Consider the following 71,788-nt stretch of genomic DNA (forward strand, 5'->3'; position numbering starts at 1 on the left):
TAATACGGTCTGGGTTAGCTGGTCACTGAGATCTCTTTCTGCACGGACATTCTGCGATCATTCTGTGGTCAGGCACCTCAGGAATCTGTTTAGCCTACACTGCAGAGAGATTTCATCCAATGGCAGCAGAATTAAAAAGGAATCTGTATTCATGCCAATTGCTTCTTTTACTGTCACAAGAGGAAGAAGAGTTTTGAGGATGGGACTGGTCCCAAAATGGCCCTCCTGTTTATGATGGAAGTGTGGGTGAGGGGGCAGGTATTTCAGATGCTCAGGAAATATGCTGGCACCTCACAGGAGCTGACATCCTGTGACCTGCATAGTCCCCAAGGAAGGCTTCCCCACCCCCTTAAGCCTGATTCAAGTGCAGTCCCACGTGCAGCCCCAGCCTTAATGCCACCACCACATTCCCAGGTGGTGGCCTCTCCACTGTATCTTGTTATGATGTCTTGTTTACCCCCAGACCTGGCACGTGGTAGGTATTTACTGCATTCTTTAATGACTGATGAAATGAGCAGAGCCTCTCTACTGAGACAGGAAAGCAGCACAGGAGTGAGGTTGTGGTGTGTTTGGAAATATGGTGCTTTAGCTTGTCATATCACTTAGGCAGGTCTTCTGCCTCCATTTTTATATGTAAAATAAAGGAGTCTGACAGATTAAGTGTTTTCCAAACTGTTCTGTAAAACACTAGTTTCTTGGATATTTTGCAGCCAAAACAAACAATCTCCCTGGGTAACTGGGGTGATGTGACACACTGTAGCTCCTTCTTGGAGATTCAGATGCGCATTTGAATATTAAAGGCTCTGAGAAGGCCTGCAGTAAAGACATCTATCTAATTTTATTTAGACCAAGTTTATCCAAAATTCTTTGGCCTCCCTCTCCTTATATCTGAGAACTGGTGTTCTGAAGCATACAACCTGGGAAATACTGAACTAGATGATTTCTTTCTTTCATCTTTCCTTTTTCTTTTTGGAGACAGAATCTTGCTTTGCCACTGAGACTGGAGTGCAGTGGCACCATCTCGGCTCATTGCAACCTCTGCCTCCCAGGTTCAAGAGATTATCCTGCCTCAGCCTCTCAAGTAGCTGGGATTACAAGCATCTGCCACCATGACCAGCTAATTTTTGTATTTTTAGTAGAGACAGGGTTTCACCGTGTTGGCTAGGCTGGTCTCAAACTCCTGACCCCAAGTGATCCGCCCACCTTGGCCTCCCAAAGTGCTGGAATTACAGGCATGAGCCACTACACCTGGCCTGAACTAAATAATTTCTAAGTGCCCTTGTAACTATATTTCATCCATAGAGGAGGTAGCCTGGTATAGTGAAAACAGTGTGGACTTTGAAATCAGTACTGGGCTTAAATCTTGGCTTTGCCTTTTATTAGTTGTGTGGCCTTAAGTAATTTATTTAGATTTCCAGACTTGGATTTACTAATCTGTAAGATGAGCCTAATAATACCTGTTTGTTATGGTTGTAGGTTGTTGAGAGTATTAGATGAGGTAACAGATATGAAGTATCAACAACAGTGTTTGACAAACAGTAGGCCCGTAATAAGTATTAGTTCCTTTGCTCTATTACTTCTAACGCTCTACTTCCACCCCTTACCCCTACCACCAAACTCAGAGCAGACTGTTGGCAGGCAGAGAATGCAGCAGGGAGGCAGGCTGAGTCCAGGTCCTCACATGGCCCTAATCGTGCTCTCTCAGTTTCAAGGAAGGACCACACCCCAGCCTCCTCTTTGGTAGGGGGACCAAAGGTGAAGGGGCCAAGGGGGAGGTGGCAGAGAATCCTTCCTTCCTTTGCCAAGCGAATGTGTCTTCTCTGTGCTAGGCAACTAGATGGTGTTAGTAACAAGAGAAGATAAAAGGATGCTTTCAAACTTTACAGAATGACCGCCCTCTCTCATAAATCCACTACCTAAAATAGCAAACCCAAGCCTCAACATGAGGGCAAAGCCTTGGCCTGTCTGCCTGGGCAGGAAGGTAGCACAAAGGTGGGATCTGATGGATGGTGAGTGAGAAGGCAGGGTTAGGAATCTGAAAGGGCAGGGCTTAGAAAGGCTTTTAGGAGCCTTGGCACCAGGAAAGCCATGGCGGGGGGATCTGCGCTCAGAGCAAAGCCGTCACTTGGCAAACACAATTCAATCTCCAAGTTTGCGCCACACATGACTTGATTGTGGTGGAGGAAGCAAGACATCTGCCAGGGAGGCAAGAATGGATGCTGGGGCTTGGCTTGTCGCAGGGCCTGAACCAGTGAGTTGGATCAAACGAATTGAACCTCTGTGGACTGGTCTCATTTTTCTATTACTCTTTTTTTTCCCTTCCCTCCACTTTAGGGCAATATTAGAAGAAAGAATGCAGGGGCGGGATGTGGTGGCTCACACCTGTAGTCCCAGCACTTTGGGAAGCTGAGGCGAATGTATCACTTGAGGCCAGGAGTTTGAGACCAGCCTGGCCAACATGGTGAAACCCTGTCTCTACTAAAAATACAAAAAAATTAGCTGGGGTGGTGGCGGGCGCCTGTAATCCCAGCTACTCTGGAGGCTGAGGCAGGAGAATCACTTGAACTTGGGAGGCAGAGGTTGCAGTGAGCCAAGATCGTGCCTCTGCAATCTAGCCTGCGCAACAGAGTGAGACTCTGTCTAAAAAAAAAAAATAAAAAGAGAGAATGCAGGCCTTGGAGACAAGAGTGGTTTTAAGTCTTACTCTGCCTTTGCTAGTTTTTTCTCCTTGGGCAAGTTACTTAACCCCTCTGAAGCTTAGTTTTCTCATGTGTAGGATGAGGAAGATAATTTCTACTCAGAGAGTAGTTGCAGGAACCGAATGAGTTATTGTTACTGAATTCCAAAGTGTGGCACGGGTAACCCAGACACGGGGGCAGACATTTTAAATTCTAATAGTCAATGTTTAGTTTCATGGGCATTAGAAAAATAATTGACATACCAAATCATTTTATGAATGTTATTGATTAGTGCAAGACTAAAGTAGCTAGGTAAGTTAATTAATTAATGTATTTATTTATTTTGAGACAGAGTTTCGCTCTTTCACCCAGGCTGGAGTAAAGTGGGGCAATCTTGGCTCATTGCAACCTCCGTCCCACGGATTCAAGCGATTCTCCTGCCTCAGCCTCCCAAGTAGCTGGGATTATAGGCATGCACCACCTCGCCTAGCTAATTTTTGTATTTTTAGTAGAGATGGGGTTTTGCCATGTTGGCCCAGCTAGTCTCGAACTCCTGACCCAAGGTGATCCGCCCGCCTCAACCTCCCAAAGTGCTAGGATTACAGGTGTGAGCTACTGCACCCTGTAAGTTAAAGAAAAAAGGGAAATGGGGTTAATTTAAAGAAAAACTTTAAGTTAATTACGATATAGCTGGTGGGCAGATGTGGCAAAACTCAAGAAGGTGCTGTGTGAGTGACTGAAGTACGGGAAACTCTGAATTAATACCCACTCAATCATGGTGTCTGGTTCGTGGCAGGCACTGAAGGTCATTTCCAAGAAAGTAAAGAGGGTTGGAAAAGGAAGGGAGGGAATAAGGAAGGAAACAGACCTGCTTATTTGTCTACCTACTTAGCCTGTAGGTCCACTTCAACCATACTCGTCTTCTTCCAAAGGTTCCCTTTTTTTCTTTCTTTTTAAAAATATTTTTAAATTTTATTTTATTTTTCTCTACTAGGTTATCCAAGCATGATGGCGTGCACCTGTAGTCCTAGCTACTTGGGAGGCTGAGATGGGAGGATTGCTTAAGCCCAGGAGGTGCAGGTTCCAGTGAGCTGAGATCATACCACTGCACTCCAACCTGTGTGACAGAGTCAGGCCCTCTCTCAAAAAAAAAAAAAAAAAAAAAACCAATGGGTATACGGTGAAGAGTCAGTCTCTTTTTTTCCTTAACCATTAGGCCCCTAGGTTCCTTTCCCAGAGAAAACAACTGTTAACATCTTCTTTTAAATCTTTCTTTCTAAGTATATGCAAGCATAATTGTGTAGGAGCCTATTTTTTTCAAGGCTCTTTTGATGAGAATTTATATCTAGAATCCTAAGACTTAAAAGTGCAAGGAGGGGGATGTGTGAAACACACTAAGATCATCTTGTTCAGAGATCTCAGTGAGAATCAGAAAATGTGTGGAGGCGGCCACACTCATTGACAATCTATGTCTAATGAAAGATGTTTTTGTTTTGTTTTGTTTTGTAGACAGGGTCTCATTCTGTTGCCCAAGCTGGAGTACAGTGGCATGATCATAGCTCACTGCAGCCTCCAACTCCTGGGCTCAAGTGATGCTCCCACCTAGGCCTTCCAAAGCATTAGGATAACAGGCATGAGCCACAGCACCTGGCCTGAGAGGTGTTTTTGGTGAGCACATGTAGAACATGAGATAATGTGAAGGTTGAAGCAAAGGCTGAGACCTACTGACTTAGACCAAACCATTTCCCAAGGTCTCCAAGTGAGTTAGTGACAGACCCAAGAATCTAGCCTAGCTAGACTCTAAGGTCTCAGGTCTCTAACTTGCTGCCCCGGTTTTACCAAGATGTAATTGTTGAGGACAGAGACTCTGAGCCGGAGGAAGTCCTCCCAGCCACTTTGCTACAGGGTAGAAAGTCAAGAGAGACCAAGTGTTTGGGGCCTGAAAGTAGAGAGTGGCTAGGAACTTATCTGGTCTCATGTTGTGATGAACATAAACGAATGATTCCATTTCCTTTCCTGTTTCCTGTGTATGAGTCCTATAGATATTGCCATATCTCTAAGAGCAAATCTTATTTGGACTTTCCAGACTTTTACTTTCCAAAGAGGTGACCAGAGACATTTCCCAGACATCCTCCACTTCCTGTTGTTGTCCACACTGTCTTCCAGTAGAGAGGGTGATAGCATCATTTGAAGTCACCCTTCCAGTTTCAAGTTATTTATTTACTTGTTGTGAAGGCCCATCTTATGCTGGGACAAGACTTGGGCCTCCGAAATTTATAGCTCTCTTTGGATGCATGAAACGAAGATCTAAAATTACTACATGGGAAATTCCTTGACACTTAAAGAGACTTTAGTGTTGGATCCATTTGGTGAAGACCAAAATTTCTAATTAAATCCAGCCAATAGCCAATACATTCTCAAACTATTAAATAATTCACTAAAGTTCTCTAGTGCTGAATCCACTTTTATTTACCTAATTCAGTATGTAATAAGATAAAATCAGAATGTAAAATGCATACTTTTCACTTTTTCATAGCTGCCTTGTTTGAAAAGATATGGAAGAGCTTGGTAGTAAGCATGACAGTAGGTAGGTGTGGCAGGAAGCGAATCAGGGAGGTGGCGATGTGCCACCAAGCCCTTTGCGTATGCTGCTCCCTGGACATACTCACATTGCTGCAGGAATGCCTTTTCTCTGATACAAATCCCTTTCCCTCCAATTTCTTTTTTAGAGATGAGGTCTCGCTCTATCACCTAGGCCAGAGTGCAGTATCACTATCATATCTTAGTGCAGCCTTGAACTCCTGGACTCAAGCAATCTTCCTCCCTTAGCCTCCCGAGAAGTTAAGACCACAGGCTCATGCCACCAGGCATGGCTAATTTTTTTTTTTTTTTTTTTTTGAGATGGAGTCTCACTCTGTCACAGCCCAGGCTGAAGTGTAGAGTGTAGCACCTTGGCCTCGGCTCACTGCAACCTCCACCTCCCGGGTTCAAGCATTTCTCTTGCCTCAGCCTCTTGAGTAGCTGGAATTACAGGTGTGTGCCACCACACCCGGCCGATTTTTGTATTTTCAGTAGAGATGGGGTTTCACCATTTTGGCCAGGTTGGTCTTGAACTCCTGACGTCAAGTGATCCATGCACCTTGGCTTCCCAAAGTGCCGAGATTACAGGTATGAGCCACCACTCACACTCACCTGTCTTTTTGCAGAGACAGGGTCTTGCTATGTTGCTTAGGCTGTCTAAAACTCCTGGCCTCAAGCAATCCCCCTACCTTGGCCTCCCAAAGTATTGGGATTATAGGCATGAGCCACTGCACCTGGCCTCCTCCAATTTTTGTTTATTCATATCTATCTTTTAAGGCCTGTCCCAAATGTTGTCTCTTTCATGAATATTTTATCAATTCAATAGGTAAACCTACTGAGCCTTCTTGCATATTTTAGTTACATACATTTTGCTTTCATCTCTTCTTTTCGGTTGTCAACTCTTTAAAGGCAAGACTGTATTTATCTTATTTTATATGTTTATTTTTGGCACAAATCTGGTTTTATTAATAGTTGTTTAGAAAAAGAAAGAGAAAACTTACTTTTCTTTCTTGTTACATAACTTATGCATATTTATTATAAGCCACTAGAAAATACAGCAAAACAAAATCAACGAATACAAACCATTTGTATTTTGTTGTCCAACATTCTAGGCTTTTAAAATTCCTACATTTGCCATAAAGATATATCAAAATTGGATCATACTACAAATAAACTTTTTAAATCTACTTTTTATATTACAACATATTATTAACGTTTTTCTGTGTTAATATCATGTTTTTAAAAATGGAATTATGTTTTTTCTCTGATTATAAAAACATGTCCCCATCATAAAAAAATGAGAAGAAATGTAGAATTGCATACAGAATCAAATAAAAGTTATGTCTTAATCACACCACATAGACTACTGTTCATATTCTAGTAAATAGCCTTTCATATTTTTTCCCGTGGAGCAGGTGTGTGTGTGTATCACATCAATACGTATTTATTTGAATATCTTCATTTATACATGCAATTTCTTGTACAAAGATATTGTGAACATCTTTCAATGTCAAATAATTAAGATATCTATATCTTTTTAAAGTATCTGCACAGATTATGTGTGGATCTGTCACACTTTAATAAATTTTCTATTACTGATTGCTTACATTTTTCTAAAATACTTCTTTAACAAATGTTATGGATCATCCTAGTATATGCATTGGTAAATTTGCACTTTCAAGGATTTAACACAAATTGCTTTCCATAATATGTGTTGTTTTAAATTTCTGCAAATGTCTAAAGAGAGCTTTAGCCTATAACGACATAATAAACATAGAGTAGTAGGATGAATGGACTCCAGAATAAATAATTTTCCTCTCCTTCTACTCTTTTTTTTTCTTTGAGACATCAGTGGAAAATCTGTTTAGTCATCAGGTACCTTGGGAGAGGAGCCACTAGAGGTATGGCCTGGGTAAACCAACTGCTTTTTTGGTGTTTTGTTTTGTTTTTTGTTTTTTGTTTTTGAGATGGAGTCTCGCTCTTTCACCCAGGCTGGAGTGCAGTGGTGCAATCTCCGCTCACTGCAAGCTCTGCTTCCCAGGTTCAAGCCATTCTCCTGCCTCAGCCTCCCCAGTAGCTGGGACTATAGGTGCCCGCCACCACACCTAGCTAATTTTTTGTGTGTGTGTATTTTTAGTAAAGATAGGGTTTCACCGTGTTAGCCAGGATGGTCTCCATCTCCTGACCTCGTGATCTTCCCGCCTCGGCCTCCCAAAGCGCTGGGATTACAGGCGTGAGCCGCCGCGCCCAGCCAGCCACCATGCTCAGACTTTGGTTCTCTTGTCACTTTAGTAAACTGAGAAAATGGCCCGCACAGGAAGCACCTTCCTCTGAAGCTACCAGTGGGTGAGCCGCAGGGCGTGGGTTAGAGAGGGATCCTGAGGCCATCAGACTCCCAGCTCTGCCTTCCTCATTCATTCACCACACTCCCCTGGGCAGCCCTTCACCCTTTCCCAAACCTTTCGATTTCTTAATAAATCACGTTTATACTCAAACGGCTTATACTATTTCTGATGGCAAAAGCAAAGCCAAGTACGATATGTACAAGTTACTGTAAAGCATGCAGCAGACATGTGGTTTAATCATTTCCCCCCACTAAAATTTATAATTGTTAATGTCTAACATGAGGTGAAGGAGAAGGAACATGAAATTTGGAATCCAAAAGTTTAAAGTTGAGTCTAAGAACTTGAAACCCCTAGCATGCTGTACAACAAAATACAAATGGTTTGTATGCTATGATTTTGTTTTGCTCTATTTTCTCGTATCTATAATGAATATGCATAAGTGACATAACAAGAAGGAAAAGTAAGCTTTCTTTTTCTTTTTCCAAACAAGTATTAATAAAATAAGGCATTGTCTTTAAAGAGCTGACAACCTATCTGGGCATATACTTTCTCCCCTGTAGAATGGCAGGTATATTCATATCTGCTTCCCGGGAGCCTTGTAAGGATCAGATAAAGTAAGTTTTGTACTTATTGTACAAATGCTTAACTATGTTAACAACAACATTTGCCGTTATTGATCATGCTGAAAAATATTTCCCTTATCCTGCATGCCTGGCCCCATAGGACTTTCTAAGATGTGTTTCTCAAATGAAAGAAAGGAAGTGACTAAAATGATATAGCAGAAAGAACCACACTCAGAGAGCTGGAAAGCCTGCATTCTCATTCCAGATGATTTGGACATTAGTGTTTTCGTGGGTAAAAGGAGGAAGTTGGACAAAATGACTCCTACACTCTCTTCCGGCTCTGGGATCCGGGTCAGTTATTCTGTGAACTTGGGCAAATTATGTATTTGCTGACCTGGGTTTCCTCATTAGTCAAATGAAGAGGTTGGGTTGGATGACTTCTCTGGTCCATCTCCTTTCTGAGAATTTACACAATCCCAACGACCTGCCCATGGTCATTGTTGTTCTCTTTTTTTTTTTTTTTTTTGACACAGAGTCTCGCTCTGTTGCCCAGGCTGGAGCGCAGTGGTGCGATCGGGTTTAAGCGATTCTCATGCCTCAGCCTCCCGAGTAGCTGGGATTACAGTCATGCGCCACCATGCCCGGCTAATTTTTGTACTTTAAGTAGAGACGGGGTTTCACCACATTGGCAAGTGATCAATTGGCTTCTTTTAAAAGCCCATATCTGCATGCTTCGTCTTCACTGCGGTCTGAGGCGCAGAGTGTGGCCAAGCAGGAATTTCATCCTGTGTGTAGCTGGGTGGCTCCACCTATGAATTGAAAATCATTTAGCTGAAATTGTGACACAGCTGCAAATTACAGTCTGCCTGCAGGCTGGGGCTGTGGCTGTGGCCATGGTGCAATCCTCCAGTACCCAACATTAAGTAACTCAGGGCAGACTCTTATTGGGGCCCTACTGCTGGTCAGTTGCAAAGACTACAGGCAGCTTGGCTGGAGGAGCTGTGGAGGTGAGAAGGGAAGCTGGCTGTGTAACACTAGCCCGTCTACAGAGGAGCATCATACCTGCAATGTCACCATGGCTTTGAGCCTCATGACAGCCCTGGAAGGTGTGTGGATCATGCTGATGAGGATACCGAGGGCCAAAGAAGTAAAAGAATTCAGCCAACGTCACACAGTGGACAAGTTCCAAAGCCTGGCTTTGAATCCAGGTCTTTTGACTCCAACTCAGGGGTCTTTTTACTACATTACTCTGGGATCAAGACGAGCTACAGACCCTTCTAGAGAAGACCAGGTGGTCAGTGGTCAGACACCACTGTCCAAACCTGTGGGACCCCTTGCAAAACCTGTGGCACTCAGGGCCTTTCAGGCTAATAATATAATTTTTTTTTTTTTTTTTTTTGAGACAAGGTCTCACTCTGCCATCCAGGCTGGAGTGCAGTGGTGCGATTTCGGCTCACTGCAACCTCCACCTCCCAGATTCAAGTGATTATCGTGCCTCAGATTCCCAAGTAGCTAGGATTATAAGCACGCACCATCATGCCTGGCTAATTTTTGTATTTTTAGTACAGACAGGGTTTTACCATGTTCCCCAGGCTAGTCTCAAACTCCTGACCTCAAGGTCCTACCTCAGCCTCCCAAAGTGCTGGGATTACAGAAGCGAGCCACGGCACCTGGCCAGGCTAATAATATAATATTATTAATACTAACTTCTTACACTGGGCTGTGCCCAACACTGTGCTGAGCCTTTTACACTTGCCTTCTCCTTTGATTCTCAGAGCAATTCCACTCAGTTTTACAGTTGAGGAAACAAAGGCTTCGAGAGGTGACGAGACTTGGCAGAGCCAAGACTGTGTGTCTTCAGGTTCCCTTTTCAGGGGAGCACCACCTCCCTGTCACCTCTGCAGCTTTCCTTGTCAGGTCATTGAAAGGAGTGCCCAGGGTCTGATTTTCCTTGGCTCCCAGGCCAACAACAACAACCACAATAATAAGCAAAACCCCTCCTTTCCTTTAGCCCACTCAGAAGCATACAGGGCACTTTCACACCCATTCATCCCATGCCGTTCATGGAGCTGTCCTCCAGCTTTCTGGCAGGATGAACTTGGCGTCATGAGGCCTCACCCAGAGTCACAGCTAGTGCCCGTGGTAGGAGCCAAGACCACACACGAGTCTCCTCTTGGGTCCAGGCTCTTTCTATGTCCCTCTCTACCCTCTGCTCTTTTCTTAGTCATCTGCCAGAGCCAACAGTGCATCCCATTCTGCCTGGCGTGGGTGCACAGCCAGCTGTCTTAGAGCCCCAGAGGCCTGGGAAAGGCTGCCTCACTTGGGCGCTGACCTCCAAGGTTAAGCAAACACAGGCTCTGGAGCCATTTACATATGGGTATGAATCTCGTGGTTGGAGACTCAGGTTAATCCCTCTGTCCCCCATAAGACGGAAATAATAATAGCCCCTTTGCATAGGGTTGCTATGAAGATGAGAAAAGATAATATATGTAAAGTGTTTAGCCAGTGCCTGCCCACAGTAAACACTAAATCAATTAGTTATTATTAGTAAGCACTAAATCGCTGGTTATGATTCCCATCTTTATAGTGATATTGATTCACTTATTCAAGAATGTGCATGTTCCGGCCATGTGTCAAGCCCTGTGCTAGATTCTGAGAAGAAGATTTGAATGATATGCAACCTGTACCTTCAAGGAGCTCAGTCTGGAGATGGGGACATATATAAACAGATAGTTCCAGTGCAGTGGATACATACAGTAATAGAGGTCCTAAGATGTACAAAAGGCTTCAGGGGCCTAAAGGACGGAGAAAGGACACTGCTTTCTCTTTTTCCATTTTCCAAGCCACCCGTCTATTCGGTCTTCTCTTTCTCGAGATCAAACATTCTCACTTCTCCCTAAAGACCTTGTCATCATGGTGCTCAATCTTCCTTCCCCACTGCGATGCTGGGGGAAGCCTTGGGACATTTCTGTTCTCTCATGAATCCTTGAAGCATCACTTTAAAAAATATGTACTCACTCCTTTGTCCATTGTAAACCTTGATATTTGTAAATATCAATAATAGGAACTTTGAAAAAACATACGCCCTTAGAAACAATCAAGCAAACCAAACATGTAGAATGTCAGAGCTTCTCCCCGCTCCACACCCTTCCTTTAAACTGAGGCCAACGTGGGCCCAGTGAGGGTCAGCGACAGACCCTGCAGTCTGAGAAAGACACGGCAGAAGCATAAGGTTAGAGGCTGTTCCTGCTGCCTCATTAAAAACAACAATTTTCCTCCAAATCTGGACTGAAACTGACATTCGATGCTAGGTGTGATCTCAGTTTAACCCGCCCTGGTACACATGCATACACTTCCCATGTGCGCCGTCTCATGTGATCGTGTCCACAGCTTTGTGAGTTGACAGCGGTGGGAGTGATTATCCCCAACCACAAGCAAGGCTTCCAGGCTTCAAGGGTTGGAGACCGCCCAGGGCTCGGCCGGCATCAGTACCAATGGCTTCTAATTCCAGATCAAATGGTTTATGCCACACTACAACCCTAAACAAATGAACTGTGATGTGCCTCACTTCCCTGTGCAAGTGGAAGATGCTAATATATGTGTATCGTGAGAAAGGACCTCACAATTTTCTGCGTCTGGGTTCTGCTGAGATGTTTCTTTGATTCAGAGAGAACTTCCCAGGATCAGCAAGAAAAGCATGTCATCATTTCCTAAGCCCTACAATCCAGGAAATAGCCCATCATTTTATAAAATTATAAAAGCGAACTATTTGAGTTTCTTTACTATCTGTCCCCTTCTCCCCAAGCTGGTCTTGTACAAACATGATGCACGTCCATTGGGTGACAAGTCTGTCGTAAGTGAAACGTTTACAGGCACTACAGGAATGACCTGGTGCCTCGCCCACCTCATTAGAATTCTAATTGGGGTGTGTAGGAGAGGCTTCTATAAATGGTAAGGCAATCCTTGGCAGCCTGTCTGTCAGCACTGTCCGTGCCATTCCCAGAGGAGCCTGAGAAGAGGCAGAGGAAGGCGAAACATGGCTGGTGAGTGCACGGCATCTTCTCCATCAGGTCCTTGCCAGAAGCCTGTGCTTCCCCTGGGCCAGCCTGCGAAGCCAGAGTGTCCGGCCAGGACAGCTGCCTGCCTTGGGGGCTCTGAAGGCCAGACTTCGTATTTTAGGGTGCTTGCCAGAGACGGCTCCTTCTCAGTGGTGGTTGGGTCCCTCTAGCATATTCTTGGGGTAGAACATCATTGGAATGTAGCTCTGAGTAATGGGCAGGGTGTTCAGTGCAGCTGGAGATCGCATCTCCTTAGGCAGAGGACAAGCTTTGCCTTGTTTGTGTTTGTGTTTCTTTTACACATCCGTCGCCACCCGTAAAGCCAAAGCAGACAGGACTCGGGTCTCGTGTTTCTCAGTGTAGCTGTATCTAGCTGTCAGCAGTGTCAGCAAAGAAGCACATCTCAGAACTGCCAGGGAGTGAGAGTGGCAATAGGTAAGTTGATTTGAAAGAAACCATTGTTTATTTCAAATCAACTTACTTAGGAGCATTAGGAATGCTCCTAAGTAAACTACACATCGGAAGCATCAGACAGGCTCTGTGTAAGTGACTTGATGAGCTGAAGCCTCCCCATAGCAGGAGCAGGTGTGCCACAAGATGTCCTGGTCCGCAGGAGAGCACCAGGGAACAGGGGTTACAAAGAACAACAGGAAGTGCAGGTTTTCCCCCGCTCTGTGCTTACTGTCGAGGATTTGGGCCTTTGTTAATCAGCACCCCTGCTAAGCAGCATGCTAATTATTATCTGTCTTGTGTGCTCAGTCTAGTAGGTTGACAGGGACGCCAAATACAAACAAGGTATGAGTCAAACCTGTAAAATATTGTGAATGGCGGTTAGGGCTGCTGGAAGATAGGCCAAAGAAATCACTGAGCCAGATGCAAGAGGCAAATGCTGGCTACTTCGGAAGCCACAAAAACTGGGACAGGTGATTGCACATTAGGCCCCCTCCCCTGTCTCCCATTCCTTGCCGTAATGTACAGCATGGCTGGGATGCTAAGAAGAGGAGCTCTGGACCCTACACACTGTAGCAAGAGGGGAGGTCAGATGTCATCTAGTCCATCTCCCTCCCTCCAGGAGGTGGCTGAGGCCCAGGAAGGAGTGGAACCTTACACACAGTGAATCCATCACAGAGCCAGCTAGGTGTCAGCAGTGCCCTTTCCACCATGTCCTGCTGCCAGAGCTGAGCTCCTACATAAGTGCACATAACATCTGGAACATAAAAAAAGCAATTCTGAACCTGGCTTCTGATTTGAGCTTTGTGACCAACTGCTTGTGTGTTCTCTGCCACCCATGAGCCTCAAGTTTTCAAGATGAAAGGTTTGAAATGAATGCGTTTTGAGGTTCCTTCCAGTACCGACTTTTCTTTCTCCACAAAAAGAAACCAGGGCCAGGGAGTGGACAGGCACGTGCCCAGGCCCCAGGAATGTGCACTCCCATGCCTGTGCAGGACCTCCCGTGGACTCCCAGAAATGGCCTACCCGCTGTTAGCCATGGTGAAATGTCTCTGTTAACAACCGGAGATGTTCTAAGGTCACAACAGAATGAGGCTGGTTGGGAGAAAATCAATTTTGAAAAGGTGGTGGAGAGACAGGTGAATACATTCAGTCCCTTAAATTTGTCCCACTTGCAGTTCCTAGCTCAGCTCCGAGTCACTCAGCCAGGAAGTTCCCAATCAGTGTTTCTTGGATGAATGAATTTATTCACTGAACACCTAAGGGAGAAGAGCTGTGCCAGGTGCAGTGGGAAATATGGAGGTGAATGAGATGTGATTTCTCTCCTCTGTAGCTTTTAGTCTGGTATTTTTTGGTAACACCAGTTTTTTAGGTAAGTAGCACGCAAGGCAGACTGTTATTAAGCTGCATGACAAATACAAAACAAGTGCTATGGGGACCAACAAGAGAAGGAGATTAGTCTTGTCTGGAATTTGGGATAGGGAAGACTCTGAGAAATGAATGGCACTTGGTCATGGATAATGTGTTGGACTTGGTCTGGAAAGGTTTTGCAGGGCAGAGGGAACAGGAAAATAAATGTCAGTGTGAGCAGGTGTGACCCAGGGGACTATCAGGATCACATGTGTGCTGCTTTGAGAGGACTCTCTGTCCAGCTCCTAATTTAAGGTTCTTGTTGCGATCAGAAGGGGTTCCATTATTCCACCCCTTGGTAGAGAAGGCAGCCTGGGCTGTGGCTGGAAATGAAGGTAGTGGAGGAAGGCCTGGCAGTCATCCGCACCAAGTGGCCTGGCATCCCCAGAGTGGATGGGAGAGCAGTTTGTGAGCACAGACGAGGGCCCCAGTGTGGAGGGGAGGCAAGGTTCCCCATCCCCAAAGCCACTTGGAAGCCCTGGGTTAGTGGCAGAGTCCTCGGGGTACACACCTGAACCACAGGCTTCTGCCTGCAAATGACCAGAACCTCTGTTTTGGGGACTAATGGCTCTGTCCCAGTGGGGCAGCGAGCTTTCTTGCCAACTGCTTTTCCGGGCAGAGCACCGGCCTTGGCTTCAGGGACTTCCCATCTCAAGGCCTCATTTCTTCCACCCTCAAAGGACCTGTAACATTCCCAGCGTCTGGGTCTGCCACGAAACCGTTCTCCTTGGAGCTGGGACATCAGTCGCCCTTCCTCCCATGGAAGCGCTCAGGAATTGCTCTTGGGTTCTGGCCTCCTTCTCTTCTGTAAATCTTCTAGGCGCTTCCTGGGCCCTCCTCACGTTTTTGTATCTGGCACTGGGACCAAGGCAATATCTACTCTCTCTCTGAAAAGGAGATCGCCCCTCTGGGCTCAGAGTCTTGTGACTCCAGCTGCTCAGTGTTTGAAATGAGGACCAGCTGCCTCCTCTCTGCCCAGTTCCGTGGCCTTCTTCCACTTGGAACAGTGGCCACTCCCTGTTCCTTAGAGACAGCCCATGAGCAGCTTCATTCCACCGGGAATGACAGCTGCCCGTATTTTAGCGTTTGTTCCTGTAGGATTCCTTACAGGATAGATGACGGGTTAAGAGTGCAGGTTCAGAGGTGCTCTCTGGATCGAGTCTCCACTCTGCCCCTTACGAGATGAGTAGTCTTGGGCAGGTCACTTAACTGGTGTGTCTCAGTTTCCTCATCTCCAAAATGGGGTTATTGCAGTATCCACCTCATGGGTGCTTATTATTACCTGGAAACTTTTTTCATGAGCCTGTTTTCTCCTTGTCTTGGGGGGATTTAAGTAAAACCCTATGAGATGAATTACATTTTCTAATCAGGGGCGATTCCCAGGGTACCCTCTCCATTAAGCGTCTCTTAGCACAAGTCCTCCCCACTCTCCCTTCATCCATTCCCAAGTCCAAAGTCCTCATACCTGAGCACCTCCCTTGTTCACCTCAAGTAACTTCATGCTGGCTCCGCCCCGCAGGGCTGTCTCTGCAGATGGAGCAATCATTCTCCTCCCCAGGGCCCACGTGCCAGGCTGGGGTGTGTGCTGAAGTTAGGAAATCTCGATTAGCAGTGGAGGGCACAAGGCCCTAGGATCTTGGTAGGAGCTGAGAGATGGAGTCAGAAGGAGTCAGCCTTCCCCTCCCTCAGGCTGATTTTCCTTATTTGTAAAAAGAGGACAGCAACTCCTCCCCTGCCTCCTTCCTATAGCTGCCGGGTGGCTCTGGTCAGGTAATTCATGTGAAGGAGCTTTTATAAGTGTAGATGGTAAATAGGCCTAAGGTAGTGAGGTCTCAGTCCTTGCTGCACATTAGAATCACCAGGAGAGCTTTAAAGAAAATGCTGGCTGGGTGCAATGGCTCACGCCTGTAATCCCAGCACATTGGGAGTTCAAGGCGGGTAGATCATCTGAGGTCAGGAGTTCGAGACCAGTCTGGCCAATATGGCAAAATCTCATCTACTAAAAATACAAAAATTAGTGGGGCACGCTGGCACACGCTTGTAGTACCAGCTACTTGGGAGGCTGAGGTAACAGTGAGGCAAGACAACTGCTTGAACCCAGGAGGCAGAGGTTGCAGTGAGCTGAGATCACACCACTACACTCCAGCTTGGGCAACAGAGACTCCGTTTAAAAAAAAAAAAAAAGAAGAAAGGAAGAAAGAAAGGAAAGAAGGGAAGGAGGGAGGGAAAGAAGGAGGGAAGGAAGGAAGGAAGGAAGGAAGGAAGGAAGGAAGGAAGGAAGGAAGGAAGGAAGGAAGGAAGGGAAAGAGAAAAAGAAAGAAAGAAAGAAAGAAAGAAAGAAAGAAAGAAAGAAAGAAAGAAAGAAAGAAAGAAAGAAAGAAAGAAAGAAAGGGAAGGGAAGGCAAGAGAAGAGAAGAGAAGGGAAGGGAAGGGAAGGGAAGAGAAGAGAAGAGAAGAGAAGAGAAGAGAAGAGAAGAGAAGAGAAGAGAAGAGAAGAAAGAAAATGCCAGTGTCATCCCTAACCAAAGATTCTAACTGAATTTGCCTGGGATGGGTCTCAGACCAATAGAACATTCTCCAGGTGATTCTTCTGGGCAGCTAGAGTTGAGAGCCTCTGGTCTCAGAGATTCTAAACTCTCTCTTAGGAAGAGAAGTCCTTCTGTCCTCTCCTTTTGCCCTGACCATAGGGTGTCTAGGCAGGGAGTAGGCTGTGGATGGCCCCTCCAAGACCTGTGTCTAAGTCATTGCTGCCTTGGTTGGCTACAGGGCGGCAGCTTGGGGTCATATCTGGTCAGGCAAAATTGACTTTCAGTCTGGGCTTGAGTCCAGCCTCTGCCTGAGCGTGTGATATTGAGTAAGTGACTTCACCTGACTGGACTTCCAAGGCCCTCATCTGTGAAATGGGGATAGCAACATCATTTTAATAGTCAGTATTTCATGATTATTAAGACATAACGCAGGTGAAATGCTTAGCTCAGTGTCTGACACATAAGAGGTCCTCAATAGCAGCCCATTAAAAGCTCAAAGCCTCTTCTACTCTTGGGTTGTTTTTGCCATTACATATGGGATCCCAACAATATTAGTTTCCCCCAATCTCTGGGGGCCCCGGTGCTAGTGATGGGCATATGTTGAATCCCAACAATAACCCTAAGAGGGAAGATGTTCCAGGTCTCACTGTCCCTCTTCTACAGGTGAGAAAAGTACAATTCAGAGACATTGAGACCCTTGCTCAGGGCCTCTCACTGGTCCAGGTAAGAATCCAGGGCTCATTTCTCTTCATCCTCACCAGCCCCTTACTCTGCCTGAATGCCAAGAAGTTGTGCCACCTGTGCTGCACAGGGCTTGAAAATGTCAGGATATGTGGGGGAAGTTAAAAGGAAATGGCACAGGCTAGAAAGAGAGAAAGGAGAGAGAGATGGGTGCTGAGCAGGAAAGCACCTGTGTCCTTGGAACCAGAGGAGGGGCCGGCCAGGAGCTAAAGATGTTTCCAGTGTCTAGGAGTAGGAAGTGGGATGACTTACAGCCTGTCGGTGACCAGGATCTGAGACCCGGCTTCTGGGCTAAGATCTGCTTCAACTATGTGACCTCTGTAGATGGCTTCCCCTTTCAGGGCCTCAGCTTTCTGACCTGTCATGTGGGCATACTAGATTATATCACTGTTTTTCAAGCTGCCAGTTGCCATCCATTAGCAGGTTGTGAAATCAGTTTAGTGGACTGTGACCAGCCATTAAGGAAAAAAAAAAAAAAAGCAGAAGAGAAAGTATCAGAGTACATTGATACACAGTAAGCATTAGCCATGTGAAACCTTGTGTCAGTTCCAGATCCATGTATGTAAAGACTATTAAATAGATTTCTTGATTTGGCCTCTCTCAATAGAGCTTATCCAGTCAGCTAGATACTTTTCAGCATTTTTTTTTTTTTTTTTGAGACGGAGTCTCCCTCTGTCACCCAGGCAGGAGTGCAGCGGTGAGATCTCAGCTCACTGCAACCTCCACCTCCCTGGTTCAAGCCATTCTCCTGCCTCAGCCTACCAAGTAGCTGGAACTACAGGCATGTATCACCACGTCCAGCTAATTTTTGCATTTTTAGTAGAGACAGGGTTTTGCCATGTTGGCCAGGCTGGTCTCGAACTCCTGACCTCAGGTGATCTTCCTGCCTCAGCCTCCCAAAGTGCTGGGATTACAGGTGTGAGCCACTGTGCCCAGCCACTTTTTAGCATTTCTATCAGCCCTCATTAACTCTAGACTTCTGTAAAATAAAAATGCATCTATGTCTAGAGAAAAGATGTGGGAAGTAGAGTCTGGGTGGGGGCTAGGGATAGTCCCAGCCACTAGAGTAGCATCACTCCATGTTGGGCCCCCTGTCAGCCCCTCTGTGGTGTGGTCCTCCCTGGAACAGGAGATGGGAGCCCCATCACACACCCGGCGACCAAGTCATTCTCACCCGTCTGCTGCAGGTGATTCAATTACAGAGCCAGGCTGATAAGGATTGAGACGGCTGACTAGCAACTTCCCTTTCACAGTCTGGAGTCTTTCTCTGTGCTTTTCAAGTGACCCCTGCCAAAAGGGACCACAGAATAAATGGGCAGGGGTTACACTAACATATTTGTGATTATGTTTGGCTGTGATTGACAGTGAACCCCCCCAAAAAACAATAGCTTAGACAAATAAGACAGAAGCTTATTTCTTCCTTACGCGAGAGGCCTGGATGCAGGCAGTTCTGGGCAGGCCAGGTGGTGGCACCATCCTCAGGCCCCAGCTCTGTCCAGTCACCTCTCCACCATCGCTAGGGTATGTATGAGCCTGCATGGTCTAAGATGGCTGCTAGAGGCTTGTCCATGTCACTCCAGACAGCAGAATGGAAGAAGAGGAAGAAAACAGGCAAAGGGCATTTGCCAACTGTTTATATAAAGAGGTTTTCTAAAAAAAAAAAAAAAAAAAAAAAAAATTGAAAACAGGTATTCAAACAAATATTACCATGTGCACGTTCATAGCAGCACTACTCACAGTAGCTAAAACGTAGGGACAACCCAGATGTCCATCAGCTGATGAATGCATCGACAAAACATGGAATATTCATGTAATAGACTCTCATTCAGCCATAAGAAAAGAATGAGCTACTGATGCATCCTCCAACATGACCGAGCCTTGAAAACATTACGCTAAGTAAAATAAGTCAGACCCAAATCACATATTGTGTGATTCCATTTGTTAATTTATGAAATGCCCAGAATAGGGCCAAGCGAGGTGGCTCACGACCGTAATCCCAGCACTTTGGGAGGCCGGGGTGGGCAGGTCATTTGAGGTCAGGAGTTCGACAACAGGATGGCCAACATGGTGAAACCCTGTCTCTATTAAAAATACAAAAAACAAAAAACCAAACACCGCATGTTCTCACACACAGGTGGGAATTGAACAATGAGAACACATGGACACAGGAAGGGGAACATCACACACCGGGGAATGTTGTGGGGTGGGGGGAGGGGGGAGGGATAGCATTTGGAGACATACCTAATGTTAAATGATGAGTTACTGGGTGCAGCACACCAACATGGCACATGTATACATATGTAACAAACCTGCATGTTGTGCACATGTACCCTAAAACTTAAAGTATAATAATAATAATAAAATTAGAAAAAAAAAAGAAAAATACAAAAAAAATTAGCCAGGCATGGTGGCGCATGCCCGTAATCCCAGCTACTCAGGAGGCTGAGGCAGGAGAATCACTTGAACCAGGGAAGCAGAGGTTGCAGTGAGCCGAGATCGTACCATTGCACTCCAGCCTGGGCGACAGAGGGAGACTCCGTCTCAAAAAAAAAAAAAAAAAGAAAGAAAAAGAAATGCCCAGAATAGGCAAATCCATAGAGACAGAAAGAGTTGGGGTTGGCAGGGGCTGGGGATAGGAGGAGATGGGGAGTTCCTGCTAATGGAGTGGGGGATTCTTTGGAGAGTGATGAAAAAGCTCTGCCACTAGACAGTGGAGATAATTGCATACTGTGAATGTACTAAATGCCCCTGAATTGTACATTTTAAAATGGTTTAAATGGCAATTTTTATGTTGTGAATTTTACCTCAATTTTTTAAAAGACAGAGTTCCTGGAAGTTAATACCTATAACTTCTGACTATAAGCTTTTGGCCTAAATTTACCCCACAGCCACCGAGCCGGAGTGGAGCCTGGGAAAGTAGTGCCTGTACATATGGGGGATTTCATTACCAGGAAAGAAGGAGCTAGTGAACATCGGGATAGATATTTATCTGGCAGTCCACCACATTAGAATTGCTGCTGGCACTGATGTTCTCAGGAAAAAAAATCTGAGAAATTGCCCCAGGCCTGACACTGGAGTTAAGCATTAACTCAGGGAGGTGGCACAGAATCAGAGTTTGGAGATGTCACACTGTGGGCAAACCACCTCTCCAGCCTCCGTGTGCTCGCATCTGGAATAAGGGTTAGGAGTATGTGATTGGTCTCTAAGGTTTCTTTTCCTGCTCATGTCTTTTAAGTGTGTATGTTGATAAGTCAGTTCTAAGAATCATGTGACTCCTGTCTCTTCTTCTCCTCCCTTCACCCAGACTGGTGCAGAAGACAGCCCTGAGGCTTGGAAATATACATAAAGCTGTAAACTTGAGAACCTTAGACAGCTGAGTATCTTCCCCTCCTCTCTTTTCCTCCACATTCGGACAGGGTGGGCTGTGATGAGTGACATGTCAAGGGCTTTGGGGTTGGGGAGACAGGATCACTGGATCCTTGATTTGGGGGCTAGCAGAGCAATCCTAGGGTTAAGGGACAGGACGATGACTGAGGGAGGCAGCCGGTGAAGGGTTCAGAACCACACCGGAAGGTTGATGAGCACGCTCTCAGCTGGCAGCCCCTACTCGGGGATGCAGGGCAGGCTGTCCCCTTTGTCCAGCTCCCCTGAAGACGGCTCTTTTGGAAGAGATGTTTTCCTTCCAGGAGCTTGCTCTCTCCCCTCTGTCGGAATCCAAATGCTAGCAGGTGGACGATGCAGCATGAGGGCCCCTCACCACTTAGGGCACCTTCTGGACTCAAAATCCTGCATGAGACCCTCTTCCAGAAGGAGGTTCCGGGACCACAGTGACAGGGTAGAGTCAGTAAGGCCTGGTGAAAAGGAAACACCATTTTTTCTTCCAGACTACTCTTAATACTTCCTAACCGCCAAGTGTGTGGGGTTTGTTCTCATACCAAGCGATTTGCAGTGGACACCCACTGGGTGTCCTACACTTCAACTCAATTCTCACACTGTTTGGAGTTAGCACACAGCCCACAGGGAGTGCACGCACCCCTCAGTCCCACAAGACTGCCCCCACTTCAGATGCCAGTGCTTCAGAAGTTGTCACCTGTGCTTCTGACGGACCAGATTTAAATCGGGAGTTCCCACCAGCCCCTTCTCAGGTTCGAAGATTTGCTAGAACAGCTCACAGAACTCAGGAAAACGGACGACCGGCTTATGATAAAAGGATACAACTCAGAAGCAGACAGATGGAAAAGATGCCTGGGACAAGGTGTGGGGAGTGGCACAGAGCCCCCATACCCCGCTCCCAGCACTTCCATGAGTTCAGCCTGGAAGCTCCTCAGGCCCCATCCTTTGGGGTTTGGGTTTTTATGAAGACTTCATTTATAGGCATGATTCATTAAGTCATCAGTCATTGGTGACGAAATCAACCTCCAGTCCCTCTCCCCTCTATGGAAGTGGGTAGTGGGCATGAGGCTGAAAGTCCCAAGTCTCTAATCACTGGTTGGTTCCCCTGGCAACCAGCTCCCATCCTGAGGCTATCCAGGAGCTGCCAGTACCAGTCATCTCATTAGCATACAAAAAGTCACCCATCATTTTGGAGGTTCCAAGGGTTTCAGGAACTTTGTGCCAAGAAAAAGCAGAGATCAAATACATATTTCTCATTATGCCACACCTGGGTTCAGAATCCTGGCTCTGCCAATTTCCAGGCATGCAGTGAGTTGAGATCATGCCACTGCACTCCAGCCTGGGTGACAGAGCGAGATTCCATCTCAAAATTAAAAAAAAAAAAGAAAGAAAGAAAAGAAAAGAAAAAGAAAAAAGAAGAGCTCTCAAATAAGAACCTCAGTTAAACTACCTGGTCTCTCTGAGCCTTGGTTCCTCATTGTAAGATTTCATTGACCACATACATAATGTGTTCTGTGGACTGCACATAGCAGTTGGCATAAAGAAGGCTGATGACAAAAGAGAGCCCCACTTTTCCTCCTCCCCCAGCTCAGAGCAGTCTCGCACATCCCACAGCCACCCTAACAGGGAGCAAGGCTCGTTGGTGCTGCTGGGGCTCACACTTAGTGTCAGAAAAGGCAGAGATGATGAGTGCGAGTGCGAGCTCTGGAGCCTGCAGTCCTCCACTGTGGAGTGTGGTGACAACGACCAAGGTACCTGGTTTCTCTACACCTTGGCTTCCTTGTCTGTAAAACAGGACGTCTACAAGTGCCTGCCTCATAGAGTTAATGAACTAATGCACATAGACACTTTGGAAGATGGCTGGCACACAAATGCCCAGTAAACTTCAGCTAATAGTATGATCACCACCACCACAGTCACCCCAGGTCTGACCTAGTGGGGCGTGCAAAGTGCCCCTTATGTTCTTTCTGCAGGTTTCCCTGTTGGGAGGCACCCTGGAGCTCAGTTTTTTTCTTTTTCATCCTCTCTAGGGACAAGACATTGGTCTCTGGGATGAATGGGAGGGGCCTCTACTATTGACACAGCCACAGCAAACAATGCATGAGCTTTGGTGGAGCAAAGAAGGGTGTGGGACTGTTGGGAGAGGCAGGTGCCAGCAAGAGATGCTGAGTACCCCGCCCCTCTTTCCTTACCACTGTGCCGGACAAAGAGCCATCTGGAGACAGACTTTCTACTTTCAAAGAACTCATGGTCTAGAGTGAGCTTTATCTGGAAAAGGACATGCATCCTTTGGGATTTGGAAGGCTCAAGAGGTCTGAAACCACATGTTCCATAGAGTTCCTGTTTCTTAAAAATAAATATTTCCAGAGGTTCTTATTTTAGAGCTCTTCTTTTTTCTTTTTCTTTTCTTTCTTATTTTTTTTTTTTAAATTTTGAGATGGAATCTCGCTCTGTTACCCGGGCTGGAGTGCAGTGGCATGAAATGATCTCAACTCACTACAAGCTCTGCTTCTCAGGTTCAAGTGATTCTCTTGCCTCAGCCTCCTGAGTAGCTGGGATTACAGGCGTGTGCCACTATGCTGGGCTAATTTTTTAATTTTTAGTAGAGACGGGGTTTTGCCATATCGTCCAAGCTGATCTCGAACTCCTGACCTCAAATAATCCACCCACCTCGGCCTCCCAAAATGCTGGGATTACAGGTGTAAGCCACTGCACCCAGCCAGCCCTTCTTTTTTCTAAAGTGAGTAAAGCTCTACCAAATCTCAACTGGCTGGGATGCACAGAAAGTAGTGAGCAAGGTTGGCAGGAGGAGAGGGGAGAAAGTTGGGGGCCGTTTCCTTAGAGAGATCTGGCATCTATCAGCTGTACACAGCCATCTAGGGCTCAGTGTTTGCCAGTGTCTGAGTTCTGGGCTGTCTCTGTTGGTTATTCGGGTACAGGAATGCTCATTTTCCCCCTGCTCCCTCTGTCCTTTCCGTCCTACCTTATTTCTTCCCTTCATTCAACAGATCTTTGTTGATTGCACAAATGTCTCAGTTTCCCTGAATTTGTGCAAAAACCTATTAATTTATTCTTTCAATGAATATTTGTTAAATGAATGAGTGAGAGGATGTTTGAATGAATGAATTTTAGCCCCTGAGCTGGGGGAGTAAGCTCACCTCTTGAGTCCCCTCTTTCCAATGGCAGGTTGGCTCACCATCCCAGAGAGCCTGCATTTTACTGGAGAGGGTACCTATGGTGACCCTCTGCCCCATCTCCAGTGCTCTTGAGTGGAAGCCCCTCACCAGTCCTGCCCTGGCCCCCACTCGCTCCTGTCTCACCTTTCTCTCTTCTCCACGCAGGGCCCATGCTCCAGACAAATAACATTACTCCTTCTCTTGTGCTTTTGGGCCTCTCCTTCCCACTGTCTAGAACGCAGGCAGCTCTATGGGCACCCGACAAAATTCGCTCTCCTTTCAAGGACCAGCATTTTCAGTGTAGCTTTTCCTGATCCCTACAACTGAAAGTGATTTTTTTTTTCCTGCCTGCATCTCGCATACACCTTTCCTGGATTTACCCCATTCCATCATTCATGATCACTTATGTTTGTCTTATCCACTGCTGAAGCTCTTGGAGAGTTATAACTACACTTCATACACCTGCACACTCCCAACATTGTGTCTCACACAATGTCCTATGAATAATAGTTGCTCTAATATTTTTATTGAATGAATACTTCATATTCACTTTTCCTTGTAGACTAAATTTTGAGCTGTTGTCATGATGGTCATCTCATGACATTAGTCTTTTCTTTCTTTGTTCATTTATTCCTTCATCCATTTATTTATCTAATTATCCTAATACAGTCAAGCAGTGTGCTAGGCATCAGAATATAAAGATCAAGAGGGGGCCGGGTGCAGTGGCTCATGCCTGTAATCCCAGCACTTTGGGATGCCAAGGCGTGCAGATCACTTGAGCCCAGGAGTTTGAGACAAGCTTGGGCAACATGACAAAACCCTGTCTCTACAAAAAATACAGAAGTTAGCTGGGAGTGGTGGCTCAGGCCTGTAGTCCCAGCCACTAGGGAGGCTGAGGTGGGAGAATCCCTTGAGCCCAGGAGCCAGAGGTTGCAGTGAGCCAAGATCACACCACTGCACTCCAGCCTGGGGCAACAGAGCCAGACCCTGCCTCAAAAATAAAATAGAATAAAAGATTAAGAAGGGATGTTCTGATGCAGAGAGATGGACACATATAAAAAAGAGCTGTGTCTGGCACTGGAACCCACCCTCACACTCTCATTGGAGCCGTGGCCTCTTTGTAGAGACAGAGACCAGTTTGGTTTGCAGAAGAATGGGTGATGTAACCTCTTAAACATAACTCGTAGGAAGATTTCCCAAAAAGTTTATATCAGTGAACACCTGTTACATCATGGCATCTCTCATAAACCCTTCTCAGTTTAGCTCAGTCATCTTCACAACCATGTGAGAATGAATCAGGAGGGTGGATTTTGAGATGTTTGTCCTCGGGTCTTATCCAGGTCGTTCATGGCCTTTGACCTGCTCCTATAAACAGCTCTTGCCAGTGAGCATTTGCAAGTCCCCTGTGGGCCGAGGATTCCCCATTCACTAGGCCTAGAAACACTGCTCAGAGTCTCTGCCAGCCTCCCTAGCATCAGAGGCCCAGGCCAACACCGAGGTGTTGCAAATACAGGGAAGGTAAAGGATGCAAAAATAAACATTTGCTGGATACTGGAGAGGCGAAACATGCTTGGTGTCTGGGGACACACAAGGGGACAACAAAGAAGCCAAACCACGGTGATGGGTGTGAGAGAGGTATCCTCCCTTCAGTTCTTTTTTTTTTTGGAGACAGAGTTTTGCTGTTGATGCCCAGCCTGTAGTGCAATGGCGTGACTTTGGCTCACGGCGTGACTTTGGCTCACTGCAACCTCCGCCTCCCAGATTCAAGTGATTCTCCTGCCTCAGACTCTTGAGTAGCTGGGATTACAGGGGTGAATCACCATGCCCAGCTAATTATTTGTATTTTTAGTAGAGACGGGGTTTCACCATGTAGGCCAGTTTGGTCTCAAACTCCTGACCTCAGGTGATCTGCCTGCCTCAGCCACACAAAGTGCTGGGATTACAGGCATGAGCCACCATGCCCAGTGCCTCCCTTCAGTTCTGCTGGAGCCCCCATCCACAAAGCAATGAGAAATGCTGAAAGCAGACAGAACGTAGGTGCTCTGGTGACATAGTTCTCCTTGTTGATTGGATGGAGCTCCACTGAACATTTGGCCTGTTCCTTAAGGGCCGAGTGACAGCTCAGCAGATGGAGGGGGGAAAGACACTCTCAGCTGTGGGAACAGGATGCACAGAGATTCAGCTGTCTGAAAGGGCAGAGCATTTTCTATGATGTTGCATCCTGTGAGCTGGCATAACTGAGTCTGGAAAGATTGAATGGGAATAGGTTGTGATGTTCTTGCTATGCGAGATCAAGGTCATTGGATTTTAATGTGATTCTTTCTAGGAATTTGGCTCTGCCCTTGACGAGCCTCACCCCAAAGCTGCTCTTTGGTAACTTACACTCTTCCCCCACACCACCATCCCTTGCCTCCTAGGACTTCAGGTTCTCCTTTCTGCCTCACAGCTCTAGGAGTCCAAAGTATCAACTGGCAGACGGCCTTCAACCGACAAGCGCATCACACAGACAAGTTCTCCAGCCAGGAGCTCATCTTGCGGAGAGGCCAAAACTTCCAGGTCTTAATGATCATGAACAAAGGCCTTGGCTCTGACGAAAGACTGGAGTTCATTGTCTCCACAGGTACCTGCTCATTCCCCTCCTTGCCCAAACACACACATACCTGAGTAGCCCTTGTGCATTCAAGGACTGATGGGGACCACACTGGGGCCACTGGCATTGGGTTCTAGCCTTGCTCTGTCATTGATTCAGTGTGGCCTTGGGCAAGTTGCTGTCCATCTCTGAGCCTGAGAGTCACCATCCTCAAATCAAGAGGGATCTGGCCTGTATGTTCGTTCCAGTTACTTCCAGTGGTAGAATATGGCACTTCATTGGCTCATGTCCCCCAGAGGGGGGTTGTATTGGAACCTGGTCTCTCCACAGTCTGACCAGTGCTTGTTGGTTTTTCTCAACCTCTGTCTTCTTTGACAGGGCCTTACCCCTCAGAGTCGGCCATGACAAAAGCTGTGTTTCCACTCTCCAATGGCAGTAGCGGTGGCTGGAGTGCAGTGCTTCAGGCCAGCAATGGCAATACTCTGACCATCACCATCTCCAGTCCTGCCAGCGCACCCATAGGACGGTACACAATGGCCCTGCAGATCTTCTCCCAGGGCGGCGTCTCCTCTGTGAAACTTGGGACGTTCATACTGCTTTTTAACCCCTGGCTGAACGGTAGGTGTCTAACCACCCACACTCTCAGCCCTGGCCTAAGCTAGAAAAGAAAAAGGGGATGGGGGAGATGATCTTCACAGGCTCAAGTTTGATTAGGGAAAGTCCATGGGCTGTGGAAAGGGCGCAGAAGCTAGAAATGAGGAGCTCTGACACTTAAGCAGCTGTCTGAGTCTAGGCAGTCCCTCTATCTCTCCAAGCCCCAATGTCCTCACCATTAAATGGACATCCTGCTGTTTCTTCTGGGAATATTGTCGAGATCACATTGAGCTTTTACAAACTACATAGCATGGTTCATTTTAAGGGACAATACCACAGTATAATTCCACAGCATGGAGATAGCTTTCTGCCAGAAAGAGCAGGTGTCTTATCCCTGGGGTCTCATTTTCAGACCCTCAGGTCATCCTAGCTTCTCTTTCCAGTTCATAGTTCCCACAATTGGAGTTGGAAGAATTACAGCCCAAGGGTCAGAGGAGGGCTAAGGGTGGGGCTTGCTCCAACCCCCAGGCCGGTTCAGGAGTGGGAGGAGAGGAGGAATGATCCCTACAGTCCTCTGAGGATTCTAGCCCCTGGTGTCTGCTTTTTGTATCAAATAGCGGATAGCGTCTTTATGGGTAACCACGCTGAGAGAGAAGAGTATGTTCAGGAAGATGCTGGCATCATCTATGTGGGAAGCACAAACCGAATTGGCATGATTGGCTGGAACTTTGGACAGGTAAAAGGATCATAAGGAAGCTAAGGGTAATGTCCCTGTTACCCAAGAATCTCAGCAGCTTGCCCCACAGATCAATAGGAAGTCCCACATCTATCCATCTGCCTGCCCTTCTATTTGTTCATGCATTCAGAAGACTTTCATTGGCCACCTATTATGTGTCAGACCCTGGGATCCACGCTAAGGATACAGGAGATGAATAAGACAGATCCATCTTTGAGGGGGTCGCAATCTAGTGGGCAAGACAGAACACACACATAACTCAATTGATGGCGATGAAGTAGTATTGGTGCCAGGATGCACAAATAAATATAAAGCCCCCTAGAGACACTGGGACAGTAATGTAGCTTCTGTTTTTCATTCCATGTAACGATGTGATGAAACTTCCTTAGTGTGCCCACTCAGCCTTTCCAAGCCACGCCCTCTTGGTCCTTTATTATAGCAATCCCCATTTGAGTCTACAGAGTTCTCAGATTTGGTCAGTTTAGAAAACTTTCAGGGATGCCCTCCACCTTTTATTTTATCCACCAGACAAAGGCATTAGAATAAAGCACCTCGGGCAGAGTGCCTTGGATATCAGAAAGATGTGTGCTTGGACCATCTACAGACCCTGTCTGTAGTCAACTGGAGCAAGTTGGCTGTCTCCTTTATTGGGAGGAAGAAAAAAAAGAGAAGGATAGGACACAGAGTGCACCTAGGAGTGGAAGAGAGGCTTTTTTTTTTTTTTTTTTTTGATGGCATAGTTAGGGAGGGCCTCACTTAGAAAGGAGCCTTTGATCAGGAACCGGAAGGAGATGAGGGCACCAGACAGAGACCTTGGGAAAGAGCATGAGGCAGAAGGAAAAGCAAATGCAAAGACCTAAGGCAAGAGGAGCTCGGCCTTCTCAGTTTGAGAAGCAATGACTTCAATTAAGTCTTATTTTGTGAAAAAGGCTTCAAATACATATACTTTGGCAAGAGATTTTATTTTTATAACTAGTTCTCCAGGCGTCTCAGTAACATGCTCAAGATTGCAGGCAGGCCAGGTGCAGTGGCTCACGCCTGTAATCCCAGCACTTTGGGAGGCTGAGGTGGGTGGATCTCCTGAAGTCAGGAATTCGAGACCAGCTTGGCCTATATGGCAAAACTCTGTCTGTACTAAAAATACAAAAATTAGCCGGGTGTGGTGGCACGGGCCTGTAATCCCAGCTACTCGGGAGGCTGAGGCAGGAGAATCACTCAAACCCAGGAGGTGGAGGTCACAATGAGCCGAGATCATACCACTGTACTCCAGCCTGGGTGACAGAGCAAGACTCCATCTCAAAAAAAAAAAAAAAAAAAAAAAAGGACAGGAGGCAGAGCTAGAAGGAACCTCTGAGATGAGTTTGACCTGATTATACAGATGGAGAAATCGAGGCCAGACAGGCTAAACAGCTTGCTCCTGAGGTTTGTGGCAGCCAGGGCATCGGCTAGACCAGGCCACCTCCCATGCATTCACTTTAAGAGAGTTTGCACAAGGTCTTATGCTTTTTTCTTTTTAATAATTTTTTATGTATTATCCTTTTCTCTCTTTTTTTTTTGTTTCAAAAGCTGCCTTTGAGGAAATACACAGGGTCTTGTGTGTAGCGAGTGCTCTGGATGAGTTTGTGGGGTTGAGGGCTGGGTGTGGTGGCTGTCCTCAGTAGTTCTCAGTTCCAGAGGCCACAGAGTCAAAGGATCTGATAGTTCCTGTGGTTCTTTCCAGAGTAGTTCCCTTCTTGAGCCAACTCTCCTTGTCATTTCTTTCATTGTAATGTATGTTCTCATTCTGAACAGTTTGAAGAAGACATTCTGAGCATCTGCCTCTCGATCTTGGATAGGAGTCTGAATTTCCGCCGTGACGCTGCTACTGATGTGGCCCGCAGAAATGACCCCAAATACGTTGGCCGGGTGCTGAGTGCCATGGTGAGTAACAGGAAAACCATCACAACTAGTTGTCATCATATATTGAACACCACCTATGGGCTAGGCACGCACACTCTTTATATATGTCATCTCATTAAAGTCTCACCAATTACAGCTGGTGGTTAGAACCATCTGCATTTTACCAACTTGGAGCACAAGGCCCCTCTAAGTTACAGGGCTTGCCTGAGGCACACAGTGAGTATGCGGCAGAGGCAGAGCCAGACCCAGGTCCAGCCAGCTTCAAAGCCCTTTCCACCACATCATGAAGCCTTTCTCAGAGGAAAAGGGAACTTGCTCTTTGAGTGCCTGCCAAGGATGGGAGAATGCAAAGCTAGGGCTCTGCTCCATCTTTGGGCCTCCTGGGAAAGGAAGCGAGACCCCTATTGAGTTGGAGGTGGTGACCTCCTTTGCCTACCTCATCTCTTCCACGGCCCAGAGCACAGCCCAGAGTGTCAGATGGTAGGCTGCCTCATTCATGATCTAGATGGGGAAACACGCTTGGAGAACTGAAGTGGCTTGCTCAAAGCACACGGTGTGCAAGTCAGACCAGAACAAGGCCTCCATGGAAAAGGCCTGTGCCCCTACAACACGCACACACACACATACTCTCACACACTCACACACACACTCTCTCTCTCACACACACACTCTCTCTCTCTCTCACACACACACACACACACACACAAGCTAGATCCCCTAGGAGGCATCTATGGCTCTGCACTCATTGTGTAGAGAATGTCTCCATCCAGTCTGGGCGTGGTGGCTCACGCCTCTAATCCCAGTGCTTTGGGAGATGGAGGTGGGAAGATGGCTTGAGCCCAGGAGTTTGCCACCATCATGGGTAAAATAGTGAGACCTCATCTCTACAGAAATTTAAAAAAAAAAACTAGCCAAGCATAGGCAGACACGGTGGCTCACACTTGTAATCCCAGCACTTTGGTGGGTGGATGACTTGAGCCCAGGAGTTCAAGACTAGCCTGGACAACATGGCAAAACCCTGTCTCTACAAAAAAAAAAATTAGCAGGGCGTGGTAGCATGTGCCTGTAGTCCCAGCTACTTGGGAGGCTGAGGTGGAAGGATCACTTGAGCCCAGGAGGTGGAGATTGTGGTGAGCCAAGATCATGCCACTGTGCTCCAGCCTGGGTGACAGAGTAAGAACCTATCTCAAACAAACAAACAAAAATTAGCCAAGCATGGTGGCACATACCTGTAGTCCCAGCTACTCAGGAGGCTGAGACAGGAGGATTACTTGAACCCAGGAGCTTGAGGTTACAGTCAGCTATGATGGCACCACTGCACTCAGGCCTGGGTTATAGAGCAAGACCCTGTTTCCAAAAATATTCATCCAAAATATCTAAACCTAGATCAACCTGCTCAAAAGTTGTAAGTTAAAAAGCAAAAAGTCATGATCAGACACAGTGGTTCACACCTGTAATCCCAGGACTTTGGGAGGCTGAGGCAGAGAATCACTTGAGCCCAGGAGTTTCAGACCAGCCTGGGCAACATAGTGAGTCCTCATCTATACACACACACACACACACACACACACACACACACACACAGAAAGGAGCCAGGCATTGTGACACATGCCTGTAGTCCCAGCTACTTGGGAGGCTGAGCTGGGAGAATTGCATGAGTCCATTAGTTGCAGGCTGTAGTGAGCTGTGATTGCACCACTGCACTCCAGCCTGAGTGACACAGCAAGAGCCTGTCTCCAAAAGCAAAAGGCAAAAAGTCAAAGTGAATTCTTTACTTTAACCTTCTTAAACTAAGTAATTACCCAGAAATCCTGTAACCTTTATTTATTTATTTCTATGGTTCATGGTTTAGGCATTTCTTGATCTCTTGACTTTTGAGTTGGATATGTCCATGCTAATGAGCTAGTTACTTGGTTATAAAGGTGAACAACTTCTCAGCTGCATGATAAATATCCGGGGTGCATCTGAGAGGGCTTTTGGAAAGAGCTGAGTCTTAGACTGAGCCTGGCAGGAAAGGAGTAAGGTGGGCCTGGGGAACTTAGAAGCTCTAAAGAGATGAATGAGGACCAGAGTAGCCGAGGGAGGGTATGGAGAGAAAGTGAGCCTGGGGCAGAATCTTGAAACAAAATGGCCTAGAAGAGGTGGGATTAAAGCCCTGGCGACTTAGAAAGCTGAGCCTCTTTGGCCTAGGAGAGAGTGGGTGAGGCCAGTGGCTCCTGCAGCCGCTGACTCACTTGCACCCCAGGGCCAAACCACTTTATCGTGGAGCCAATTTCCTCAGCTGCACCTCCCAGATGCTCCGTTCAGACCTCCCAGCTGGGCTGGGCCATGAACTAATTATGGCCTGTGCGGAGCTTTGAAATGCTCAGCTTTTAGCCAGAGATGACTGTGCTGATAGCCACTTTGGAGGCTGGAGCACCAGTGACTCAGGAGACGGGGAAGGGCTGCGCAACCTTCCACCTCTAAGGAGGCCCTTTCTTGCCTGACTCTGCCATGACAGCCCAGGCCCTCCTGGAAGGGGTGCAGAACTCACCACTGCACTGAGGGGCTGGCAAGTCTGGGCATGGCCTATCCTGGGCAAGGATCCTTCTGTGTCCAGACTGTCCATTCTCATAGGCCTTGCCACTTACAGGCACTCCAAGGAGAAAGGGTAGGACACACAGGCTGGAGGAGCCTTCGGAGATCCTGGTCCAGCCTCTCATTGCACAGTTCAGATAAATGACAGCCAAAGTTTCATAAACCCTGACCCTTGGCTACAGAAGACACCTCAGAGCGCCTTTGTCCTAACTTTCCCTTGAAAATTCCCTTCCCTATTGGAAGGTGAAGAACTAAGGCCTAGAGAGGTGAACAGACCTTTGTGTCATCAGGTTGGCAAGTGGCAAGGTGGGGCTTGTAACCTCGGTGTCTCCTTCTCTCTTTTAACTTTTATTATGGAAAAGTTCAGACCTATATAAAAGTAGAGAGAAAAACATAATGAACTCCTGTGTATGCATCACAAGCTTCAGCAATTGCCTCTTCAAGGCTGGTGTCATTTCATCTCCGACCCTCTCTTTCACAGATGATTTGATAAATCTTAGACATTACACATTTGTCATCATTTCACTTGTAAATATTTCCAAGTGTGTCCCTAAAAGACAATGGAACTCAGGTCTCGATTTCTAGTCCAGTGATCTTTCCAGGCTGCCTGTTGGTTGTGTCACTTAGATTAGAACCTCGCCTTAAATTGAATAAATGAATGAGTAAACTAACAGATGAACAAATAGCTAAATGAATGAAAGAAAAGAAATACTCTGTCTTTATTCTCTCCAAGAAGAAGTTAGTTGCTAAAGTTCTAAAGTGATCTTTTTGGCTGGGTGCGGTGGCTCACACCTGTAATCCCAGCACTTTGGGAGCTGATGTGGGTAGATCACTTGAGGTCAGCCTGAGCAACATGGTGAAACCTCGTCTCTATTAAAAATATAAAAACTAGCCGGGCATGGTGGCACGCATAATACCAGTTACTCAGGAGGCTGAGCCAGGAGAATTGCTTGAACCCGGGAGGCGAAGCTTGCAGTGAGCCAAGATCACACCACTGCACTCCAGCCTGGGCAACAGAGAGAGACTCTGCGTCAGAAAATAATAATAATAATAATAATAAAATAATTAAAAAATAATAATAAATAAATAAAATAAAATAAAAATAAATAAATAAATAAAGTGATCTTTTTGTAAGACCATACACCAAAAAAGAGTTTCAAACCATGGACTCCCAGGCAGACTGTGATAGCAGTGATAGCCTGTGAATTCTTACCTGCCAGAAGTCCTCTGCAAGCTGGATTTGTGCCCTGCCTTGCCACAGACAAGCTGTGCTGTCTGTTTCCCATGTCAGGCTGCCGCATAGGAATGACGTATGGATCAAGGACACTCAAACATGGCCTGTTTGGGAAAGCACCTCTAAACTCATAAACCACTCCATACCCCTAAGGGTTGGTTTACAATGACCATCCCCAAGTCACCTAGAAAGATAAAGAAAAGTTCAGTCATGGTCCTTGGCTTCCTTCCTCATCTCCCCACCTTGTCCTCTGAATTCTGCATGTCAGTCTCCCTAGGAAAGGCATTAGTGCTGACTCATTTTGGGGGGGGTGGTTTCTGCCCAGATCAATAGCAATGATGACAATGGTGTGCTTGCTGGGAATTGGAGCGGCACTTACACGGGTGGCCGGGACCCAAGGAACTGGAACGGCAGCGTGGAGATCCTCAAAAATTGGAAAAAATCTGGCTTCAGCCCAGTACGATATGGCCAGTGCTGGGTCTTTGCTGGGACCCTCAACACAGGTACCTTGGGTGTGGTGTGCCTTGGCTGGGTCAGTGGGTGGCAGTGGGCTATGCCAAGGTACCATCTCCACCACCTGAGTCTTCACACCCACCTTGACTTGCAGCGTTGCGGTCCTTGGGGATTCCTTCCCGGGTGATCACCAACTTCAACTCAGCTCATGACACAGACCGAAATCTCAGCGTGGATGTGTACTACGACCGCATGGGAAACCCCCTGGACAAGGGTAGTGATAGTGTATGGTAAGTATCTCATCTTTTCCCTGAACCTTGAGCACCGCATTTGAGTGGCTTCTCGCTCTCACCATCCTCCCGGGACCCAGGTCCAAACAGGAGTTGCAAGGCAAGTAACATGTCATCACAGGGTGTAGAATGGAAATGCTGGCAACGCTGATTACACATTTAGCAGCACCCAAGACACCTCTTCTCAGTGCTCTGCGGTCTGCTAGTCTGGTCTATCTTGCCGCCGTCAGACGAAGGATCTGATCCCAGTGAAAGACGGGGCCCCTAAATTCACTCTGAATTTATGGGATCCATTGGGCCTTATATGACTATAGAACATACAAGTTGAAACTATCACTTTTCCAGCAAGAAATATATGTTTGTTTCATTTCAGGTAATCCATATGACTTACAAACTTTCTTAAAGAGAATAAGAAAAGCAACATATCTTCTCTTAGCATATATATATATATATATATATATAAGCATATATATATAAGCATATATATAAAAGCATATATATAAGCATATACATACACATATATACATATATACACACACATATATACACATATATATACATATATATATATATATATATATATACCTGTTATATACCTTGTTTGACATCAAAAGTTCAGAGTTTATTCTGGATTCTGGATGAAAACAATTACTTTTTTTGAGATGGAGTTTCATTCTTGTTTCCCAGGCTGAAGTGCAATGGCACAATCTCGGCTCACTGCAACCTCAGGCTCCCAGGTTCAAGTGATTCTCCTGCCTCAGCCTCCCAAGTAGCTGAGATTACAGGCATGCACCACCATGCCCGGCAAGAGACGGGGTTTCACCATGTTGGTCAGGCTGGTCTTGAACTCCTGACCTCAGGCCACCCACCCGCCTCAGCTTCCCAAAGTGCTGGGATTACAGGCGTAAGCCACTGCACCCGGCCAAAATGTTTTATATATATTTGGGCATTTATATTCCTAACCATAAGTATGCCATGTGCACACTATCAATACACACACACATGCAATTTAGTGATAGGTGCCACTGGAAGTAGGTTATATGAAATGTGTAGACATATACCTGTAACTGCATAGAGCACTAGATAGATAGATATTATATAGATAAAAATAGATATTGTTACAACTGTTTAAGGTTATATCACATACCAAGTTATTACTGGATGGCAATTGGCAATGATGTCTATATCTGTATATACACAGAGATATCTATGTGTCTATATAAAGTACCCATCTATCTATTGTTTTGATCCATTTCAAAGGCTACACACACACATAATTGCTCACATGCATGTATATGGCTAGATAATCGTATGACAGATGTCATCTTATTTTCAGATGTTCAATTTTGAGATAGTCTACATAAAATATTTGTATTACTTATCATTCCCAGAATAAGTATATCTAACTTATCTGAAATGTGCTTAATGTAACTAAGGGTATAAAATGAAAGGAAAATTGATAATAATGGAAAACACCGTTAAAACAAATAAATGACAACTCCATGCCAACAACCGAATTGAGTAATAAAAGCATCCCTTCCCTTCTGAAGGAAAGTGAGGTTTATGTAACTCACCCCAGGGTCAATGGATTCTGGGGTTTTACTGGGGGAGAGAAAGCTTATTTAAGGAGTTTCTTTCTTGATCCGCACATAGACAACTTTCTCTCTAATGATATTGCTTACTTGTGGCCAGACTTTGTTTTCCAACTTCTCATGAATGAGTGTCTTTTATTTTCCCTGGGCTTCTTTGTTCTTGTGTCCAAAATCCCATCGCAACCAGCTCTGATCACTGGGGCTATGCCATTCCTAACTTTAGTTTCTTCTACAAAAGGAGATGGTTGGTGAGACAAGTTGGGGGTCCCCTCGGCATATCCTTTCTGTGATTATCCTGTACACTAGGAACTGCAGGGACGTGGAAAGCTTAAGTCTCAGTTCCTCCACTGAAAGTATTTTTATGGTGCTGTTAGGAGACAGGGGGTGGGGAAGCCACTAGTAGAGGCTAATTAGCAACACACCATGGTGTGTGATGCCCAGGCAAGTGATTCAGACAGGGATACCAGGAACTCGGAGGAAATTCTCAAGGAAGGCATCCTGAAAACAGGAAAATGAGACTTTTAAGCTAAATTTAGAATTATAACGCAGGTCTCCTGGTTAGTGATTCACACTGCCTCCCACATAAGCTTAACATCACCTTTGGGAGAAGTAGGAGCTGATGGAGACATTCCAGGGTGGCTCCATGGTCATTTCTGTGGCCTCATGGGAGGGGGCCAGGCGCAGAAGCTCTGACTGTTCCTGAGGATCTTGTCACCCCTCCCTTCCTCTCCCCTTTTCTGAACCTTCTCAGAAAGCCAAGGGAGCTGATAGTTATTCCCTACACCATTCCCTACAGCTGATGGTTGGGGGAGCCAGCCCTGGAGGGCATGAGGACAGGGACTCCCAAGCACTAGCTCCAGCCCTACTACCAAATTGCTGTGAGGCTTGCACAAGGCAATTTATCCTCCTGGTCCCAAGTTTCTTCATATGTGAAATATAAGGGTTGGTCTATGACTAGATGATTTCTTAAGTCCTTTGCCAGCTTAAATGTTTAAATTCTCGGGAGCTTCAGCCCACTCCACTTTCTATAAGAGAGCTAGCCCTCCCAAGGGAGCCCTGCTGTTCCTCCTTGAATCCCATGCAGGGGAGAGCTAAACCAAGAGCCAGTTTCTGCCTGGAGTGAAATTACTAAGCTATTATTATAAGGGCAACTGGAGTTTGGACAGAAAACCTCTGATATGAATCTTTGTATGTTGCCAAAAAGTGTTGAAAGCTTTAGAACTGTGCCCAGATTTGCCTAAAGTAATAGAATGTGAGAATCAAGGGAGATTAAGCATTAGAAGTGCTTAGTAATAGTAACAGCAACAACTAATAATTTGTTGAGCAATTGTTGTGTGCCAGGTACTGTTTTAAGTGCTTACATTTCGTCTTCACAAATGACGTAGGCATTGTTATTTTCATCCCCAATTTATTTTTTATGGATGAGAAAACAAAGGCCCCGAGAGAAGTAACTTGTCTAAGGGTAAACACTTGGAGACATGTAGACATTCTAAGCGCGTAACATTATGTAAGTTCCTTGCCTTTGCTGCACCTCAATTTCCCACTTGTAAAACAAAAGGCCAGATCAGGGGACCTCAGTGACATTTTCTAGGCCTTTCTTTTAATCAGATTCACAGCAGCCAGTGGGCTAAATTTTTTTCTAAGCCACTCTGCTCATGCCAATGGTTTGGCTTAACAGGTACACAGCTCCAGAGTATTCACTCTCTTCAGAGTGAAGACACTTTTCGGAGGAGCTTAGTTTGGGATGCTTCTTTGAGATGTCCTCCTTCGGGGCCACTGCAAAGGAAGTCTCTGGAACCTATTCAGCCACCGAGCAGCAGCCGAATGATTTGGAACAGTTTAGCCAAAGTTATCTTGACTTTTCTGGCTTGTTTTCATCATTCATTTGACTTGATCTCCCAATTTCTAGAGTCATAGATCTGACTCTATCTGTAGACTTTGCAGAACTCTGAGGTAGAAGGGGCCTAGAGACTGCCCAGCCCTGCCAGGGAGGTGGAGTCAGGCAGTGCCCCCAGCTGTCAGCACCCACACCTCAGCCAAGCCCCTGGCTCCTCATGCAATCTCTCCACGGCCTCTGCCTCTGAATACCTGCTTCCACTAATCCTGAACTGGCTCCTAGGCCCTTAGTGAGTAGGCGACAGAGAGTGGTTTCAGCCCAGAAACAACTCAATTCAGCAAACATGATTCCATGCACACCTGCACTGGATTCCGGGCACCAAGAAGAACAAGATGCAGGAACTGTGCTGGAGGAGGGTTTTTGTTTGTTTGTTTTGTTTTACAACTGGGCCTTAGAGACTGAATAGAGGAGTCTACAGCTGCATTAAAAGCTTGGCAATTATGGAGTAGCAATGAAATCAATGAATTATTTGCAAGATTCAGAGACAGCCCAGAGGTATGGTTGGCACTCTCTTGGAGTGTCAGGAAAGGCTTTTTTGGCAGAGGTAGTATCTGAAGAAACTTTGGGAGGACAAATGGGAGTTTACCTACAGAAGGGTGGGGTTTGGGGCCGCTTTCTAGGCAAGGTGTCCTAACTCTGTGAATTCAAAGGTAAGCATAGCTCAGTTGGTGTGTGTAGAGCAGTGGTTTCTAAACGTCAAAGACTGCTTGAGAATTAATTTGGGTGGGGAAAGATGAGAGCAGCGGAAATCTGCACTTTTTAATAAATGTCTCGGATAGTTCTGATGCCCACAGCCTGTCCTCTCCTGAGCTTATGTCCTGAAACCCTCAGGAAAGGAGTGGAGCCCGAGGTTGGGGGGTGGGAGACAGTGTGGCACACAACCAGAAACTCACGCCGGAATTTCCACATGGCGCCATTGGGCATTGGAAAGACGCACATCCCAAATATTTCTGTGTAACTGAAGTGGCTGGCTTTTGCATGAGGGAGGAACCAGGATGTAGTTGTTATCTGATCTGCCTTAAATTCCTGCCTTGCAAGCAAATATTAAAATACAGCTACTTATCAATTTTTTTTTTTAACCAGCCTGCCCTTCCCCTTGGGTGCTCTGCCAGGAGCAAATTGAATGTGAAACTTGGTGGTCTCATTCACTTTCTCATCCCTCCCTTGCCCCTTTCACCCACCTAGGACCATCTTCCCACACTCCCCTTGCCTTCTCCTTGGTGAGTTCTAACCGATCATGAAGGCCTGTTCAAAAAGACTTCCTGGGGTCCTGGAGATCTTTTTTTTTTTTTTTTTTTGAGACGGAGTCTCGCTCTTTCACCCAGGCTGGAGTGCGGTGGCGCGATCTCCGCTCACTGCAAGCTCCGCCTCCCGGGTTCAGGCCATTCTCCTGCCTCAGCCTCTTCGAGTAGCTGGGACTACAGGCGCCCGCCACCACGCCCGGCTAATTTTTTGTATTTTTAGTAGAGACGGGGTTTCACCATGGTCTCGATCTCCTGACCTCGTGATCCGCCCGCCTCGGCCTCCCAAAGTGCTGGGATTACAAGCGTGAGCCACCGCGCCCGGCCTGGAGATCATTTTTATGATGCCCTTTTAAAAATAATTATAGAAAAATTCAAAATACATAAAGAAATAAAAATCATTTATGATCTTATTCACATATCTTCAACACTTGGTAGTTTTCCGTTCATCTTTTCTCTATGAGTTATTGTTATTTATAGAATTCGGATGATACATTTTACAAGGCATGAGTAGAAGACAGAGCATGTAATAGATACATCCCACTTTTTCCCACACCTCGAAACCAACCACTTCACCATTAGTTTTAGTCATGTGTTTTTTACTAAACATTATATCATGAGCATTCTCCCTATGTCATTAAAAAATCGTCAAAAATAAGATCATTTCAAATACATCATAAATCCATCATATTCTATTATATGGAATGGAACCTATGTAAAATTAGGTTACATAAAATGGAACCTACTGTTAACCTGTTTCCCTTTTTTAACCCCAGCTGCCTGGATTCAAATCCCACTCTGCTTAATTTCTTCCTGTAAGACCTTCTCAAGTCACTTAACTTCCCTGAACCTCAGTTTCCAGAGTTGTTGAATGGGGAATAATAATTATTTCTGTCTTTTAGGGTGTTGTAAGGATTAAATAAGTTAATACATGCAATTAACACAGAACACAACTTTCTGTGTTAACACTGTGTTAGCTATGATCATCCAACTTACATATATTTTCTAATTATAGAAGTAATGAGTAATTCACATGATAGAAAATAAAAACATTACAGAAATAAGTAACATAAAACTTAGTTTGTATGCAATGTATACATAACACATACACCAAACTGTTAATGGTGGATACCTAAGAAAATAGAATTATTGGAGACTTTCTCCAATGTTTTATGTACAATTTTTTAACGAACGGCTTTATCATACATCTACGTATATACACATAAGTTTTTTTTCTTTTTCCTTTTTATTTCCATAGGTTTTGGGGGAACAGGTGGTATTTGGTTACATAAGTTCTTTAGTGGCAATTTGTGAGATTTTGTTGTACCCATCTCCTGAGCAGTATACACCGAACCCACTTTGTAGTCTTTTATCCCTCACCCCCTTCCCACCTTTTCTCCAAGTCCCCAAAGTCCATTGCATCATTCTTATGCCTTTGCATCCTCATAGCTTAGCCTTGACTTATGAGTGTGAACACACGATGTTTGGTCACACTGATTTTCTTATTTCATGATATCTCTTAGACATCTCTCCATGTAAGTACTAGATTGATTTTGCTTGTCCTTTTTGACAGCTGTTTGATATCCCATCCCATGGCTCTGCCACCATTTATCTGCCAATTCCCTTATTGATGAACTTTTGCTCCAACATTTTTGCTATTACAAACAATGCCTCGGTGGACACCTTTAGATATACATCTATGTGCACTTACGTGAGTTTTTCCATGGGAGAAATTCCTTGATGTGGACTTACTGGCTCAGTGAGTATGTAGATTTTTAAAGGTTTTTATACTCATCGCCAAATTGCTTTCCACAAAGGTCATAGCAATTTAAACTCCCACCAGTGGGGTATGACAGTGCTTGTTTTCCCACCTGGAAATGAGCACCACAATGAGTATCACCCTATGCTTTAATCTCTGTCAGTCTAATAGGTGTCATCTATGTATCTCTGTCATGTTATCTCTTTGTCATTTTAATTTTCTTTTAATAGTATTGAGGTTAAAACTATTTTCGTATGTTTGGTCGTTATTTGTATTTCTTATAAAAATTGCCTGCTTGTTGCTATTTATGGGCATGTTTTTCTTTTTCTATTTCTTATTTTTTCATCACTTAGTTCAAGGAAAGTATGCTTTCTCTTATCAATTTGTAAGTACATTACAATATTGATACAGTAAATCTCTAGCATGTATGTTGGATATGTTTTCTCTGCTTTATTGATTTTTTCAATCATTTGTCTCACTTTGCCTTCAAATTGGATAATTTCTAGCCGTCTATCTTCAAATTTATTGACTCTTTCCTCTGTCATCTCTATCCTGCTATTAAGTTTATTTATCATTTAATTTCAGATATTCGTCCTTTTTCCAGTTAAAATTTCCCATTGGGTTCTTTTTTCATATTTTCTATTTCTCTGCCCAAAGTTTATCTCTTTTCATTAATTATGAGCATATTTTCCTTTATTTCATTGAGCCTAGCTCTAGTAGCTGCTTTAGTCTTTGACAATTCCAGCATCTGGATTATTTTATGGTTGGTTTCTGTGGATTATCTTTTTCCTTGAGAATAAACCACATTTTCCTGGTTCTTTGTTTGTTGAGTAATTTTGGCTCATACCCCAGACGTTGGATGTGTCTGAATTCTGTTATCTTGTTTTAGCTGCTTATCTTGGGTGACTCAACATGCAAACTGTCTCCCTTGAGCAGGCAGTGGCTCTGCTCTCAGTTCAGGGCTTTTATCTCCAGCTGAACGGCTCATGGTCTGCCTCATCCATGCATGATTGAGGGTCACCTAGAGGTTTGGGCAGCTTCGTTGACTCTTTTCAGAATTCCCGCCTCACTCTCCAGCAACCCAGGTTGGTTCAGGCTATTCCTGGTTCCTCAGATTAGAAAGCTTTGGGCTGCCTGTTGAGTTCTTGTTCCACGTACTTAACCTCAACTGTGGCCTTTCCTTAGAGCAAACTCATAAAAAGTGCAGCTTCCTCTATGTTCTGATTCCTCTCCAAAATCATTGTGCTTTGTTCATGCTCAGGTGTCTTTTCTAGTTTTTCATTTTTTCACCACAGTTTATCATTATATGCAAAAGGATTCATCTGTTTTGAGCTTATCCTCCATACCAGAAACAGAGCTACAGGTTTTTTTGTTTGTTTGTTTGCATGTAACTTCAATATTTTTACATACTCAAATATATGAGTTTCTTTCTTTATGCCTTCTGAGATGGGTGGTCTGCTTAGAACTATCTTTTCCACCTCATGAGTATAGAAATATTTTTTCCGTGTTGACTAGAACTTGGATTTATGTCGAACTTATATTTTCTTCATGTTGAACTGAAAAGTGCCAAGACCAGTGTGACTGTAGTTTCCATGGGAGTGGAGAGGAGAGAAGAGGGCAGAATTGGGGGACAGAATGAGTAAGACCTTGGCTACCTGGCTGTGCCTGGTGAGGGGTGAGTGGTGACTGAGGCTTACAAATTGAGACACAAGATGAAGAACATTTGAGGACTGGCAGGTGTCATTCTTCAGTTCAGAGCTCAGCCAAGAGATGGTGTGGCTCTTAGGTAAGTCAGTCACTCCTGCAGCAACCCCATTCATTTTCGGCCCACACCGAGCACAGAAACATACCCCGCCAGGCATAGGGAGAAAGCTGTGTGGGTTTGCCCCTGGGTGGCTGGCTCCAATCTGGATTCGTTCTGCTCCTTAGAAAGGAGCATGCTGGTCAAGGCTTTGACTTGCGAGTTTGGCATACATGGGTCCACATTTTGAACCTGCCATTGTTACATGCTTAACTTCTCTGAGCCCAAGTTTCCCTTTTTATAAAATGGGCATAAAAATAGTACCCATTTCACAGTGCTGTGAGGATTTCCACGAGATGATGCTCACCAGGGCTTAGCATAACAGCTGTCACAGGGCAAACTCACTCGATGCACGTTGTCATGCTGCACTGTCGGGGCAAAGATGTGCTGTCTTGCCACTCATCTGCTGTGTGGTCTTGGGCAAGCGCTGCAATCTCTGGTTCTATCTGCAGGAATTTCCATGTCTGGAATGAAGGCTGGTTTGTGAGGTCTGACCTGGGCCCCTCGTACGGTGGATGGCAGGTGTTGGATGCTACCCCGCAGGAAAGAAGCCAAGGTAACTTCTCTGGGTGTTGTTCTAAGTCATGAGCCTCACAGTTATTTACAGTCGTGGACAGCAGCATAGGGAAGTAACTCCAAAGCCCTCTCCCTCTGGAATGCATGATGGGATTAAAACAAAAATAGTTTAAAAATAGATCTCCCCTGCTAATTTTGTTTGGCTCTGGCTGCTGTTTAAATGAGTGTCTGCCCTGCACCCACAATGGCCACTGTTGCTGCACAGAGCCTTGGCACAAGCCAGGTGAGCAGAGAGAGCAGCCTTCCTCTGCCAGTAATGATTTTCCTGCACCAACTGCAGCAGTCTCTCCTTCCCAGCACAGAAAATTTGTGGTTCCCTGTTGCCCTTGGGGTTTAGTTCACATTCTCCACTGGTCACCACCCACAGCAGCTCTCTCTGCCACACCAAGCTCCCCCTTAGGCAGGCTGCCTCTGCCATCCCCATCCCGGGCCTCTGCTTCCTCCTCTGGCCTCCCTCTGTCTCCTGCCCCATCAGGGGTTGGGTCCCAGGCTCTCCTGGAGCCTTTCCTCTTCCCTTCTCTGACCTCTAGAGCATGTCTTGTCTGTTACCCTCATTTTCAGTTGTTCTTTGAAACCTTAAAAAGTGATTTATGGGGCTGGGCATGGTGGCTCACACCTGTAATCTCAGCACTTTGGGAGGCCAAGGAGGGTGGATCACTTGAGATCAGGAGTTCGAGACCAGCCTGACCAACATGGTGACACCCCGTCTCTACTAAAAATACAAAATTAGCCGGGCATGATAGTACATGCCTGTAATCCCAGCTACTTGGGAGGCTGAGGTGGCAGAATTGCTGGAACTCAGGAAACGGAGGTTGCCGTGAGTTGAGATCATGCCATGGCACTCCGGCCTGGGAGACAGAGCAAGATTCCGTCTAAAAAAAAAAAAAGTGATTTATGAAGTAATACGTGCATGTATTTGAAAAAAATTCAAACTATTCTAAAAGGACTAACAATAAAAATTAAGTCTTACCCACCCCCAACCCCTAGCTCCTCTACCAGAATCAGTGCATGTTACTGGATTTGGGGGCTTGGAGGTAACTGAGACGTTTGCTAGGCCACTGTTTTCCGAAAGTTTCATTGCAACGCATTAGTGGTTATAAAATCTAGTTAGTGGGCTGTACCCATCATTTTAGGAAAAGAAAATGAAATGGAATGGAATGGAAAGCAGGGAAAAGAACATAAACTATGAAGGCTCATTAGATATAGTTAGACTAGGCTGGGGCACGGTGGCTCACGCCTGTAATCCCGGCACTTTGGGAGGCCGAGGTGTGTGGATCACGAGGTCAGGAGATTGAGACCATCCTGGCTAACATGGTGAAACCCCGTCTCTACTAAAATTACAAAAAAAAATTAGTCGGGCGTGGTGGCGGGCACCTGTAGTCCCAGATACTCAAGAGGCTGAGGCAGGAGAATGGCGTGAACCCGGGAGGCGGAGCTTGCAGTGAGCCGAGATTGTGCCACTGCACGCCAGACTGGGTGACAGAGCGAGACTGCATCTCAAAAAAAAAAAAAAAAAAAAAAAAAGATATAGTTAGACTAAAGACCATTGTCCTGTGAAACTTTTGTTTCTCTATCATATGTGTGCCAAGATGTCAAATGTATTTCTTTCTAGGGGTTGTGGTGAAAAAAGTTGAAAGTCATTGACATCTATTTGTCTACCTATCTAAGCTTCCTATGCTGAGTGCTAAGAAGAGGGAAGAAATGGTCAGGCTTGGGAGCTCAGAGGAACAAGAGGTCCCTGCAGGCTGCCTGTTCAGGGAAGTCTTCCTGGAATAGGAAGGTGATGAGCTTCTAGGCCAGAATGATTTGCAGAGGTAGAAAAGAAGTAGCCACCCTGAGCACAAGACAGCAAGACTTTCCTCTTTAGGAAACAGACCAAGGACAGTGGGTCAGCATGGATTAGGCACCCGGAATGTGGAATTGTGTAGTCTCATGTAGAGGTTGAGTTCGACCAGCAAGAGAATCATAGCCCAGGAGGGTGTCTGCGGAATGCCAAATGAGTGGGACACACAGTCAGGGGTGAAGGAATTTGGGCGGGGCAGAGGCAGGGGTTTGCAGTGGTCCTGGAAGGCCCTGGGGAATTGGGCGTTGGGCAGGCTGTGACCTTGGCATATATCCAGCCTCTGCATCTTGGCCTCCAGGGGTGTTCCAGTGCGGCCCCGCTTCAGTCATTGGCGTTCGAGAGGGTGATGTGCAGCTGAACTTCGACATGCCCTTTGTCTTTGCGGAGGTTAATGCCGACCGCATCACCTGGCTGTACGATGACACCACCGGCATACAGAGGAAGAATTCCGTGAACAGTCACACCATTGGCAGGTACATCAGCACCAAGGCGGTGGGCAGCAACGCTCGCATGGACGTCACAGACAAGTACAAGTACCCAGAAGGTAGGAGGGACGCTGGCAGGGCAGTGCCGCGAGAGGTTCTATTGTGGGAGGATGGCTCTGAGGCTGGAGAGGAGAAAAGGCCTCACCCTCCCCCGCACTGGCAGCCAGTTCTGCCTGAATGATGGGATTGCTCCCTAGCACCTAACACCCACCTCCCAGGACTGTTTCCAGAGGGAATAAAACCATTATGGGCAGCTGCTGTGCCAGTGCAAGTTTGCTGCAGGGCACAGGTGGCTGTCAACCCAGCCCATCTCCAGCTGTGTCTCTGTCTCAACTACACAGCTAGGGTGACGGCACCATGACTGAACATCACAGGGAGAGACACAGCCCCCATGAAAGGCCCCCAAGAGCTTTGGGAGAGATTTCTCCTTCAGTCTGCTCCCCTAGCCTCTGAGAAACTCAGGGAGAAAACCATCTGAACAAAGAAAGGGACAAAGAAACACCGAGACTTGGGCTCGCACTGTGCTCATTTGGAGGTCTCCCAAGAAGCCAGATGAGGTGTGATTACATGGTATGAATGCCTGAGCTCCTGAAATCTCAGGCATGCATACATTGCTCGTCCCCCTAAAGTCACTTTGGAAGGCCGGTTGCTGCGAGGCTGCCTCGACTCAATTACATTCACTGCCCAGAGTTTCTTTTGAAACCAGCAGCGCATCTCTTGGAGAATTCTCAATGATGGTAAAAGTTCTGCATTTGAAGACAAAGTTCATTTTTAGAAACAGCCAAAAGTAATTTAGTGCTTGCTCTTGCAGGCCACAGTCACTCCTTAATGGGGTCAACATTTCACTCTTTCTAAAATGCTTTGAAATTGTTCATTCCATTGATCCTCACAGTTGGTTCTGAGGGGTCAAGAAAAGCATCCTCGTAAAGGTGCACACAGTACCCCCCTAAAGTAAGCCCTGAATCTCTAAGTGACTGTTGGCTATTGGTGTTGGCCAAGTTTACAAAAAAGGAAAGCTGAGCGCAGGTGATGGGGTCTGACTTCAAGTCCAGGTGGGTGCCCCCCCAGGTGCTGGTATTTGTGAACATTTGGAGGCACAATTTTAGGGTTATGAGATTGGTGGCCTCAATTTGGCCCCAGTCTTCCTCTGCAGGTCATTCCCAGGACTGAGCTCAGATAGACCTTTGCTCAGTCAATAAACATATTCTGAGCCCCTACTGAGTGCCTGCTTCATGCTGGGCCTTGGGGATGCAACAGAGGACACTGTAGATGGGCTGGGGGTGTGGAGATGTAGGGCAAGTATTTTCAACAATGTTATGATGTAGAAACAAACACAGGGGGCCAGGGAGCAAAAACTCAGGGGCAGAAGGTGAACTCTAGCCCTACCAGCCATAACTGTGTGACCTCGAGCAAGTTTCCTCTGATCTCTGAGCCCTCGCTTCCTCACCCGAAGAATGAGAAGAACAGTGCCTGTCTTCAGCGGCATTTAAATGAGCTAAGGTATACAAAGTGCCAAGTGCAATGCCTGGCATATAGTCAAGACTTGATAAATAGCAGTGGTGATCTTTATCAATTTGAACCTCTATAGCCTCACTGGAACAATGACTTCCCAAGGTGACTATTTTGCAGGTGCTGCTTACATGGCTGTACGATCCTGTGGGGTTCCTCATCTTACCCTACACCTTAATCTCTGGCTGTCTCAGTCAAACCTCCTAAACAATGGAGAATGGGCAGGTCTGTTGTGGGGGCGGGGGAGGGGGTCCCTGCAGGACTCCTAGCAATGCCCCAGCCCTTACGTGACAGGACAGAGCACGCTGCCTGATGCTGCCCAGATCTTCTTACCTAATGATTCTAGCTTCTCTCTGAGGGCCCCAGGGAGGAAAAGCTCATAAAATAGGTTGCTAAGTATTGATGCAATAGCAACAGCAAAGGGAGAAAACAGCAGGAGGAAGCTTAGTCTTGAGTAAACCCAGCAGGTGACCTATATAGGCATTGAGGCTCCGAGCCTCATTGTGCAAACACACCTGCTTCAAGGTGGCAGGCACAGAAGGCTCAGATCCATGCACTGCCTTCAGCTCTGGGTTGGACTCACAACTGGAATAGAGGATGGGAAGGCATCAAAAGGAACCCAGCCCACCAGGAACTACCAGCTTAGGTAATCTGGCTGCCTGCCTCCTTTTTAGCAGGGTGTGTGGGAGGAAACTTAGACCAGGGGTCCAGACACCAGGGAACTGGCCCCCTCTCTGCCTCTGCGGATGACTGGCCCAGTCCATCTCAGAGTGGTCTGGACAAGTTGTGTCTCTTCTTAGGGCCTTAACTTGATAGGCATGGACGAGTCGGCCTCTGAAGTCTCTGCAAATCACATGTAATTTATGGGAAGGGGCTTGCTGTAGCATAAAATGCTTACAATAAGTCATCTGGGCCAGGTGCAGTGGCTCATGCCTGTAATCCCAGCACTTTGAGAGGCCAAGGTGAGCGGATCAGCTGAGGTCAGGAGTTTGAGACCAGCTTGGCCAGCATGGTGAAACCCTGTCTCTACCAAAAAGGCAAAAATTAGCTGGGCTTGGTGACGGGCGCCTGTAATCCCAGCTACTCGGGTGGCTGAAGCAGGAGAACGTCTTGAACCCAGGAGGTGGATGTTGCAGTGAGTTGAGATCATGCCACTGCACTCCAGCTTGGGTGACAGAGTGAGACCCTGCCACAAAAAAAAAAAAAAAAAAAAAGAGAGAGAGAAAAAAAAGAAAAAAAGAAAAGAAAGTAATCCAGTGCCTTAAGCATTTCACAGGTTGTTGGGGAAGGTGGGAGAACTAAGTGTGGTCTGCAGATGTCAACATGGTCACTCTTCCTTGTGTACCTCTGCCTGTGTCCCTGGAAGGTCAACACCTTCTCCTAGATCTATCTTCAGGTCAAGCCTTTTGGAACGGCTCAGTCAGCCCTGGCTCAGAGGCTTGCAGTCGGTTACTCAGCCCTGTGTGCCCTGAGAGCCATTTTCAGGTATATCCCTGTCATTCTCTGTGGGCTACTTATGCCATCACACTCAGCAGCACCCATGGCCTGAGTCAGAGTCAGAAAACCCATCTTTTTATCCAGCCCTTGCAGTTTTGAAAACTGACAATTTCAACTAGTCATAACTTGGAACCATACCAACCATGGGAAGTCCTTGTCAACCGGCACAGATCAAAATGTCACTCCTTGACTCTCAAAGCACCTTTAGAAACAAGGCAGAAGAACATGGTTTACCAAAAAAAAATTTTTTAATTAAGTCAGTTCTAAATCATCACCTTGTTTTTTGGCTTATGAATGTATTCTAATCTTTTTCAGCTCAGTTCTTATGATTTATTTTGAAATTATCTGTTTTTTAAGTCTCACAAAAGACATTTTATCAGAAAAAAAAATGAAATCTAACCTAATTAACACAAGCAAATGATCAAGCCACATAGTAAATGTGTGCAGGTGCTGATAAAGCTTTTCTACAGATTTTGGGAAATTTAGAGCTGATTGGAAAAGCGCCAGAGACCAACTGGTCTGTGAGTCTCTGGTTAAGACAGGCAAGCTGGAGACCTGCGAAAGTCGAATGCCTGCTAGGGCAGCAATGGAGCCAGCACCAGTCCTAGGCCACCTGTCCAGGCAGGGTACTGTCCTTTGCCCAGGTTGCCACCACATCCCTGGCGTGTTTCTGTCTTTTCCCACCACACAGGCTCTGACCAGGAAAGAAAAGTGTTCCAAAAGGCTTTGGGGAAACTTAGACCCAATGCGTCATTTGGCGCAACGTCTTCAATGGGTTTGGAAAGAGAGGAACAGGAGCCCAGCATCACCGGGAAATTGAAGGTGGCTGGCATGCTGGCAGTAGGCAAAGAAGTCAACCTGGTCCTACTGCTCAAAAACCTGAGCAGGGATACGAAGACAGTAACAGTGAACATGACAGCCTGGACCATCGTCTACAATGGCACGCTTGTACATGAAGTGTGGAAGGACTCTGCCACAATGTCCCTGGACCCTGAGGAAGGTAACGCATCCTGCAGTTGGAGGGGATCCATGAATCCGAGGTAGCCAACGGCCTTCTGGGGCTGCAGGGTGTCTGCCGGGCTCCAGGTTAGTCAGCTAACAATGGAGCAGCCAGCGGCCCCTGTGGTTAAGCCATGTCTTGATGCTTTGGAAGTTGCTGTCTCTATGAACAGAGTGATGCCAACCAAATGTCAGGGTGGTGCCAACCAAAATCCTTTTGTGCCCCTAGGGAGGAAGGAGGGAGGCTTTGGCAGGTCATAGCTATGGCACAATATCCCTTACAAGTATATACCACCTCACACAGTTTGACCTTCTAAAAAAAGGCAGATTTTCAGTATCCATCTTACAGAGGCAGAAAGTGAGGCTGGGAGAAATTCGTGACTTGCTTCAGAGATAAAGTGTCATAGATAGTGGTGGCAGTGCTGGGTCTTGGTCCTAGGTTTCCTGACACTGAGTCCAGAGCCACCCCCTGATTTCTATGTTGTATTATTCTTACCCACCTCACCCCCACGCCCACAACAAATCGCTTTTCAAATTTGACCTCAGGAGGGTAGCAATGACCACGGGGCCCTAAACCTTGGCCCATGGCTCTCCCACAGCTGCCACGGGGTGGGTGGACCTTCTGGAATCCTGACAACAGTGACAGGTTTTCTTAGAAGTCTGAGCATTTGGGAGGAACAGTGACTTCTTGCCCTTGGGTAGCAGGGATGGGAAGGGAACAAGGTGGAGCAGATAAAGGTTGTGTTGTGGAAGGATTAGAATGCAGGTGTGCCCACATTGGTAAAATCCTTCAAGCTGTTATGAAAAGTTTGGACTTACAAGCCAGATTAACAGGGCGGGGTGGTTATTTGCTTCACATAAGGAACTAATAGAAACTGATTAATTATACTGCCCGTCTTGAAAGAATTCTGTCTCCAGAGAAACTGAGAGGTGTCACACCTGTCAGAAAGCAACATCCCCTAGCAATCTGTCTTCTGGCAGAATTTTAGCAGAAATCTTTTCAATATCAGAAGCAACTGCCTGGCTGTTACTGACGTTAGAAACTCAAAGAAAGGGCTTTTTTTGTTTGTTTGTTTGTTTGTTTTTGTTTGTTTGTTTTGTTTTTAGACAGGGTCTTGCTCTGTCTGCCAGGCTGAAGTGATCATAGCTCACTGCAGCCTCAAACTCTGGGCTCAAGCAATCCTCCTGCCTCAGCCTCCCAAGTAGCTGTAGTCCCAAGTAACTAGGACAATAGGCATGCCATTATGCCCAGCTAACTTTTAAAGTTTTTTGTAGAGATAGGGTCTCACTATGTTGCCCAGGCTGGTCTCAAACTCCTGGCCTCAAGCAATTTTCCCGCCTTGGCTTCCCAAAGTGCTGGGATTATAGGCATAAGCCACCATGCCTGGCCAAAAAAGCTAATTTTGGAAGTCAAAAAAAATTCATGGGATGGGAATGGTTAAAAAAAAAAAAAACCCTTTTGCAGAATGGAATGGAAAAGAGAGATAAGGCAGGTGTAATGGTCTTAGAGTCTGGTCATCTGCCAAGTAGTTGCTAGATGACCCTGGTTAAGTCTCCCTCCCTTTCTGAACCCCGGTGGTCACTGATGGCGAGGGTTGGACCAGCTGATGCAAGGGCCTGTCCTCTCCACATTTGGGGCAGGGATGGCAAATTCCTCCAGTGCTAAAAGCAGAGGCAGCTTCCTCCTCACAGTCTTACCTGCAAGAATATGTAATACTGTGGGTGCTGGGGCACCCCCAGGCCACCCAGCATGACAGCCTGAGGGAAGGGAACACCTAAGCCCATCAGGGTAGGAAGAGGGCCCTGCGGCCCCCAGGGTCAGAAGAGAGGACTTAAAGCATGGGGAAGGAGCCAGATGCATGGAGAGAAGCCAGGGGAGACATTTCCATCTGGGGGAACCATGTGAGTCAATACATGGGGGCAAAAAGGCGCCTGTTTTGTCTGCAGAACAAGAAGTGTGGAAGGTTCTTTTAAGGAACAGGTGATGCAGGGCCAGGCTGAGGGGTCTGAACTTTATCTAAGGCAATGAGGAGCCATGGAAGATTTTTGAAGTGACATGTGACAGGGAAGAATAGCGATTTAGAAAACAAAACAAAACAAAATCAGCCTTCTAAAGCTTTGTCTGGCTGGTGTGTGGATGATTTAGAAGCAGGAGAGACCAGAGGAATGAAGGGGATGCTGTGGCAGTAGAACCCCAGGCTATTAGATGACGGGGAGGATCCTAAGCGTTTGTTTAGCCAATACCCTGGCTTCCCTTCCTACCTATTATTGTGTTGCTGTCATGATTGCTACTGTTGTTGGCAATCAGGTGGCATCTGTATTCTTCCACTGCTCCTCAGAAGGACACTTGTGGCTGGGCACAGTGCTCAAGCCTGTAATCCCAACACTTTGGGAGGCCAAGGCGGGAGGATCACTTGAGCCCAGGAGTTTGAGACCAGCCCAGGCAACATAGAGAGACCCCATCTCTACAAATAATTTAAAAAAAAAAAAAAAAAAAAAAAAGGACACATGCCCTCCAACATTTTTCAGGGTGGGGAGGAAGCAGCGGTATCTTTAGCCCCTGTGAGCCCATCCTCCTGGGAATCTGCCCAGCCAGAGAGAGTCCTGGGGCCTCCTTGCCCCCTGCTCTGGAGCCCACCCTGACCGGGGGACGCTTCCCACAGGACCTGGCCCAAGGAGGGCTCAGTCAAGCCCGGGGCTGCAGATCCTCCCACCAGCTCACCCTGCGTTGGCTTGGCGTCTGTTCTGAGGAAGGTTCAGAAGCCATCCCCACTCCCCCTCACTCGGATCTCCTGGCTTCTCCTTCCAGAGGCAGAGCATCCCGTAAAGATCTCGTACGCTCAGTATGAGAAGTACCTGAAGTCAGACAACATGATCCGGATCACAGCCGTGTGCAAGGTCCCAGATGAGTCTGAGGTGGTGGTGGAGCGGGACGTCATCCTGGACAACCCCACCTTGACCCTGGAGGTAATGGGGTTCCCCATCCTGTGGGAAGGGGTTCTGCCCCCAGCCAGCCCAGCCTCCAGGAGCCCCACCGTCCCTGTGAGCCACAGCTCTCTCAGACGGCAAAGGAGAGTTTTTTTCTTGCTGGGAGGGGCGGAGAACTGGGCCCGGCTTGGGTCCAGCCTCTGCCAAATAGCCAAGAGCTCCCACTCAGGCCCGTGTTCCTGCTCCCTGTCTGGTGAGATAAACGCGTGCATTTGCCTGGCTGCTTCTTGGACTCTAGTTCAGAACCAGTGGGGGCATCAGCTGAGGAGGGGTCTGGAGGGACTCTTTTCAGCTCATTCCCCTCTCACTCAGCTACTGAGCATCTGCTGTGTTCTGGGCCATGCCAGGCTTGAGAATCACAGAAAGGCACAGGTGTGGGTCTCACACACAGCCAGCTGGCGTGTCAGGGCCACAGCCCAGTCCCCTGTCATGGACAGATCAGAAACAGGCCTGAGCCACAGCATCTCTCCACTGTCTAGACCCTGGAGTTACAGAATCGTGGACTCTTAGGAGCCTAGTCACATACTCCTATACTCTCATTTCACACAAGTAAACCAAGGCCCAGAGAGAAGGGAACAGCTGGCTACCGCCAGAGTCAAGGCTAGGCCTCAGACCCTGGGACTCCCAGCCCATGCCCCTCCAAGGCGTCCTGGTACATCACCAGCCAGCAACAGCATCTTCAAAGTGGCTGAGAACAAAGACCCCTCTTTCTCTGCTCATAGGGCTTCCTTTACTTTGCAGCATTCACCCCCGGGCTCCCTCTCAGGAGCCCAGGAAGGTGGGGCTTGCAGGTCTGTGGGAGGCCCCTCGTGCCACTCTGTCTCTTCCTCAGCACTGGTAGGAGCACCTGTGTGGACTCCAAGCCTGTCCCTCACCCTGTAGCCCCTGTGACTGATCCCCACAGCCCAGGGTGGAGGGTGCTGGAACCAGGGAGTATAGGTCTGAAGGGTAAAAGGCTGGACAAGGACAGGAAGACAAATGGACAGAGAAAATGAGGTTTTCCCTTGGGGCCCAATCAAGAGCCTCGCAGGCCAGGCCCTGCCCTCTTTCACTTGCTGTACCCACCGTCTGCCCCAGTTGTCCAGATAGAAATTGCCTTTCCCTGTACAATCACAATGCCACAGGTTTCCCAAGCCCCAGAAACCAGGAGGAGCCAGATAATCATGGCTGCCCTGGCCCACCCCTCCTTAAGCTGTAAGCTGGCTGCAGGGGTTCCTGACCTCAGAGAGGGCAGGGGGATCTAGGGTGCTGGCTCTGATGCGGGGCCTGTTTCTCCCACACAGCTGGCCTGCAGTTGCACCCTTTGACTGTCCTGGTTAGTTTGGACTGTGCTTCAGGATGGGGGAGTTGGTCCCCTACCTTACGGGCTAGAGGGCCAGTGACTGGGCAGCCAGTCTGGGGGCTGAGATGGGCAGTCGTTCACGCCTTGGGCCATGTAACCAAATGGATCTGGCATTGAATCTAAACCCCTCCATTGATCAGTGGTGACACTGAGCAGGTCCCTTAATCTGAGTCTTAGTTGCTCCAACTCTGTCACTGGGACAATAAATTACTTCCCTTGCAGAGTGTCATTTCCTCAGGGAAGCCTTTCCTGACCTCCCAAACTGGTCTCAGTTATACACCCTCAGAACATTCTGTCCTTTTCCTTCAAGGCATTTGTCCAAGCCGGAATACTATCTTTCTTTGTGCAATTATTTGGTTGTGAATCCCTACCCAACCGTAAACTCCACGAGGGCAGGCATTACCTCTGTTCTGAGTTCATCGCTGTCTCCCTTAGCACAATGTCTTAGTGGATAGCCACTATTTGTAAAAGAGAAATAGCCCCTTCCTCGGGGCAGGACTGGAACAGAGCCCCTTGGCTCTGGACTTGCATTCTTCCCTGCACAGGAAAGTCAGTCCAGGCTTGTGCCCTGCATGTGACAGCCTCTCCTGCTTCATAAGACATTTCTGAGAAACACTCCCCATCTCTCTAGACATGGTGGACAGCAGAGTGCCCATTCCAGCTCCTGAGGCTAGAAAATGATACTGGGTGGCTGCCAGTTCAGTTATGAAAACATTCTGTACTAAAGTGATCAGTGTTTAAAAGAAGTTAGTTTTTGGCCAGGCACGGTGGCTCACTCTTGTAATCCCAGCACTTTGGGAAGCCGAGACGGGTGGAGCACTTGAGGTCAGGAGTTCGAGACCAGCCTGACCAACATGGTGAAACCCCGTCTCTATTAAAAATATAAAAAATTAGCCAGGCATGGTAGCAGGCACCTGTAATCCCAGCTACTTGGGAGGCTGAGGCAGGAGAATTGCTTGAACCCGAGAGGCAGAGGTTGCAGTGAGCCGAGACTGCACTCCAGCCTGGCTAACAGAGTGAGACTCTGTCAAAAAAAAAAAAAAAAAATTAGTGTTTTTCCCCAATATATTCCCCATTATATTACCTTATCCAATGTCCTCAAACCTTCTTCCAGCGTTATCTTTTATTCAACACTTTTGCTATACATCTTCCAGATTTCCATGGCAAGTCTACTTATCTTTAAGATACTACAATATCTTTAGAAAGGAAATCAGAATATATACGGGCTAGAAATGTGCCATCACTGACTCTTTTTAAAAATTTAATCTTTTTAAATGACTCCTGATCTTCCTTCTTCGAGGCACATTCTTTCCTCCACCTAAGCCTTCAGAAAATCAAGACATTCTTGCCTCTGTTGAACGGATCAATGCATAGCTCACTCAGAGCAGAGCACGGATTTTTAAACTGGAGAAGGTGATCTGTATGCAAAGATAATAATTTGGGTAAAACCCTATTATCTAACCTGGTACTGACTGGCAATTAGCACTGAGGACCTTAGACCACAAAACCAAGCCAAAAGCAATCTGAACATTGTTTCCAAAGAGTGATGTCCTCCCAATTGATCCATCATCTGTGACAAGCAAACTCAGGTTTTTGGTGGCTTTTATCCTTTCCTCTGGGTACATTTACATATTTGGGTCAATAGGAGAGAGTGGTAAGGGGCATTAAAATAAAGAAAAAAAGCATGGAAATCTCAAATTAAATATCACCATGAAAAATGTGGCAACATCTGTATAGCTTTGTTATAACCCAATAGCATAAAATTATGCTGCACTCTTCAAATTATGTCATACACTTAAATGAGTTTCATGGAAGAAATGAAAATATAGACCATGATGTCTAAAATGCTTCAGTTATTCACAAATTACTGGGAGGTATTGCAGACCTATCAGAAACAGCAAAGGCTTTAGATCCAGCCGGGCTCTGCTGTTTCCTTGTGCGTGAATGTTCCAGGTTATTGAATCAGCCTGAACCTCAGCTCTGTCACTGTAAAATGGTTGCTCTAAGGATTAGTGACAAGAAAAACAAAACACAACCACAACAACGAAAACAACAAAAAACCCAGCAACCTCCAGTCATCCTCAAAAGAAGAAGAAATCCAATAGCCATAAAATTTCAATTTCTATGTCCAAAATGCTTTCTTCCCCATCCTTGATCTCATTTGGCCCCTTCTGGGAGGGGAGAGATGATTGTCCTTCTTTATCAGATGAGGAAGTTGAGGCGCAAAGAGATGACTTGTCTACCCAGAATGAATTACGGCTGTTTCTTGGCAGAAACACAACAGCTTTCATCTTTTGGTCTGAAAAAATAGTCCAAATTGCTTTTCTGACCCCAGACCCAGCCTTCACCTGTTCTGATCCCTGAGCAAGGACAGCGTGGTATTAGAGCTCCGCTCAGACTATAAATGGTGCACAGGGAAGCTCTGGGCTCTAGAAGTTTAGAAGGACATTGGTAGACTGGGGTGTCAGCAGAGGACAGTAGCCTGGGTTGAGCTGAGGGGACCCAACCCCTGGAAAAAGAGTTAAAGGAGCTACAGTGTGAGCCAGGGTGTGAGCAGCTGCAGGGCCTGGGGCTGCCCTTTTCAACACCTGTGGGGCCTCCCAGAGACAGAGGTTCAAGCTTTAAGGGAAGAAACAGGACCCATAAGCAGGAAAGCCAAGGAAAGTAATATTAAATCCAGCATGTGGCTGGGCACAGTGACTCACATCTGTAATCCCAGTGCTTTAGGAGGCCAAGGCGGGAGGATCACTTGAGGCCAGGAGTTCGAGGCGAGCCTGGACAACATAGCAAGACCCTGTCCCTGCAAAAAACAAATTCAGCATGAGAAATGTCCTGACCCTCACAGAGCCCACAGTGGGGTTGGGCTGTCCTGGGAAGCAGGGGCTGAACTGGAGTCGGGTCAGGGAAGTCACAGTGTTGTTGGCTGCTGCAGGGGGCCCCTTACCCCTCGAAGCTGAGGTTCTCATCCACAGCACAGGATAATGTCCTAGGACCATCCTGTGTATTGGGGGGCAGGGGGCGTCAGACACAATGTGTCTGGCACCTAGGAGGGCTAAATGATCTCCCCTTCTTCGTCCTCAGTGACATCACCCCCTGCACTCAGTCACCCTTCCCAGCCCCCACCAAGGTGCAGGTAGGGGCTGAGCAGCTGGAGTCCTGACTCGGCATCCCCTCTCCTCCATAGGTGCTGGACGAGGCTCGTGTGCAGAAGCCTGTGAACGTGCAGATGCTCTTCTCCAATCCACTGGATGAGCCGGTGAGGGACTGCGTGCTGATGGTGGAGGGAAGCGGCCTGCTGTTGGGTAACCTGAAGATCGAGTGAGTCCTGAGCCTGAGTGGCCGGTGCGGGAGGGCAGGAGGGGGCAGGGGGGCCCTCCAGATCCCCTGGGTGGGACAGACAGAGCTCCCTCTGACCTTGGGTTCTTTACTCTTTTGGGGGTCTTGGAACTCCAGAATCTGCTTTTGCATTTGGTTTGGGGGTTCACGAAACTTGAACTCCTGAGAAGTCCAGGTCACCAGAGCTAAGAGCTGGCCTTCAGGGCTTAGAATATTTGGGAGATCATGGGACCCCCCTCCCGCTTCCCCTGCTGAAGTGTCCCAGGGCTGGAGGGGCCCCGTAACCCAGAGAGACAGCTAGAGGGAGCTAAAGTAGCAGTGGCCTTGCCCAGTCTCCATCAGAACAGGACAAGAGGTCGCAGAAGGCCTGTCCAGCCCAAGGTCCATGTGTCTCATATCAATACTGATCTGTGCCCTCCCCATCAGCGTGCCGACCCTACGGCCCAAGGAGCGGTCCCGGGTCCGTTTTGAGATCCTGCCCACCCGGAGTGGCACCAAGCAACTGCTCGCCGACTTCTCCTGCAACAAGTTCCATGCAATCAAGGCCATGCTGTCCATCGACGTAGCCGAATGAAGGGCCCTGGTGGCCTCCCGTACAAACTTGGATAACACGGAGCAGGGAGAGCTCACCGAGGAATGAACCCCCTGCCCATGCTGTGCAGCCTGGGAAACCCTCTCCATCTCCCAAGGCTGCCAGACATGGACCTCCAGGCTCCTCCAGCACATCCCCCTCCCCTCTCCCGCAGGTTGGGGCTGGGTCCACCCTGTCCTGTGACTCGATCACTTTTGCACATTCCCTGGCTGCTTCTTCCCAGGGCTGCCTGCTCTGTGAGCCCCACAGCCCTGCTCATCCCTCACGCCCTTCAATGCTGCAGGATGGACTGGCCCCTGACCCAGGGACTCTCCAAACAGGATACAGGAGAGAAGCTGGTCTAGACTGTTTGCTGATCCCCAACCTGCACGGGGCATTCCTGCTTCTCTCTCAGGCCACCACAGAGGACAGGGGATGGTTAGCCACCTGCCCCAGCACTCACACCCTAACTCAAAATAAATGTTAAGTAAGTGTGATCACACAGCACCGACTCTACCTGACTGCTGTTGCACCTAAGGTGGTGAAGGAGAGAGGAGGCTGTGGCCGTGACTTTCTGGAGCAGGGAATAAATTTGAGGAGGCCACATTCTCTGTGTTTCAATGTCCGAAGGGAGTGGGCTTGATCTGCAAGGCTGTAGGTGCAAAAATAGGGAAACATTTCAAGCCAGTTTAGGAAAACTTTCTAACATTATGTCCAAAAATAGATGAGGCTGCCTTGGGAGGTAGCTCCTGGTCACAGAAGGCTTCAAACATTCTCTGTGTGGCTGGGCAAACTTTTCAGGCGTCTCTACGTGCATCAGAGTGAGAGGGGACTTCACAGTTTTTGCTGGAACCCTCTAGCAGAGCTGGTTCCGGGGGTGGCCCAGCCTCTGCTCACACAGGGCTCCACACTCCTCTTATGGCCAGAAGCAAATGCATGCTTCCGCCAGCCACAGCGCTGTTAATTCAACCTGAACCTTCTCTGCCTTTATACACACTCTGATGGTTCCTCAGCCTTTGTCCCTTAAAATAACCTCAAGCAAATCCCATTAGCTTTCCTGTCGCTTGTGCTGACTAATCCCATTTTGACAACTCTGCCTCATTTTCTGAACTCAGGAGACCAGTAGAATCTAAATAGGAACCTCAACCTCACATCCAGCTCAAAGCTTCTCCCCTGGGTGCAGTGCAGGCCTTACTCACGCCTGCAGAGGAGGCGCTGTCCATCTCTCACCTTCCTTCCTTTCCTTCCCTGAACTGGGGAGTTGCTTGATCCCTCAGAGTGGGAGCAGAGAGAGAAGAAGAAAAGTGACAGTCGTCTGTTTCACTGGTGCTGATGTAATACAGCCAATGATGGTCTCTGTGTCGCCAGTGTTTAAATGCAGGCTTTCTGTACTGCTTATTCAAGGCTGCAGTGAGCTATGATTGTGTCAATGTACTTCAGCTTGAATGACACAGGGAGACCCCATCTCTTAAAAAAAAAAAGCAGTCAGTAAATTAGAGATTTGGGGTTGAATCACTCACCATCTAGCTGCCATGAACCCATCCTCATCCCATATTATCCCAGGCAATATGGATTGGGTACATCTGGGTGGATGCCCTCAAACATTTTGACTTCCAAACTCCTCTGGACCCTCAGAGCCCATAGACAGGCCTGGCCTCCTTCCTATTAAGATCCATTCACTTCTCTCCCCACCCCATGCCCCATATGGGAAGACACTGAAGAAATCTCTCCCCTGCAGCAGGAGCCCTACTCAGGATTTACTTCTGCCTCTTCTCTTGGCCTCCAGGATGATAAGTCATGTTAAGTTGCAGCGTAACTCAGTTGGGGATGTGCCATATCTGATAAAAGAAATAAAGGGACTATAGTTCAAAGGATCCGAAGAACTCTGGGAGTGGATTTGAGGGTGCTTAAACAAGGAAGCCATAACATGAGCCTAAACAATGAAGAATTCATTGACTTGGGGCCATTCTTTTGTGACAAGAGATTTAAAACCCAGGTGAGGATCCTGAGAGCTGGTGCAAACTGGCTTAGTGGCTCCAAACATCCGGAAGAAGTGATGACTTATGCTAAGTACAGTTGAAATGGCTGAGTTGCTATGCTGCATGATAGAAGAAAGAATTAAAAGGCTCAGGGAAATGGTCGTGCTGGTGTTGACATATTATGAGGGGCCAGGAGACATCTTCCAAAGGATTGTGTTCCCTCAGAGGGCCCAGAGGACCCACCCACCATTCACCAATGCCATCAGACATGAGTAGTGATAGAGGCATCAACATCACTAAGGAATTCAGTGGTGGCATCCCCTACATTTAAAGCAAAAATAATGGCAACATTGTAGAAATAAAATGTATGAAAATAATAACACAATGGCCAGGAAGGAAAACAAATACACTGATCTAAATTTATTATATAATGCATGAAGTAATAAAATATTAATTGAAGATAGACTGTGACAAGTGAAAGATCTGTATTATAAACCTAAAGAAACCAGTAAAAGAAAAGAAGGCTGGCGTGGCGGCTCACACCTGTAATCTCAGCACTTTGGGAGGCCAAGATGGATAGATCACTTGAGGCCAAGAGTTCAAGACCAGCCTGGCCAATATGGTGAAACCCCATTTCTACTTAAAAAAAAAAAAATTATCCAGGCGTGGTGGCACGTGCCTGTAGTCCCAGCTCCTCAGGAGACTGAGGCAGGGGAATCACTTGAACCTGATAGGCAGAAGTTGCAGTGAGCCGAGATGGTGCCACTGCTCTTCAGCCTGGTTGACAGAGTGAGACCCTGTTTCAAAAAAGAAAGAGAAGAAAAAGAAAAGAAAACAGGCTGGGCATGGTGGCTCACGCCTGTAATCCCAGAACTTCAGGGGTCTGAAGCAGGCGGATCACCTGAGGTCAGGAGTTTGAGACCAGCCTGGCCGACATGGCAAAACCCTGTCTCTATTAAAAATACAAAAAGTAGCTGGGTGTGGTGGTGCATACCTGTAATCCCAACTACTTGGGAGGGTGAGGCAGGAAAATCTCTTGAACCTGGGAGTTGGAGGCTGCAGTGAGCTGAGATCACACCACTGCACTCCAGCCTGGACAACAGAGTGAGACTCCATCTAAAAAAAAAAGAAAACCCAGTTATCAATAATAAACTAACAAAGTAAACACAATGTAACAGTAAAGGATACTCAATTAATAGAAAAAGAAAGCAGAAAAGGAGAAAAGGGGACAAAGAATAGTTGAGACAGATTTTAAAAATAAGTAGCAATATGGTAGATTAAACCCAACCATACTAATAATCACATTAAATGTAAATGGCCCAAACACCCAATTAAAAGGCAGCTATTGTCAGATTGGATAAAAAAGCAAGACCCAACTATATACTGCTACAAAAAATCAAATTTGAATATAGAGTTGAAATTGGTTAAATGTAAAAGAATACAAATTATATACCATACAAATAGTAACCATAACAAAACTGGAGTGGCTATACAAATATTAAACAAAATAGCCAAAGATTGTTACTTAAAAAAAGAATATTTTTGAATGATAAAAGAATCAATCCATCAAGAATAAAAATTATGAATACTCTCAATGTTTTTTGAATGCAAATTAATTAAATTAGATGGCAATAACATAAATATATCTGGAAGCCTCCAAACATTTGGAAACTAACAAAAAGACTTCTGAATAACCTATGGGTCAAAGGAGAAATTTTCAAAGAGAATTATAAAGTATTTTAAGCTAAAAATACAGCATATGAAAACGCATAGGATGCAGCAGAGGAAAATTTATAGCACTAAAATGTCTATATTAGAAACGAAAAAAAATCAGTGAACTCATCTTCCACCTTAGGCAGCTAAAAAGAGAAGAAATTAAACCAGGCTGGGCATGGTGGCTCACGCCTATAATCCCAGCACTTTGGGAGGCCAAGGCCAGTGGATTACCAAGGCCAGCAGAACCTGAGGTCGGGAGTTCGAGACCAGCATGACCAACATGGAGAAACCCCGTCTCTATTAAAAATACAAAATTAGCTGGGTGTGGTGGCAGGCACCTGTAATCCCAGCTACTCAGGAGGCTGAAGCAGGAGAATCACTTGAACCTGAGAGGCGGAGGTTGCGGTGAGCAAAGATTGTGCCATTGCACTCCAGCCTGAGCAACAAGAGCAAAACTCTGTCTCAAAAAAAAAAAAAGAAAGAAAGAAAGAAAGAAATTAAACCTAAAATCTAAAATAAATGGAGAAGGAAATACCAAACAGCATAAATCAATAAAACAGAAAATAGAAAAACAAAATAGTAATTCAATGTAACTAAAAGTGGGTTCTTTCGGAACATGAATAACATTGACAAGTCTCTAGCCAGACTGATCAGCAAAAAATAAGAGAGACACAAATTACTAATATCAGGAATAAGAGACCCTATAGCTATTTGAAGAATAATTTAGAAATATTATGGACAAACTTATGCAAAAAAGCTTGACAACTTAGCTGGGCATGGTGGCTCATGCCTGTAATCTTGGGAGGCCAAGGCTGGAGGATTACTTGAGCTAAGGAGTTCAAGACCAGCCTGGGCAACATGGCAAGACCTTGGCTGTACCAAAAAAAATAGCCAGGCACGGTGGCACACACCTGTAGTCCCAGCTATTCAGAAGGCTGAGGTGAGAGGATGGTTTGAGCCCAGGAGGCAGAAGTTGCAGTGAGCCAAGATCGGGCCATTGCACTCTAACCTGGGTAACAGAGCCAAACCCTGTCTCAAAAAAAAAAAAAAAAAAAAGGTTGACAACTTAGATAAAATCAACAAATTCCTTGAAAGACACAAACTATCAAAACCCATTGAAGAAGAAATAGATATCCAAAGTATCCCCATATCTATTTTAAAATTTGAATTTGGAATGAAGTTCAGCAGAAAACTCTCCAGCTGAGTGTAACACAAATTGCTGGCCACAGAACTATTGTTGTTTTGTCACCACATTTTCATGTGGTTTTTTATGCAGCATAGGATATTATTTATTATTGTATTATATTATCGCCATGAAAATATTTATTCACTCTCTAGCATTCAGTTCAAATGTTTCCTCTTCTGCAAAACCTTCCCCATCTTCCTCCCAAATCGCTGCATCCAAGCACACGAGGTCTCTTTTTTTCTCTCTATGCTTTCCCTTCATTGTCTTTTTGGACCACTTTGGCACATGTCTTTTTAGACCACTTTGGCTTAAAGTCATCTAGCCGACTTCTCTTCTCCCCTGTCCTAGACTATGTGCTTGTCATGGGCAAAAACCATGTCTTCTTTAGCCCTACATTCTCCACACTTAGCATAGTGCTTGGTGTAGATAAGCACCCATAAGAATTCATAAAAGAGCCAAAAAGTAAATGAAATTGGGAACGAATGAACGAATGAAGTGACTGATTGAATTTTAATATCTAATATTCATTGAGAGTGTACAATACATTAGTCACTGTTCTAAGGTTATCATAAGTATTTAATCCTTCCAACAATCCTTTGAGGAAAGTACTAATATTATACCCATTTTACAAATGAGGAAGCAGAGATTTCGAGAATTACTTAGATCACAAAATAGTAAATGACAGAGCTGGGATTCATACCCAGGTAGACTGGCCCTAGTGCCTAATCTGTATGTTATGCAGTACTACCTACACAAATTCTAAAGAGGTATCCAGTGATAAATCCCATCACAGGCTTACAAAGAGATACAGAGGAAAAATGAAGCAGAAACAAGGAAGTGTGTCTGTGCTGTGGTCCTAGCCCTAGGGAGGCATTCTTGGACACCTCCTCCCAACCTCCTTTCCTTCAACTGCTTAGTTTATTGGCTCTCTCATTCCTATGCTGATGAGCATCCCTATTCCCAGAAGCAGCCTCTTTGCCCGTCCTACTTCTGGCTCTAAACCACTCCTCCTCCCAACCTTGATCACACTTGCCTGGGGAAGCCAGCCTCAAAGAGCTGCATTCAACATGTCCCATTACAATGAATGTTAGTACCAGGGACTCCCCCTGACATTATGTCATTTCTCCTAGCAACCTTCAAAGGTGGAATTATTACACACGGGTACCGGTGGAGAAGCTGAGGCTTAGAGCAAATTCTGTCCATTCCTTGCTCTCATACTAGTCTTCACATACCTTTATAATCACTTACCATACTTTATTGCAATCATTTGTTTATGTGTCAATGGTTGCCAATCTACAGGTGGAAACACAGGTAAATATATATAAAATGATGTATTGATGTCACATTACAATACATTATATGTTCAGTGACCTTAACATGGTAAGTTCCACGTGTTGTCCCTCCTCAGGGCATAATTGGTTGTGCTGTGCAAAACCGCAATGAAAGTGGAGTGTTATGCAGCAACTCCATCATTCTCACACACTGCCTTGGATGATCTGTGCCTCTGACTTTCATGGAATAAACCTGCAGTTTTAGTATGCCTCAGAAGATGTAATCAAGGGGGTTCAATCTGGAACGAAATTAAGTAATATTACTTATATAGTCAGACTTTCTGGCCATTCTGTCGTAAATTTGCTTTCTCTATTAAAAAAATTAAAAGTATATAGATGCATTAAACTATTTTTATACAAATATATTCACATTATAAAAATTCCTTAAATATGTAAGCCGGTAAGAGAGTGAAGAAATAGACAGTTCCCCCTTCCCCACTCCTCTTCCACTCCTTCCCCCAGAGGACATGCCTGTTGTCAGTATGAAGTATGCCCCTTCCAATATTTCTTAACCCTTAGGAATGAGAGTAGGGCACCTTCTACTGGTAGATGGGGGAATTACAGGTATTTGTAAATTCGTCTGACTGCCAGTGCTTCAGACTGAAGGACCAACCTTCTGTTTGTTTGTTTGTTTGTTTTTGAGATGGAGTATCGCTCTGTCACCCAGGCTGGAGTGCAGTGGCGCGATCTCCGCTCACTGCAAGCTCCGCCTCCGAGGCTCACGCCATTCTTCTGCCTCAGCCTCCCGAGTAGCTGGGACTACAGGTGCCTGCCACTGTGCCCCGCTAATTGACCAGCCTTCTGTTTAATCATGAAATGCATGTAGGGGTAGGGAGGATAACTCTATAAAAACGTTTTGGTATCTTATGTTTGACACTGGCAATCCTCCTCATCTGATTCTGCAATATGTGACCTCCCAAGGACACCAGGCCATTAAATTATATGGCCAAGATTTCATTGAATCACAGGTGATTAATGAGCCCCTCCTGTGACCAGGTTCTGGGGATTCAGCACAGATGATTAGTGCTTTCTGAAAGTTTATCATCAAGGGGGTGGGAAGGTGGGCAGTGGGATGGAAGTGGGAGAAGGTAGGGGGAGATGATAAAATGGATAATCAAATAAAGAATATAAATTCAAGTAATGATTGGTACACTGATGAATAAAAGTCAGGATGGGGGTATGTCGGGGGCGGGATGGGCAGGGCAAGGTCTCTGACAGGTGGTATTTGGGTAGAAATTTGGCATGAATGATGAGGGAGAGCCATGTGAACATCTGAAGGAGCAGGTTCTGGAGCAGGGGAGCAAAGCCAGTTGGGAGTGCCCCAGTGTGTGTGCGGATGATAACGGAGGCAATGGTCGTGCAGTGAAAAAGTGAGGGTAAGGGTAACTGGAGGGGAACACAGATCCTGTGGAGCCCTGTAAGCTGTTATAAGGACTTGGGCTCCTATTGTGATTGAGATGGGAAGCCCAGGAAGGTTTTGAGCAAAGAAGTGACAGGATATGACTTGTGTTCTAAAGGAAACCCTCTGGCTGCTGCAGGGAGTCCATGAAGGAGGTTGTTGTAACCACCCAGGTAAGAGATGAGGGTGGTGTGGTCCAGGTTGGTAGCGATGGGTGCATGGGAAGTGGAGAAGGCAGAGCCCACAAGATGTGATGAGGGACTGGCTGTGGGCTGTGAAGGAAGGAAGCATGCAACTGACACCAGTGCTTTTCCGCCTGAGCAATTCAGGGACTCCAGGTGTCATGGGGCACAGCTCTGTTGCTCTTCCTCCATAAGGTGGGCTGTAGGGAGCTGTGATGTGGGAAGCTACTTCCCTCCTCTCCAGGCTCACTCTGGCCCCTCTTCGGCCACTTCTCTGTGTCTGACTCCCTAATCACTGTGCTGCGATCCTGGCCTCAGCCCAGAATGCCAAAGCTGCATCTTCTTTGACAAAATTCCCTGGTGCTCAGAGCTCCACACCAGTCCTGGAAGGAAAAGCAGGTTTCAGAGGGAAAAGAAGCCCTAAGTCCCAGCTGGGAGGCTGGAGCAATCAGGGAGGACTTCTCATAAGAGCTGGCCTTGAAGAACGTTATGATTTCATCAAATTCAGGCAGGGGGAGAAACATGAGAAGGGAAGATGTGTTAATGAACCAGAGTGACATGAGGCTGAGAGGCAGATGGAAGGGACCGGGAAGAGCCTGACCTCGACTGGCTGGAATTAATCCCAATTTAGTGGGTTAGAGCAGTGTGGGATGGGTGGGGAGGGGGGCTGTAACAGATCATATTTTCCCAAAATGGCCACAATAGTATTTCTAATTCTGTATGCTCTCCTGTCTCAATCAAAAGGTAGAGTCTAATTTCTCCCTTGGAATATGGGTTGTCCTCTGAGACTGCCTTGAATAGTAGAGTTCAGTGGCAGTGGTCCTATGTGACTTCTGATCAATTATAAGGCAATATGGCTTCTGCCTCTCTCTCTCTCTCTCTCTCTCCCCCCACCTGCCCCGACCTCCACTGGCGCTCACCCTGGGAACCTAGCCACCATGTAGTGAGGAAGTCCAGATCACATGGAAATGCCTTATGTGGGCATTCAGCCAACAAATCAGCTAATCAACCACCAATCATGTGAGTAAATAAGCCTTTAGGTAACGTCAGCGCCAGACACTGAGTTATCCTCAGCCCTCAAGTCTTCAAGCTGCGACCCAGTGTGGAGAAGAGGCAAGCCATCCCCACTGTGCCCTGTCGGAAATCCTTACCCATAAGAATAATAAATGAATATTCTTCACCACTACATTTAGGGATAGTTTGTTATGCAACAACAGCAACTGGAATAAGCCCCAACACAGGTCAGCCTGGTGAAAAACTCCCTGGTATCATTAATGTCCCCCCTATTATTTCCAGGGTTATCAGTGTCTAACTAGGCATTATGCACAAGCTTTAGAGCCAAATTACAGTCTATATCTAATTACTATTTTATTATTATTCCCTGTTATGCTTGGCTAGTGGGTGTTTGTTGGGGTGGCGGGCACCCTCCCCACCCAGGGCAGGGACAACCCTTGTGACCCTGCTTAAGAATAGAGTTTTCTCTTCATGATGCCTTCTTGTGGTCAATGATGGCAAAAAAACAACACTGGAGTCTCCATGTGACTCTGCAGGAAGGAATGTGACCTGAAGCAAGGGGCTTATCTGCCCATCTGGTGACTCCCAGGTCAGCCCCATCTCAAAATAAGCCCTCTTCAACCATTCATGTATCCATTCATCTACTCAACCACAACCATTTTGAACACCTATTCTGTGTCAGGCTCTATGCTATCCACACAAGGAGACAGTGGTCCATTGCTCCATGGAGTTCTATCCTAGTGGGGAGTCAGAAAGCAAGTAATCGAACAAAATGCTGACAGGCTGTGATAAGTGTGATGAAGGAAAGACACAGGTTTTGTTCCGGGAATAATAGGCAACTTTTCTCTGAGCCCCGGGGACGTTTCTGTGAAATTGTGTTTCAGCTGAGACCTGAAGGATCCAAGCCTGGTAAGTCTGTCTGTAGCAATGGACATTCACTGGCTGAATCAAGGAGAGGAGAAAATATTGAAAGGATATCATGAAACTCACAGACTAACTGGAAATATTAGGGAATCAGGCTTAGAAAACACACAGGAGCAAAGAGTGTCCATGAAGCCAAGCACTACAGCCAAAATTGCACCACAAAACCCATCAGGTAAGGACATCATTGCTTGACCTAAGAATAAGGTGGCAGGAGAATCCATTTTGGCCCCCAGGGCCATCACCATTGTCCCCCAGAATGGAGTCCCTACCGTGCCCTCTTCTTGACACCAGCTCCCAAGTAAAAATTCCAGGTGAGAACATCTTCTAGGCTAAGCCTGTCATGTGACCATGCCCTCGCTGCAACAAAATCTGGGAAAGTAACTATTTAGATAAGATGCCTGGATCTGCAGCAACCACCTGGTGGCAATGAAGCAACAAGCACAGAAAACAGCCAAGAGTCAAAGATAGTGAAACACAGACGTTGAAGGAACGAGGCCCTTTGGCGCCACTGCTGAGCTGCTACACCAGTCTTGAGACTGTCAAATTCTGGACATTGTATGAACTAAACAAATAAAGATCTTTAGGATTTTAAGCCACCATTGTCAAAGATTCTGTTACTTGCAGAGAAGGCATTTTTAACCATTACAAAGAAAAAGAGATCCACGCTCGAGTAGTTTTTATCTAAGGTGACTGGTAGAAAGTGCTCTAATGGACGGGGATGGGCAGGGTGGTAAGGTTTCTCAAACTTCTGTGTGAATCAGGATCAACTGGGGGTGCTTATTAAAATGCAGATTCTCACAATCCATGCCCAAGCTCACTGGCTGAGACTCACGAGGAATAAGCATTTTTATGGCATACAGATGTGTCTGATGCAGGAGGCCCACTGGGCAGACTTGGTGAGCAGAGGCACAGGGAGATCCTGGTCAGCTGCAATGTCTTCCTCTTCCTCTCCATGTCCCAGCTTCTCATCTGCAAAGCTAAATGTGATCGTGGATGTCAAGGCCTTAACAGTGCCTCGGTGGGCGCAGTCATAATACAAATAATATTTGTTGCACCAGACGGCCTAGGGATCCTGGCTCTGCCCCTTAACTGGCTGTGTGACTTTGGGGAAATTACTTAAACTCTCTGCACCTCAGTTTCCTCATTTGTACAACACAGATAATAATGGTGCTCACCTCATAGACTTATGATGATGAGTGAGTTAATATATGTTGAACACTTAGAATAGCATCTGGCAGATAGTAAGTGCTCAGTAAAGGTCAGATTGAATTATTACTGCCAGGGCCAGGCATTGGCTAAAGCATCATCTCTGTCAAAGTGGTCCTTACTGCCACCCCACAGCACCAGGATTTGAGAGTACAATTCATTCTGACTGGAGGTAATTCAGAGGACTTTTGACAGAGGTGAGATTTGGATTTCTCTTTAGTCAGAAATGGTCTAATCAGGGCTGAGTCTGTGACATCAGGGAGATCCCTAGATTGAGGAATCTGAGGATCTGCCTAGAGCACAGCAGAGGCCCCCTTTTCTGGAGAATCACAGGGGTAGGCATGGATAGCTGTGGCTGGAATGTTAAGACTCAAGAATGCTGAGGGCTGAGGACAGCCTGCTGAAATCTTAATTGTAACCAGCAGAGGGAGCCCTAGTTACTACAGCCAGCCTCCAGAATTTAACTAGTCAACGCCAGACTCAGGAACCCAGTGATTTCAACGTGCAACCAGGGAGCTTGCAGTGAGCCGAGATCGCGCCACTGCACTCCAGCCTGGGCGACAGAGCGAGACTCCGTCTCAAAAAAAAAAAAAAAAAAAAAAAAAAGGTGAGATAAGCGTCCTCTAGAGTACATTGAGAGCAGCTGGGAAGCTTGTTATAAATGCAGATCCTAATCCAATATGGGAGGCGGGGACAGGGAGCTGGGGTAACATACAGATGTGTATCAGGCCTTCCAATCTCTTGGCCTCACCTGTCACTTGCGCCAGTCGCTGCTGCAGGAACTGGTGTTGGCCCCTGACTGCACCTCCCTTTGCACCTGTACTTTGGACTCTTTTTCCCTGTCTGTGACTTTCCTTCTGATGCCAAGGAGCCACGTAAGCAGCCACACACTTGAAACTGGAAGTACAGAGGAGTTAATACCCTGCATGAAGATCCTTTCATCAAAGAGATAGGGCTCAATGGATACATTCTTCCACCTTTCTCACAGAGGCGCACAGCCCTGAAAAGCAGCTTATAATGACTTATCAAAGGCAATCAGTTGGGGCTCACACCTGTAATCTCACACTTTGGGAGGTCAAGTCAGGTGGATCACTTGAGGTCAGGAGTTCGAGACCAGCCTGGCCAACATGGTGAAACCCCATCTCTACTAGAAATACAAAAAAAAAAAAAAAAAAAAATTGCCAGGTGTGGTGATGTGCGCCTGTAATCCCAGATACTCAGGAGGCTGAGGCAGGAGCATCACTTGAACCTGGGAGGCAGAGGTTGCAGTGAGCTGAGATCACACCACTGCACTCCAGCCTGGGTGACATAGCGAGACTCCATCTCAAAAAAAAAAAAAAAAAGGGCAATCAGTTGCACTTAGCAGTGGCTAGCTCAATAACACCCTAGTATTGGCTGTTTCTCCAGGAAAGCCCTCCTTAATAAAGTATCTACATCTTCACTTGAGCCTCTGCTTTCTTGGGATGCAGACTACAACAAAATGAAACAAAACCAGCCATATGTTAAAATTTGTTGAACCTGTCTTGATGGGTACTTGGGACTTTATTATCCTATTCTCTCTATTTGTGTATGTATTTGAAATTTTCCATAACAGAAAATACATACATACATACAATGCATATTCTGGAGATGGAAATTCAGGAATAAAGACCTCTGTAAAAGCAATGAAAATGCTGACAAAAATTGTCAAAATCAATTTTATAGAACTCAAAATTAACCAAATTTACAATAATCTGAGGAGTATTCATTCAAGAAAAATTGCAAAATCTCAATAAAAACACCAAGATCTGTGACTTTGTAATTTGACCTGTTTCCCTCCCCCTTCCTCTTCTCTGTAGCCTTATAACCCAGAAGCCTCACAATCACCCATATCTTTAAAAACCAGTAACGCAGCCACCAGATGGGGCAGACTAGTTTGAAGCTCCTCATGTAGTCTCATCCCCAGAACATTGTCACTATTTGATTCATCTTGCAGCTCCCTGGAAAGGTGTTGTTTTTATATGATCTGACTTAAAGTTTGCCCTGGAGGAAAAGTCCTAGTCCCAGAGTGTTTTTCAAAAACAATCAGCAGCACCTGTTTAACATCACAGCCGCCTGGAGCGGTGATACCAATTTAGTCAAACAAGAGCCTAGCCAAAAACTTAAAGAAAGATGTGAGAAGTGAAATATCCACACTGAAAAGATCTGACATATTCCTGAGGATCTAGAAGGCTGTTTTGTGAGCAGGCTTGTGTGAGGCCTTGAGAAAGCCTCAATATTTCACATATATTTGGCCTTGAGGTCTTATGCCAGCAGGAAGTAAAGGCTAAAGCAGAAATTGTAGAACTGCCAAGTGATGCAGATGTGCCCCAACACACACATAGAGCCCCTTAGCAAAGGATACAAACACTTATTGATCAAGGAATTTAAGAGAATCTCTGGCCAATCATTAGCTGACCACTAAGCCAACTGAACAGAGATAACAATAGCAGCACAGCAAAAAAGTGTGGAAATATGATTTCCAGAGTTGCCAGGTTCTATTATGTAGAATGTCCAGTTTTCAACACAAATTATGAGACACACACGAAACAGGAAAATATGTCCATACTGAGAAATTAAGTATTAATAAAAACTGTCCCCAAAGGGAAACAGATATTGTTCCTACTAGGCAAAGGCTTTAAAATCAGATTTATAAATATGTTCAAAGAACTAAGAGAAAGCATGTCTAAACAATTAAAGGAAAGTATAGGGGTGATGTCTAACCAAATAGAGAATATTAATAAAGAGATAGAAATTATAAACAAGAACCAAATGGAAATTCCAGCATTGAAAAGCACAGTGACTTTTCATAAAATAAGTAAAATGAAATTTTGATTAGAGAGGCTCAACAACAGATTTCAGATGGCAGAAGAAAGAGTCCATTATCTTGAAGACAAGTTAATTGAGATTATCCAAGCTAAGAAACTTAAAAAAAAGAATAAAGAAAAATGAACCTGTATGTCACCATCAAGCACACCAACATACATATAATGGGAGTCTCAGAGGAGATGAGAGAGAGAAAGAAATGGAAATAATATTTGAATAAATAATGGATAAAATTTTTCTGAAGCTTAATGAACTCCACGTAGGAGAAAATCAAGG

At 46.2% G+C, this 71,788-nt stretch overlaps 1 protein-coding gene across 1 annotated transcript; it reads left to right on the plus strand.

Annotated features, from left to right (window-relative positions):
• Positions 1-12,139: 12,139 nt before the first annotated feature.
• Positions 12,140-58,235, plus strand: TGM3 (transglutaminase 3). The gene is made up of 13 exons (XM_032142996.2): positions 12,140-12,209; positions 26,369-26,542; positions 26,891-27,130; positions 27,724-27,842; positions 29,634-29,762; positions 33,878-34,055; positions 34,160-34,295; positions 43,038-43,141; positions 45,303-45,548; positions 49,187-49,495; positions 52,304-52,461; positions 57,009-57,142; positions 57,587-58,235. The coding sequence occupies exons 1-13, from the start codon at positions 12,203-12,205 to the stop codon at positions 57,732-57,734; spliced, it is 2,082 nt and encodes a 693-aa protein (XP_031998887.1). The 5' UTR covers positions 12,140-12,202; the 3' UTR covers positions 57,735-58,235.
• Positions 58,236-71,788: the final 13,553 nt, after the last annotated feature.

Source organism: Hylobates moloch, unplaced genomic scaffold (assembly GCF_009828535.3).
Source record: "Hylobates moloch isolate HMO894 unplaced genomic scaffold, HMol_V3 SCAFFOLD_21, whole genome shotgun sequence".
Lineage (NCBI taxonomy): Eukaryota > Metazoa > Chordata > Mammalia > Primates > Hylobatidae > Hylobates > Hylobates moloch.

Coding starts and splice junctions, on each gene's coding strand:
- TGM3 (XM_032142996.2), top strand. Junction 27,131..27,723: donor TTTTAACCCCTGGCTGAACG/GTAGGTGTCTAA, acceptor TGTATCAAATAG/CGGATAGCGTCTTTATGGGT. Junction 57,143..57,586: donor TTGGGTAACCTGAAGATCGA/GTGAGTCCTGAG, acceptor CCTCCCCATCAG/CGTGCCGACCCTACGGCCCA.